The sequence below is a fragment of the Triticum aestivum genome, chromosome 2D, assembly GCF_018294505.1.
Source record: "Triticum aestivum cultivar Chinese Spring chromosome 2D, IWGSC CS RefSeq v2.1, whole genome shotgun sequence".
Classification (NCBI taxonomy): Eukaryota; Viridiplantae; Streptophyta; class Magnoliopsida; order Poales; family Poaceae; genus Triticum; species Triticum aestivum.
In genome coordinates, this window is record NC_057799.1 from 498,392,912 (window position 1) to 498,465,000 (window position 72,089).

Genomic DNA, 72,089 nt, shown 5'->3' on the forward strand with positions numbered 1-72,089 from the left:
ATGAAGAGGCAGTGGCAACGGCAGGACCGGCAGACAGCAAGTCAGAGACTCCCCGGCAAGGCCTGGTGCCGGCAAGGAAAGTCTCCCGGCAGAGTCTGACACCATCAGGACAGAGCCCGCGCAGTCAAGTGGAGTGGTGTAGAAGAAGATGATGATGCAGCACCCGGTTTACTTTGTCAGCTCCCTCCTGCAGGGGGCTAGGTTAAGATATTCCGGTGTGCAAAAATTGCTCTTCAGCCTTCTTATGGCCTCGAGGAAGCTGCGTCATTACTTCCAAGCCCACGAGATCACTGTCGTCACCCGCCTCCCGTTGCAGCGAATACTGCACAGCCCAGACGCAACCGGAAGGATTGTGGAGTGGGCCTTGGAGTTATCAAGCTTTGGGTTGAAGTTTGAAAGTACTTCAACAATCCAGAGTAGAGTCCTAGCGGAGTTCATTGCAGAATGGACCTCAACGCCTGATGAAGAGATCCAGGAGACCACTCTCCCCGGCAAGGAAACAGCTCGCGACTGGATTATGTACTTTGACGGAGCTTTCTCGCTGCAAGGCGCCGGTGCTGGTGTGCTGCTCGTCGCACCCACCGGAGAGCACATCAAGTATGTAATCCATATGCACTTCCCCAGGGAGATGTCCACCAACAACACTGTTGAGTACGAGGGGTTGCTTGCCGGTCTCAGGATCGCGGCAGACCTCGGAGTTAAAAAGCTCATCGTCAAGGGTGATTCGCAGCTTGTCGTCAGACAAGCCAACAAAGATTATCAGAGCCCGTTGATGGAGGCCTACATAGATGAGGTGAGGAAGCTGGAGGAGCACTTTGACGGTATACAAGCGGAGCACATTCCCTGAGCGGAGAACCACATCGCCGATTACCTGTCGAAGCGCGCTGCATTCAAGCTACCTATGGAACCAGGTACCTTTTTGCTTCGGTTAACTCAAGCATCCGTCAAACCATCAACGGAGCAGAACAAGCGGAGGAAATCAGGCCCCGGCAAATAATTTCCCGCTGAGCCCCCAGGGGCCGCCGGCAAGGGTGTTGCCGTGGACTCTGAGCCTGCTGAGGAGCGACCGACTCCGGCAGGCCGTCAAGCCCTGGCCATAGAGACATTCGCTCCCATGGCAGAAGAAATGCCTTTGGTCCTTGCCGTCGAGCCCCAAGCTCCGGCATGGGCACAGCATACCGTCCGATTCCTCCAAGCAGGGGAGCTTCCTGAGGAGGAGGAAGAAGCGGAGAAGGTAGCCCGTCTGTCTGCTATGTATCAGTTCATCGATGACGTCCTGTACAGGAGGAGATCGAACGGTGTGAAATTAAAGTGCATTCCCCGGGAGGAAGGACTGGAGCTGTTGGCGGAGATACACAGAGGCATATGTGCGCTCCCACATAGGGTCGAGGGCCCTTGCCTGCAAGGCGTTCCGGCAGGGTTTCTTCTGGCCCACTGCCCTCCAGGATGCAACGGCACTAGTAACCAAGTGTGAAGCATGTCAGTTCCATTCAAAGAAGCTTCATCAACCAGCTCAAGCCCTTCAAACAATCCCTCTCTCCTGGCCATTTTTGGACTGGGAGCTCGACATACTGGGCCCCTTCCCCCGTGTTGTCGGGGGCTTTGAGTACTTGTGCATTGCAATCGACAAGTTCACAAAGTGGCCGGAGGTGGAAGCTGTGAGAAAGGTGACAGCACAGTCGGCCGTCAAGTTCTTCAAGGGACTAGTCTGCCGTTTTGGTGTGCCAAACAGAGTCATCACCGATAACGGCACGCAGTTCACAAGCCACACCTTCATGCAATACACCCAAGACCTCGGCAGCAAGGTCTGTTTCGCCTCCGTGGCACACCCACGGAGCAACGGCCAGGCGGAGAGGGCAAATGCTAAAGTGTTGTGAGGCCTGAGGACAAAGACTTTTGACAGGCTGCACAAGAGCGGAAGGCGCTGGATTAATGAGTTGCCAGCGATTCTTTGGTCGATCAGGACGACGCCAAATCAAGCCACCGGCCAGACACCCTTTGCCCTGGTCTACGGGGCAGAAGCAGTTCTCCCCACGGAACTCATATACGGGTCACCTCGAGTGCTCGCTTACGACGAGCTTGAGCAAGAGCAATTGCGGCAAGATGACGCAACGCTCCTTGAGGAAGATCGTCTTCGGGCGGCTGTGAGAGCAGCACGCTACCAGCAAGCCCTGCGCCGCTACCATAGCCGCAAGGTTCATGCCCGAAGCTTTGAGGAAGGCGACCTTGTTCTTCGGCGCGTTCAGTCGGCCAAGAATTCAAACAAGTTGACGCCGAAGTGGGAAGGCCCTTATCGGGTAATACGAGTCACCAGGCCTGGTGCGGTCCACTTGGAGATCGAAGATGTTGTCCCAGTGAGAAACTCCTGGAACATCGAGCATCTTCGCAAATTTTACCCATAAGGTGCGGCTTGCCGGGCCTCCTGGCAAGCCACCTTTTGTACAAGCTTTGCCAACAAGGCATGTAACCCTCTATACAAAGCCAGGCGCAGACCCTTAGCATAAATAAATGAAGCGCTGGCGCCCTAAGTTATAGCATGCATGCTAGGTTGAGTCTCTCCCTCAGTTAGGGTTGATAGTGCTTAGCAGTGACTAACCCCTAGCCTAGAGGTCGAGTGTGTGTCTTTCTGTCCTCTTTGGTTCGCAGGGCCCGTAGACACTTCTGCTGAGCCGCTTGGGAGAAAGAGAACGGACCGGTGCTCCAGCCCCGGCAAGCCAAGATTGTCGGGGGCTGAAGACACGAGAATCCAACCACGACAAGCCAAGGTTTCCGGGGGCTGCGGATTCAGATAAGTCTTTCATCCCCTGTTATGCATTTCCGTATGGAACTGGGACAAATGAGACCTCGTTTCGCTATGAAACCACTGGGACAGAACCAGGTCGCAGTCGCGGTCGCCAGGAAATACACGAGGGGACTAACTCTACTTTGCCCCTGCCTCCGCCAAGAGCGCGAGAGTGGTCGACTGAAGTCGGGGGACGGCAAGGCCTGTTGCCGGGCGACAATGTTTATCTTAGAAATAACAAGGGCACGTTCCTTGGCATGGGCCTCGCTCACGCACAAAGCACCCGGCAAGCACCCTTTTTCATTAAAAACGTCCCATACAGGTACAGTTCGTACGGAATAAAAAACATGAGCAAGGGGATTACAAGTTTTAAATCTAACAAGTGCCTGCGGGCTTACGAACTAAAAGGAGATAAGGTGCCCGTAATCCCTTTCTTGTCCCTCTCCTCAGAAGGTGGAACAAGACAGCAGGAGGGCAAAAGGGGCGCCTAGGCGAGGTGTAAAGAGTAGAAGGCACCAAGAGAACATCTTGGTGCCGGGAAAGGAGCTGGAAGACGAGGCAGCGGGCCGGCAATACACGACAAAGGCGTCGGTGCCCGCGTACTCCGACTTGACGGCCGCCACCCGCCTTCTTCGCCTTCTCCAGCCCTCCTACGCCAGCCGCCAAAGGAGACGACGGGAAGCGCCCCGATGAAGAGCTTGGCGAGGAAGGCCCTCGGCAGGGTGCGAGGCCGAGGGAGGGGCGGCGCGGTCAGTCGAAGTCGGGGTCGGCATCCTGCCGCTCGACTCCCTCGTCGTCGTTGTCTCTGTCCTCCTCGTCACTCCTGCTCGGGGAGGAATCTTCATCATCAGAGGAGCTCTCCATGCAGCACTTTAGGCGAGTTCCAAGATCTCCGAAGACCTTGACGGAGAGCAGGCCGCCCTCCATTAACTTGAAGTAGAGGACGAGCCCCGCCGTCAGGCTATGGATGCGAGCGAATGTCTTCCACCCGCGATGGAGGTACATAACATGAGTAGCGGGGAAGTCGACAGACCTGCGTGTCGCCGTTCCCGCAGCCCCTCATGTGCAATGTGAGGGTCTGGGACGGGCGAGCTCCATTTCCTGAGGAAATGGGGTAGGGAGACGGAGACGACGACGCGGTGGCCGGCGCAGGCTGATGAAGAACTCCCGAGGCTGGTCCCCGACATGGCCCTCCATCACGGGCGGCATCACCGGCGGAGGCACGGGCATCGCGCCGCCTCATCCCCCTCTCCCCCGACCGCTACGGCGACCTCGACCTCGCCCCCTCCCCCTTCCTCTCGTGGTCGGCTCCGCCGCCGCGAGCTCATGGGAAGGAGGAACGCGCTGTCGAGCAGCGACCCTCACCCCCACCGTTGAAGGGCCTGCGCCCCCTCTCGCCATGATGGGTGGGAGGGAGGAGCGGAAGTGGAAGAAGATGGATGCTGGGAGAATGTGGGGGTGCCATCCCCCTCCCCCCTTCTAATAAAGGGGCGGGGTTGAGGCTCGGCCGCCCCGCTCAGCCAATCTGGTCATCGGGGGCGCAGGGAATTAGGACCGACCCGCTGCCCCAATCGGCGACGGCCCGGTTTCCCGCCTCCACTGCCTGCCACCTGCATGAAAGGCACGTGGCGAGCAAGCAGAGTCGAAGGGACGGGTGAGGTGACCGTTCCCCACCCCGTGATCGTGGGGCGTGAGCGCCTTGAAGACCGAGACCTGAGTCCACTCAGTAAATGAGCCGTGCCTCCACGCCTCCCTCTTTTTATGGGGAAGGCGCGAGCCGCCTCTTTACTGCGATGTGACGCATGTGTGCGGGAACTGCCCCACGCATGACCCCCACGTCGTGCGCGCCCCTCCACGTCGCGCGTTCAACGCGAGTCGTGGGGAAGCGCAGCGGACGAACAGTTACTGCGGTAAAAATCCGCCCACCTGCCCGCGTCCCGTTCTGGCCTGGCCCAACAACGCGTCGCGCTTATGTGTGGCCCAGGCCCGGGGGCTCCTATCGGTGTACAAAAGTAGGGGCTCTCCTTTTGACCCCTTTACTTGTGCATGGGCAGTCAGAGCCACGCGCCACGGCCACACCTAGCAGGGCAGAAGAGGGAAGCCGGAGAGAAGCCGAAGCCCAAGACAAACAAGACAACGCCAAGACTAAGAACCCAAAGAGCAAGAGGGCGAGGTGGACTCCCCCGGCAAGGCCCTTGCCGGGGCGGCCTCCACGGCCCCAGCAAGAGCCTTGCCGGGGCAACTTGCCCAGTCCCAGCAGAGCGAGCCACCCTCGAGCCCGAGAGTTCCAAACGCCGCCAATGACTACGTCGGAACCAAGGCTCGGGAGGCACCTCTGTGGTGGCATGCAGATCTTTCTCAAGATCATAAACATGTGAGTTCAGATAAGGACCAGAAGACGGCGACCCTTGGCGGGATCCCAGCTGAGGGAATCCACAAGACCCCTGGCAAGCGCCTTGCCGGGGATGACTGCAACGCCACGACAAGACCCTTGTCGGGCCCCCGGCAAGACCCTTGCCGAGGGCATCAGCGGGGCCACTGCCAAGCCCGCACCAGCCAAGACTTCATCGACCGTCCCCAAGCAGCTGCTAGCTCGACCAGCTGGGCAGGCACTTGCGTGGCGATGGGCGGCCTCTACGCCAACTCAACAAGCACCTGCGTGGTGGCATGCAGATCTTCGTGAAGGCCCTGCCATCGCGCCACCTTAGCTGCCTGCCTGCCTACATGGCACCGCACGCATCGCTGGCCTGGGCGCGTGTCGAAGCGAAGTAGGGCAGCGACGGATGGGACGGGCCTCATTCCCGTCCCCAATAAAGCTAAGGGGCACCTAAGTGATGCATTAAATGTGTCTTGTCCTGTAATACGGGCGATAAGCTCGCATCACTGTAGACCTTTCCACCTCTTGTGTGCCACTGTGGCAGCCCCTTTCGACTATAAAAGGAGGCCCATGGCATACTGGAGGGGGATTCGGCTCTTTTGGGCAAGTTACACCCCGTAGCTAGCTCAAGAACACAAGAACACTCAATACATCCACCAAAGCAAGACTAGGGTATTACGCATCCTCGCGGCCTGAACCTAGGTAAACGATCCGTGTGCTTCCTGTTAGACCTGTTCTTCTCACAACCTTGCGCCCGCCAACCATAGAAGGGATTCCAGTGATCCCATAGGCATCGTTTCCCCGACACGCGCTCCCAAGCCAAATGAGAAAAAACCTCAGCCACAGGATGGTGAGATCAATGTTTTTACTGATCATATGAACCGGGGCTTCTCACCACCTGGATCTAAATTTTTCCGAGATGTTCTACACTTCTTTCAACTGCATCCTCAAGACATCGGACCCAATTCCGTGTCAAAATCTGTAATTTTGAAGTCTTCTGTGAAGTATACCTTCAAGAGGAACCCAGTGTTGAACTCTTCAGGGAATATTTTTAGCTGAACCGGCAGAATGAATTTACCAATGGCCCCAGCTTAGAACTTGGTGGGGTCTCAATTCAACGGAGAAGGGATGCTATCTTCTCCTATGCTTGCCTGCCAAGTCACCCCAAAGATTGGAACTAGACATGGTTTTATTGTAAAGACACCTCTCCGGTGACGAGAATCCACTACCGGGTTATCGTGTTTAGCGGCTCGATCCAAAATGTCATCTTCCCGAACGGCTTACCACTGCTGAACATGCAAGCTTGCACCCACTATTGCAAAGGTCAAGGCCCTGCTGGGAAATGGGTTAACCGAAGTTGACTTGGTTCGGTGATGGGTTTCCTAGCGAATCATACCCTTGAGCCGCCGACCCGGCTTAATGTGCACTTATACGGGTGGTGCAAAAGATCCACTGCGCCACAGCTCTGTGTGTTTAACTGATAATGCAATCAATGAAATGACAAAGACCCTTCTGAACGAGAGCCTGGAAGACTGCAGCAAAGTGGGACTGAACCCTTTCTGCAAACTTAACCCGCCACCAGATGTGAGTCTCTAACTCACTTATTTTACCTTACCATTCAAATGTTCTATTAACTCAACTTTGATGACTTTCACACGCTGAATCCGATTTTTGGAATAAGGAATATGACCATTGAGCTGCCAAGAAAGCAAGAGCCAAAGCAAAAGCCGCCAAGAGAGCCGCCAAGAAAAACAAGAAGAAATTAACCGCTTCTGAGATGTTTGAACTGGATGATAGCTCTGAGTTGGAGGTAGCCCTTGATTCCCTTGGCTCCTTTTTCAACTACCTTATTGACACTGATTATCATCAGGATGACATGGGGGCCAGTCAGGCGGTCGAAGAAGAGGTAACTATTATTTCCTCTGACTCAACGCCTTTGCCAAGACAGAAAATTCGACGGGTAACCCGGAAAGTAAGCTTTTCACACCCCTTAGCTCATTTGGATCCTCACTTTCTTTCGAAGCAACAGCAGCACGAGAACTGGCGACAAACTCGGACCAGCGGAGGTGAAGAGTTATCCTTCGGTTTACCATATACTCCAGCTCCACGGAAATGTCGAAACGAGGTCCTTCCAAATTTAAACTCTTTCTATCCTCTGGCGGGTCTCATTCACCAGCCACTTAATTCTTCTGATTCAAACTATCAGGAGGCTTCTCGCTCCTCTTCTGGCGACTCATCACAGTCCCAGCTGCCCGCTTTCAAAACTGCCCCTGGGTAACAACAATTACTTATTATTTTCTACCTCCTTGGGCTCTTATATTTGTACTGACGTCTCATAACCCATGCAGTGGAAAGGCAAAACCTAGCAAGAAGGCAAAAGTGATCAAGCCAGCTGAAGACCCCAAAGTCCATGAACTAGAGCAGCAAATTCCAGCGTCTAACGCCTCCGTGCAACAACCAGAAGAGCCTGTTCATGATGTTCCACCAGAAATTCTTGACCTTTCCAGTGACCAGACAAACATCAATCCTTTGAACACTGAATCGTCAAGCCCAATTAAACCGTCAGGAACACATGCCGACGATGTTATGATCACTGGCAGCAGCTTCAAAGAGCCGGGAAAACCTACTGTCTTGGCCAAGCACTCCGCCAAAGAAGAAATTATTGAAAGGCGAAAAGTGAGATTTGACATCGCCAACTATTCTCAATTGAGCATTAGTGAAGTACTCTCTGGTTATCTCAACCAAGTGCATACCAGCCGCGACCTTGAAGTTGATATGGTGAAGCAGATGCATAAAAAATATGAGGTATGAATTCCTGCTTTAATAAATAATGCATATCCTGTCAGCCCCCAAGTCTACTGTGTATGATAGGATTGAATATGTTGTAGACTTAGAATAACCATGAGTATAAAAAGCATCTTTGGTAGAATCCTTCAAAGGCCGGCTTTCACCATCCGAGTTAAACCGGGTCTTTAACAATTAACTTTGTATCCATAGCCCCCAAGGGCCAGTTTAATCGGCATGAATGAACCGGTGCTGTTGACCATTGTTTATAAATGAAAGCTTACTTGTGTAGCCCCCATGAGCCGGCTGTGGTTGTTTACGGCACAATCGGGTCATCATAAAGTAGTAATGAAACGCGAGCAATATGGATTAGCCCCCAAGTACCAAGTACTCTTGCTTGCAAAGTGCTTGGGACTTTATTCATATGAGCCGCTATATGAAGAATTTTTTGGTACGCATTAGCCCCCAAGTGCCAAGTGTTGTTGCTTGCAAAAGGCTTGGGACTTATATTCTTGTAACTCGAATATGGTTGCAAATCTGTGCTTGTACAGGACGCTACTGCTCAACTTCAATCGCAATTGGATGACGCGAAAACCCGGCTGGAGCATCAAGAATCTGAGACCCGGAAAGCCGACTCAAAATTCAAATTTAGTCTGGATGAAACAGAAAAACTGAAGACCATTTTTGACGCTGAAAGAACCGCCTGGGCTGAAGAGAAAACTGCTCTGACGCAGCGGGCTGAAAAAGCGGAAGCTGCACTTCAAGAGGTGACCACTGAGCTTGCCGGTTTAAAACACCGTATATCCCAGATGGTTTCTGCTATCTTTGGTGAATAGCTTTGTCAACATCAAAATTGAATCTTATCTTTCATGCTACAAACCGTCTCTGATCAATCCATAATTATTACACAGGTCCCAGGAGCAGCAATCTTGGTCAAGAAATGCTTGAAAAGCTCAAGGCCGTATATACGCTTGTCGAACAGCTATATACCGGAACTCAGCGCACGTTGGCCATGATTTCTCCAACTAATCAAGCACCCACTCTTCTTGGTGATGTCTTGAAAAAACTCTCTGTTCTGCCAGCTAGAACTGAAGAAATCAAGCGGTCGTCTGCAAGAGCCGGTGCTGTGACGGCTTTGAGTTGGGCCAAAGCATGGCAAGCAGAGTTAGACCCGGCCGAGCTTGCTACGGGATATCCAAGTCTCAAAGAAGATGGCACTCCTTTTGATAAGAAAGACTTTGCTGCCTGTGTGAAGGAGATACGTCCACTGGCTAGCCTCATTGCCGATGAAACGGATCTTTCAAGATACCAGGTGGCTTATAATGTGGAGAATTAGAAGATGCCTACTCCGGCTTACAAAGTGATGGATCTGATCCCCCAATCCGTAAGTATACCTTCGCCCCTGAAGTCGATCTGTCCGAGCTTATAGATGATGAAGCTGAATTCCAAGCCTTGTCTGGCATTGACTAGTCATCACCAAATTTCCAGACGGCGGAGGATGACGAAGAACCGGAAAAAGATGATCCAGAAGCTTCAAGCTGTCAAGGCCAAGAAGAGTGATCCGCTGGGCGGTTCATATATTTGATCTTCTGAAAACACTTGATCACTTTGGCTCACTGAGTCATGTAATAGGCTAGTGAAACTTTGAGCTGTCGTGCCATCGTGCACGTTTTGTTTTGCATGATACGGTTGATCCGCCAAATTAATAGCTGCCACTTATGCTTATAATGCCATCAATTTGATTCTGTTCCTGCATACAAACAGATCACAAGTGTCTTGGCGGTTTACCGCAGAACGGGTCATAATACCCAATATTGAACCACTGGTGACTAAAATAGTTCATAACCAGGGCTGGTTGAATCATAACCATATATAATCATAACAAAAATATCATACCTGTGATATTTCACTACTGCAGGATGCTGCTAATGCGACACTATGATCAGAGACCCTTCGAGAAACTATGTGTGATGCAATAATCGGAAACGGTGTTGTATGAAAACCGTTAGAAATGTATAAAACGTTTGTGATGACGGATGCATCAAACACGGTTCAGGTTTTAGTTGCGTGTGCGATGAAGGGCATACGGTTCAGTTCAATTAACTATTTGCGATGAGGAGGAACAAAAGAAACAGGCAGCCAAATGAAGGCATGTGCGATACACAGCATACGATTTACTCAGATGAACTATTTGTGATTAGGCAACACAAAAGAAATGGTCAGCCAGATCAAGGTGTGTGCGATATACGGCATGCGGTTCACCCGGATGAACTATTTGCGTTGAGACATGAGAACATAAAGGGTTCAACTTAACAAGATGTGTGTGATATGCGACAAACAGGTCTGTTATCAGAAATGTGTGTGAAGACCGATAATAACACAGACGGTTGCTGTTAATAAGATGTGTGTGTTGTGCGATGGGATTGCATACAGAACAACAACATATATATATATATATATACACACTTATAAGGACATGCTTGCATTACCAAATTAAACATCCACTTACATAGGTGGCTACTACAACCATGGCATTTGCACACACCAAAGTAAACTATTACATGCATAAGTACATAGGTGGCTACTACACACATGACATTTCCACACACCAATAAAGTAAACTATATATTACATGCATGATTAGCTAGCATAAACGAACATCTGATCATCATCTACTTCTTCTGACGCTTGCTCTGCTTGTGGCTCGATCCGGGCTCGTCGATTTGGGAAACGAGGCACTTCCTCATGTCAACGATCCGCTTGTGCATCTCGTAGCATGTGTACACGCTCTTGGCCGCAAACCTGTGGTGAGGTTCATCCAGTTGCCGCATCTAGGCCCCGTGCCAGGATACGGGACTTGTTCTCTGGGCATCTTGCTTCATCTTTTCGTAGTAGGGGTCGATGATGGCTGAGGCGAGTTCGACCAGGGAGTCCTTCGTGCTGCCCCAGACCGTGTAGTGGTCACGGATTTCGACAAGGTTCTTGCAGGCCAAGCCCGTAACACTGAGCGCTTTTACATCGTTGGTGGTATCCACCGTGGCGAACTTGTAGTCAGTGTTGTTGACAAACCTATTGAAACGGTCGCAAGGCTCTATGGCCATGCAGTAGTGGTAGATGAGGACATGATGGTGCACGCACAACTGGGCGACGGCAACCTTCTGATCTATGCCGGGACGACCGGCGGTGTACTGGAGGTCGATGTCGACCACCTTGTACTTGTCTCCAGCAAGCAACTGCTCAACGCTGTTGATGTAGTCGTCCACCACGGCCGGGTCGATGGTGTACACCACCGAGAGATCCGTCTCCCTCGCGTGGGTCTCCACTCTATGCTCGCCGAACTCCATTGGAGCGCCGCCGGATATCCCCTCTCTATGTGTCGTCGTGGGTGTGCTTGTTGTGTTGTGGGGCGCGATCGAAAGGTTGAAGAGACTAAGGTTATAATGGCCGCGGGAATTAAAGGGGAAGCCGGACGGCCAGGAATATCGCAGGCCCTGATGGCAGTTCTAATTTGCAGCGCGTAACTCCATCGTGCCGCACGTAACTGCATCGCATGGCAACGCGCGCGGCGCAACCGCATGCATATGGGCCCCCGACGTGATCGTGCGCACGCCCAACCGCTGGCAAAGCGCGCGCAGAGGGAAGCGAGCAGAGCGCTCCACGGTCGCCTCAAGGAAAAGTTGTCCACAAGCCGAGCACGCCAACGGACGCGACAGAGCACGCCGCGGTGCCTAACGGCGAGCACAACGCGCTACGGCGCCTAACAGCGAGCAGAGCTTGCCGAGGGACGCGAGCAGAGGACGGCACAGTGATACGTGGCAAATAAGACGTACTGTGCGAGCGATGTCGGAGACATCAAGCACGAATCAGATTAGAGTTGCGTGTGCGGTACGTGGCAGACAGTTGATCCATCAGAGCTGTTTGTGATGGAATAAGCCGTGTGTGTTGCGGGCAAACGCTTGCTGGTGTATAACCTTAAATTTAACCAAAAAAGTGTTAATGCATGTTACAAAAATTGTATAGCTGGAAACTATGTTCAAATACGACTCCAACGATATAATCTATGGCGACATGCATTCGTATTTTATTAGTTAAATTCTACTTATAAACTAGGATGGGGGTATAGTAGGTAATTAAATCGCAAACGTTTTTTTATTAATTGTATGTGTACATGTCCTCTCGTCCGCCTCTCGCACGTCTTGTCACCCCGCTGTCGTAGACGGCTTATAGTCCAAGCTTGCACATCGCGCGGGGGCGTTCTTTTGGCCAAACGGTGGCGCCAATGAATCATCGGTGAGCCCGTTCCCACGCAACCTTGCAGGTTCCCACGCAAGCTTCCCGCCCGACTCAGTGAAAACCCCCAAAATCCCAATGCTTACCGGCCTGCTATAAAAACCCTCACGGCCGGCGAGTCCTGCATCCCATTTTCCCCTCCCTCCCTGTAGCTTATCTCGTCTGCTTCTCCCACAATCGCCAATGGCACCGGTCTATCATCGTCGCTCAGCCACTCCGCCGTCATCAGAGGATAGCTCCAGCTGGGAGGCTACACCGCGGCGGCGGCGCAGTCCCCGGCGTAGTGTAGTGCGCGTGGCGTCCCTGTTGGATGTGCGCGGAACACCCACCACACGCTCCGCCGCCGCTACCCATCGGCAGCTGTTGCCGGCCGTCGTTGCCGCCACACCACCATCGAAAGCCAGGGCCATCTCCCGCTCCGCCGCCGTGGCCCGAAGGCGGGAGGTGGCCGTCGTGGCCGCCACCCCACCGCCCCGCCATCGTGGCCATCACCCGCTCCGCCATCGCGGCCCAAAGGCGGGAGGTGGTGGTCGTGGCCGCCACCCCATCGTCAGCCGCCATGGCCGCCAACCCACCGTCGACCGCCTGGATCATCACCCGCTCCGCCACCGCTGCCCGACGAAGGGAGGCGGAAGTGGAGGCCCGCACGTGCGTCAGCGACCTTGCGCGCTACATCGAGTTCCTGCGGGAGGAGGAGGAGCGCCTCATCGAGCACGCAAAGAGCATTACTGCAGCCGTGGCCGCAGCACACGCCAACGCAGAGGCGAGGAATCAGGAGATCTATGAGCAGTCCGGCCGCTTCGAGAGGGATCGTCTGCAGCGGTAGTGGGCTTTCGAGCTGGCGAGCGTCGCTGAACGTGCAGCATTGGCAGGCACCGTATTGCATTTGTCCAGCTCGTCGATAGGCTCCTCCTCCCCTGCCTCTTACTGAGCGCGCTCGGCAGAGGAGAGGCTGCCGGAAGTAGCACAAAGCCCCTCCGTGGTAGTAGTAGTATTTAGGGGCTATTTTGTTTAGTTCATCTGACTATAGATGTGTGGTCGAACTGTACAACGTACTTAAAATTAGCTAGTATATATAGTTGGACTAGCTATTTCAGTACGTGGTAGGCAACAATTGGGGAGAAGTTTGGTCGGTTCAGCTATCGAGTTGAACTGTTTGTATAAATTAAGAACGACTGCTTAATCTATGAATGAAATCTATGCTTAATTACTGAATTTTAGTTGCAAAAATTACATAGTGCTAATGATTTCTAGCTGCATATTTTGACAAATCGCAGTGTTACAAGGATTAACAAATGGCAACGTAACTAGATCAACAAATGTAAATCTTTCCAGTTTGACAAATGGCAACATACCCAATATGACAGATGCAAATCTTACCAAATTGTTTGTACGTGGTTGCACACGGGTCATCCAGAACAACCGTTTGTGTTGAAGGGATGCACAAATCCTGCACTGCTCTCACTTTGCATACGGGTGTTCTATCTAAATCGTTTGTGATCAAGAGCTGCAGAAATTCTGCTCGGCACATTTTCTCTTGGCTTCCTGGGGAAGCTGTCGGTTTGCATACGGGTGTTCTAACTAAAACGTTTGCGATGAGTGTTTTATATTTAAAAAGCGAATTAAACTGCGGCTTGGGCGCCATTAATGGAGAGGATGCGAGCAAGGCGGGCGGCCATGGAAGTCAAAGGGATCGCTTCCCAGTGAGCCTGCACACTCGATGACAGCTTACACGCCTCTTGATCAGCCTGCGCACCGGACGGCGCTCGCACGCCTCCCATTCAGTCAAGGTCAAGCAGCTGCCCACACGGCACCTCCTACAGCCATGAAAACCAAGACACATGGTGTCACGTGAATGGTTAACAGAATTTTGGATTTACTAGAATTTAAAAACCAGGCATCTCAATATTTTGCCGGCAATCAACGGTGCCCTGGTGTTTGAAATTCATTCCCATTTCTTGCATGGGACCTAAGCATGCACCCAAGGACACAGATTTGATTTTTCGACCAATTTATATGCACTGGAGCATGTGCATGTAGTTCAAATTTGAATTATGCATATAAATGCATTGAAAACTCAATTAATGCATAAAAATGTCCAAATGAACCCCGAAAAATCACAAAAAGTCACACAACACTCCTGTTGTTCTATGTTGACATGAGAAAAAAATTGAAAGCAATCAGAGGCAATGGATATCGTTTTGTCCCCAAAGTTGGGACGTTCCCTACCAAAAACCACCATGCTTGTTGTGAGAAGCTCCGGTTTGTGAGAAGCATATACCAAACATGCCCCAAATGGGACAAAATTTGTACAACGGCATGTTGATGCCGCTCCATGATAGCATGCCAAGTTTCATGAATTTCAGACGAGTTTTGGATTTACTAGAATTAAAAAACCAGGCATCTCAATGCTTTGCCGGCAATCAACGGTGCCTTGGTGTTTGAAATTCATTCCCATTTCTTGCATGGGACCTAAGCATGCACCCAAGGACACAGATTTGATTTTTCAACCAATTTATATGCACTGGAGCATGTGCATGTAGTTCAAATTTGAATTATGCACATAAATGCATTGAAAACTCAGTTAATGCATAAAAATGTCCAAACGAACCCCGAAAAATCACAAAAATTCACACAACACTCCTGTTGTTCTATGTTGACACGAGAAAAAAATTTGAAAGCAATAAGAGGCAATGGATATCGTTTCGTCCCCAAAGGTGGGACGTTCCCTACCGAAAACCATCATGCTGAGAAGCTCCGGTTTGTGAGAAGCAAATACCCGAACCTGCCCCAAATGGGACAAAATTTGTACCACAACATGTTGATGCCGCTCCATGATAGCATGCCAAGTTTCATGAATTTCAGACGAGTTTTGGATTTAATAGAATTTAAAACAAAGTATCTCGATGTTTTGCCGGCAATCAACGGTGCCCTGTTGTTTGAAATTCATTCCCATTTCTTGCATGGGACCTAAGCATGCTCCCAAGGACAGGGATTTGATTTTTCAACCAATTTATATGCACTGGAGCATGTGCATGTAGTTCAAATTTGAATTATGCACATAAATGCATTGAAAACTCAGTTAATGCATAAAAATGTCCAAACGAACCCCGAAAAATCACAAAAATTCACACAACACTCCTGTTGTTCTCTATTGACATGAGAATTTTTTTTGAAAGCAATCAGAGGCAATGGATATCGTTTCATCCCCAAAGGTGGGACGTTCCCGACCAAAAACCATCATGCTTGTTGTGAGAACCTCCGGTTTGTGATAAGCATATAACCAAACCTGCCCCAAATGGGACAAAATTTGTACCATGGCATGTTGATGCCGCTCCATGATAGCATGCCAAGTTTCATGAATTTCAGACGAGTTTTGGATTTACTAGAATTTGAAAACCAGGCATCTCAATGTTTTGCCGAAAATCAACGGTGCCCTGGTGTTTGAAATTCATTCCCATTTCTTGCATGGGACCTAAGCATGCACCCAAGGACACAGATTTGATTTTTCAACCAATTTATATGCACTGGAGCATGTGCATGTAGTTCAAATTTGAATTATGCACATAAATGCATTGAAAACTCAGTTAATACATAAAAATGTCTGAACAAACCCCGAAAAATTCCAAAATTGAACACAACACTCTTGTGGTTCTATGTTCACACTCGAAAAAAAATTAAAGCAAGAAGAGGCAATGGATATCATTTCGTCCCCAAAGGTGGCACGTTCCCTACCGAAACCATCACGCTTGTTGTGAGAAGCTCTGTTTTGTGAGAAGCTTATACCCAAACCTGCCCCAAGTTGGACAAAAAAGTTACCACGGCATGTTGATGCCGCTAATGATAGCATGCCAAGTTTCATGAATTTCAGATGAGTTTTGGATTTACTAGAATTTAAAAACCAGGTATCTCGATGTTTGCGGCCAAGTGACGGTGGCGGGGGGTTTGAAATTCATTCCCATTTCTTGCATGGGACCTAAGCATGCAACCAAGGACACACATTTGATTTTTTTCAATAAGTTTATATGCACTGGAGCATGTGCATGTAGTTCAAATTTGAATTATGCGCATAAAATTCCTGGAAAACCCAGTTAATGTATAAAAATGTACAAACGAACCCTGAATAATTCCAATTTTTTTGACGACACACCTATAGTTGCATGTTCACTGCAGATAAAAGTTCTAACAATTCAAACACCATCCTTTGTAGCTATGACCCCATTACGTAATTCAAATGATCAAGACAATAAATCAAGTAGATCGCACACAGTTTATTATCACCAACCATGTGACATACAACACAATATATCTTGGAGCACCGTCGGTGTATAGTACGCCCATGGCTTACGAGAGAAGGTGCGTCGGCTACAGTCCACAGCCGGCGTGTCAAGCACACTAGCTCACTCCCCAAATATCATTTCACTGTTCATTCGCCGCCGGTGAAAGCGGCGTAGTACTTTTTATTTTGTTTAATTAAGAGCGCCGGTCTTTAATTTGTTAGAATAATGTTTAGGTCAGCTAGCTTTGTTTAATTGCTGAACTTACTCTATTAAGAAGTTAGTCTCCTTTGTGTACCCAAATTATGCAATGACGTGGATGACCACTGTAACCAGGGAAATTCGCACCAAAATTTTTGACGTTCAAACTCAACACACACGGGTTAAGCTATCTGAATCATTTGTGATGTTCACATTGTTGGGGAACGTAGTAATTTCAAAAAACTTCCTACGCACACGCAAGATCATGGTGATGCATAGAAACGAGAGGGGAGAGTGTTGTCCACGTACCCTCGTAGACAGAAAGCGGAAGCGTTAGCACAATGCGGTTGATGTAGTCGTACGTCTTCACGATCCGACTGATCAAGTACCGAACGGACGGCACCTCCGAGTTCAGCACACGTTCAGCCCGATGACGTCCCTCGAACTCCGATCCAGCCGAGTGTTGAGGGAGAGTTTCGTCAGCACGATGGCGTGGTGACGATGATGATGTTCTACCGACGCAGGGCTTCGCCTAAACACCGCTACAGTATTATCGAGGTGGACTATGGTGGAGGGGGGCACCGCACACGGCTAAAAGATCAACAGATCAATTGTTGTGTCTCTAGGGTGCCCCCCTGCCCCCGTGTATAAAGGAGCAAGGGGGAGTCCTACTCCCACTGGGAGTAGGACTCCCTCCCTTTTCCTTGTTGGATTAGGAGAGGAGAGGAAAGGAGAGAGAGGGGGAAGGAAAGGGGGGCGCCACCCCCCCCCCACCTCCTTGTCCAATTCGGACTTGGGGGAAGGGCGCGCGGCTGCCCCTTGGCTGCCTCTCTTCTTCCACCAATTGGGCCAATGAGGCCCGATAACCTCCGGGGGGTTCCGGTAACCCCCCCGGTACTCCGATATATATCCGATAACCCCCGGAACCATTCCGGTGTCCGAATATAGTCGTCCAATATATCAATCTTCATGTCTCGACCATTTTGAGACTCCTCGTTATGTCCGTGATCACATCCGGGACTCCGAACAATCTTCGGTACATCAAAACATATAAACTCATAATATAACTGTCATCGAAACTTTAAGTGTGCGGACCCTACGGGTTCGAGAACTGTGTAGACATGACCGAGACACGTCTCCGGTCAATAACCAATAGTGGAACCTGGATGCTCATATTGGCTCCCACATATTCTACGAAGATCTTTATCGGTCAGACCGCATAACAACATACGTTGTTCCCTTTGTCATCGGTATGTTACTTGCCCGAGATTCGATCGTCGGTATCTCAATACCTAGTTCAATCTCGTTACCGGCAAGTCTCTTTACTCGTTCTGTAATACATCATCCCGCAACTAACTCATTAGTTGCAATGCTTGCAAGGCTTAAGTGATGTGCATTACCGAGTGGGCCCAGAGATACCTCTCCGACAATCGGAGTGACAAATCCTAATCTCGAAATACGCCAACCCAACAAGTACCTTCGGAGACACCTGTAGAGCACCTTTATAATCACCCAGTTATATTGTGAGGTTTGGTATCACACAAAGTGTTCCTCCGGTAAACGGGAGTTGCATAATCTCATAGTCATAGGAACATGTATAAGTCATGAAGAAAGCAATAGCAGAATACTAAACGATCGAGTGCTAAGCTAACGGAATGGGTCAAGTGAATCACATCATTCTCCTAATGATGTGATCTCGTTAATCAAATGACAACTCATGTCTATGGCTAGGAAACTTAACCATCTTTGATTCAATGAGCTAGTCAAGTAGAGGCATACTAGTGACACTCTGTTTGTCTATGTATTCACACATGTATCAAGTTTCCGATTAATACAATTCTAGCATGAATAATAAACATTTATCATGATATAAGGAAATAAATAATAACTTTATTATTGCCTCTAGGGCATATTTCCTTCACACATATCGTACACAGTTCTGAATAAGGGACCGTGTCTGATGACACTTTGCGCGCCAGTTTTTTGGCTGAAGCGATTCCAAATTTTCGGCTTCCGTGCAAATATCTACCTCCCCGCCCCCTCCCGGCCTCCCCCTTACCAAAAGCCACATTTCCCCTCTTTCCGCCTTCCTTTCCAAGTTGAAACCTTCACTCCTTGCTTGCAGCGCCGCCGCCCTCCTTCACGCTCCTCGGCCTCGCCTATCTAGGCAGGTAATCCACACCCGACCCCCATCCTCCTCCTCCTTCCACATCCCACATGCCCCTACCGCCGGCGCGAGCGTGACACCTTCCACCCAAATCACCGACCCCTCCACCAAATAAGCGTCGGCCTAAGCCATGGTGCACGCAGTATAGCCAGGACCTCAAGGAGCATTTGGCAGCGGAGAAGCAAATCGCGGCCGCATGCGCGGATGAGGTCGCGATGGCTGCCATTCGTGCCGACCCCCAGATCTTGAAGGAGCACCTTGCCATTTGCTAGCTACACCGGTTATGCATGCTCGGTTTACCCGTTGCGTGTACTGCTCCCGCCGTTCCTTCACAAATTCTAGTGAATTGTGCTATCTAATTTTACCATGCAATCTGTTGCTCTAGTGTATATGTTTTATATGCCGCGCAGTGTGGTGCACACTTATTAACTGTTTTGTTAATTAGTTGTCGTCTTCAGTTAACTGTTTGGTTCAATTCTGCAAATGTGATGTTCAATTCTTCAGGCTGCAATTTTGTATTTGTCTTCCATGTGAGAAATAAATCAAATTTATCTTTACAAAATTGTGGGTGCATTCTGTTATTGTATACCATGTGAGGAATAAATTGAATTTGGTTGTAGTAAATACATGAGAAACAAATACAATTGCTACAATTGGCTGTAGTTAACTGTTTGACTAACTATCTGATCTTCTATTAGGAGTATGTTATATTGTGCAATGTGGTGCTCAGTTAATGTTTGGTTCATTTGTTGTGGTGTTTAGTTAACTGCTTGGTTCAATTCTGCAATGCGATGTCCAATTGCCGTGGGTAGAATTTTGTATTGTTGTGCATGTGAGGAATAAATCGAATTTGGCTACACTTAATACATGAGAAACATATACAAGTGCTATTTTTCCTAGTTCTTAATCATGCTTGGTTTGGATAAATGGATTTTCCCTGTGGCTTGAATTAATCTGATGAATCTGGAATGTGATTATTTTTCATCAACATATTTTACTGATAGCATGCGAACCCTTACTTAACCTGATGACTAACTACCTTATATGTGTTACAGGGAAACAATGGGAAGCACTGAGGTTTACAATCGAGGTTAGCAGGTGCATGGTCCGTTGTCTAATAGCACATTATTGTGCAATTGCAGGAACCATTCTAATATTTAGGTTTTTAAAAATTTGGTCTTGCACATGTAGGTCTTGCTGTTAGAGGTTTTGATCCACTGTTCGACCCTTTTTGCATATGGGGAAATGAGTTGTCCATGAATATCAGTCAAGTCAAGAAACTCATAAAGATTGTTAGGATAAAGAAATTAGCGACAAAAAACAACAAGATCTTTGTCTGCACAATGAAGAAGACATCAGTTCACTACAGGATGGTACTAACTATTGTACCTTGCCTTTTTTATTCCTTTGCCCCATTTCCAATATAGAGAAGATATTTATGCACATCTTGTTTTCAGGCCTTTCCAAAGCAGTTCACTGATGATTACCTCTCAAACCACCTGTATGGTTAGGAGGCGAGGAAGGTATTCATACAACACCCACGGTTCAATATTGAAGTCTTCCTGAAGAGGACGAAGGATAGACGGTCAATCATCCGCGGGCACTGGCCTAAAGTTACAAAGACCTTCAACATCAATGAAGGCTCAATATTCGCCTTCTGCTTCAGCAGTTTTCCAGATGAAATACATCTGTCTATGTACCATCTATGATGCTAATTTCGAAAGTCTATAGATGTTGCATGTGAAACTTGGTCCTGGTGTAGTTGTGTAATGGGGTAGCTGAGTGCTGAAGCTATATGATGTTGTACTCTGATGTATTTCAGTTATGAAAATGAAATGTATTGTGTGCTTAATATGAACTGTCAATTAGATTAATAAATGGATTATGAATAATCGGATAATTAGCCTGCTAGTGGCGAATTAGCCTGCTAATTGGGTTTTGCTATTGCAAACGGTTGTTGAAAAAATACCGTGGGCGATGACCTCAGGCAACTCACACCGTTTCTAGGAATAAACCGTGTTGGATTAATGAATAATCACACACGACTTTCTCTTTAAAATTGTTTGCGTTAGGCCACCTTGCGCAAACGTTTACCACATGAAAATTGTGTGTGATGGACAACCTTTGCCACACGGTTTCTTCCATGGACTGTGTGTGATATATTCAATAACGCAAGCGATTTAACGGGAAAATTGTGCATGATGTACCTGTGAACGGAAACGTTTTCCTTCGAGCGACTGTGTGGGATGTACATACGAACGGAAACGTTTAGCGGGGAGTGACTGTGTGGGATGTACTTGCGATCGGGGACAATTTCGCCATATAATTGTTTTTTCAGCTCTACTATACGTATTTCCGTATTTGAGCGCTCGCCGGTCGCACACGACCTCATTTTGCCGAACGTGTCTGCCAGGAGGGCATATCCCCGACGGTTTCTTGGTCGTGTGGGAAGGACCCCCCTATCGCCCACACTCACTTGGCGACGGTTCCAAATGTCGTCGCGGAAAGGGGTTAAAAACCGTTTGTTTTGGAGCTCGTTGTACTAGTGTTTAATCATACTGTCGGCTTATCATACCAGTGCAGTAAGGGTGATAACCCAAAGGTTTGAGCACATAATGCCCTGCTCAATTGTCATATATTGCCGGCTTACAATGCCATATGCAGGAAGGGGTAATATCCCAAGACTTAGAGCACAATGCTTCTAAGTATATAAAATCATCACACACTGGAGACTTATAGTCTAAAGCCAGGCCGGGTTAATAAACACCGGACAGTTTCATATATGAACCATGCATTAACATGTCAGAAAAGATGAACCTCAAAAATGTTCAAATAGAAATAATAAAGCGGAAAAATGAGGCTTTCATAGACCGCCAAGCCTAAATCTCAAGTGCTTTCATGGGCCGCACAGCCACTGAATTAACCTTTTAAACCTTATAAGCCGGGCCTCACATGACCAATCGTTGTTCTAACTTTGACAAGTTCAGGGTCTTGTATAAGATTGACTGTCAAAAGTACAGCGGGTCATTCCAGGATTACCTGGGCAGACTGGCAGACTTAAAAAGGCAGGATAGCCCGGGTTTTTAGGTGAATACACCTGGCTTCCAAGTCTGAAAAAAGGTTATGTCCTCTTTGGTGAATACACCTATGTTTGAACAAGATAACCTGGAAAGTTTTGGTGAATACACCTGGCATTCCATGCCAAAAAAGTTTATGTCCTCTTTGGTGAATACACCTATGTTTGAACATGATAACCTGGAAACTTTTGGTGAATACACCTGGCGTTCCAAACCAATCAAGAGGGTAGTGACGCTATGTTCTCTTTGGTGAATACACCTATGTTGGAACAGGAAGCCCCCAAGTGATGTTTACAGCCCAGCCTGTAAGCCGGATCAGAGGGTAGTATAGCTATGCCCGTTGAGCAGGAAGCCCCCAAGTGTGTCATATGAAGTGTGAGGTGGACCGCATCGACCGTCGAAGGGAAGTAGGCGTGCTGCATCCGAAGCACCGCCTCGCTCTCCGGCGCCTCCTTCTCCCCGGCATCCTTGGCCACTCCCTTGCCCTTGTTGGACTTGGGCGCCATGGCGGATGGAAGGAGATGATAGCACGGAGCAGTGGGGGCGCGGCGGCGGTGAGCGGAGGCGGGGGCTTTGATTTTCGCTTGAGGAAGAAGAGGGGAATGGCGGTTCCGAGATTGGAAAAGACGCGGAGGGTAAATGAGCAGCGCGTTTGTGATTTTCCCCTTTTATGGGGAAGGCGCAGGCTGCCTCTTTACCATTTACCATGATGTGACACATGAGGGCAGCAACCGCCCCACGCATGACCCCCACGTCACGCACGACCCCCATGTTGCGCATTCAACGCGGGTCGTGGGGAAGCGCAACCAGCGGAGAAGTTACCGCAGTAAAACTCTGCCTGCCACGCATATCATCCCCACCAACTTCGCCGAGGCCGCCCAGACCGGTACCCTTTCTTTGTCGACTATTTTTCTTGCGGGCTCTGCCCCCCTTTCTCCGACTTCTTCAACGATATTATGCACACCTACAGCTTCCACCTACTCGACTTCACACCGAACGTCGTGGCATGTATGGCTTTCTTTGCTCATCTTTGCGAGGGCTTCACCGGAGTGCTCCCCAGCACGGCGCTCTTCCGCCATTACTTTTACCCTCGCATTCAGCCATGGGACGCCATTTCCGGGTGCATCGCCTAGATTCTGAGGACTCGGGAGAAGGGCACATACCCGGAGGGCACCCAGAAGGAGAGTTGGGACGAGTGGCGGGGCCGGTGGCTCTGGATCAGGGAGAAGGATCCGCGGGAGTTCTGCCGAGTTCGTCAGAGTCCGCCGGTCCGCCACAAGGACTGGAGTGACCTCAACGCCAATGACAAGAAGCTCACGATCACCACTACCAGGATCCATTGCGCCACCATGTCCGGGCTCACCCTTGAGATGATTGGGGCCGATTTCATCTGCCGCCGAATGGCCCCACTGCATAACAAGGGGAGGCTGGCCTGGCTCTTCAGGAACGCGGCCGACATCATGAGGCTTCGCCCTGGCTTGAAGCACAACTTCACGGTAATGGGGCACGCCCATTTTTGTCAGAGGCTCTTTCATCTCAATGTGGGTGATGATGGCAGGGTTGAGAGGACCAGCAAGGCCGGCAAGGCCGTCAAGGGGCCTCTGTTCGGGTTGCCGGCGGGAGTGATCCCGCTGAGCAATAACTCTCGTCAGTCCGCCATCATTGCTATGATGCTGGACTTCAACGCGCACAGCCTTGACCCGGCCTGGGTCGAGCCACCAGCAGAGAAGGTGCAGGAGTTCTTCGACAACTTGTCGGAGAAGTATGTTTGCGACAAGCCGGTGCTCATCCGCGACACCACCAAGGAGGAGCTGGACTACATTGCCGCCAGGGCGGCAGAGGCGGCGCTTGCCCGGGAGGCCAGCAGCGCTGGCCATGTGGAGGACGAGGCTGATACGGTCATGGAGGAGAAGGAGCTCGCCGGATGGGCGGAGTTTGCTGGGGAGGCCAGCAGCGCCGGCACCGGGGCCCCTCTAATCGAAGATGTGCTCGAGGAGTCGATCGAGGAAGAGGCTGAGGCTGACGACCCTCCGGCCATGGGAAAAAGGCGTGTCCTGCGGCGGGCAAGCTCCGGCGAGCCGGTCCGGCATGGCAGGATCACGCAGCGGCGGCCGCCCCAGGAGCAGCTCGTGCGCGAGACGAGGGTGATGAAGGCCGCGGCAGCGAAGAAGGTGGCGAAGGCCGCGGTGGCGAAGAGGACGGTGACTGCTTCCTCCTTGTCCAAGCGGTACCGGACCCCATCCCCTTCCCCTTCCGACAGCACCTTGGAGGCCGAGGTTGACCTCGGATCTTTTAGTCCGGCGAGGAAGAGGAAGCTAGTGGAGGAGGAGGTGGAGGAAGAGTAAGTATTTTGCCCCACACATCATCTCCTGACTTCACTCCTGTGCTATCCTTCTTTGATTTGATGTTTATCTTCACAGGGATGTGGAGACGCTGGCCCAAAGGGTGGCCAAGAGGGCCAAGGCCTCGACGGGCGACAAGCCCCCGGCGGGTACTTCGCGTATGCCGTTGCTGGTGGAGAGCAGCCCGGACAGCAGCCCCCGGTGTAGCCCCCGCTTCAGCCCCCAGCGTAAGCTCATCACTCACTCCTCCACTGATGAACATTGGGGTGTGAACCCTTGATGCTGACCTTGCCGGGTTTGCAAGAGAAGAACGGCAGCAGGAGGGGCCGCCGAGGGCCACCCCCAACATGCCGCCCCTCTCGACTACGCCGCCCCGAGGGGCGTCCCCGGCAAGGGCATCCACCACCGAGCCCACTCATATGGAGGAGGAGGAGGCGAACTTGGGTGCCGGGGGTTCTGCCCCGGCAACGAATGATGGCGGGGAGGGCGCCACTTCTTCCCAGCCCGGTGTGGGTAAGTTGTTTGTTTCCCGTCCCTGTTCTTTCTTCTTTTTTTTGAACTTCAACCTTGGCTCCACCTCATTCGCCTTCTTGGTATCCAGACCCTTCCTCGGCGGACCGGGAGGACATTGACACCGCCATCGAGGAGGTCGCCAGGGACGCCGAGGCCGAGGCCGACAAGATCGCCGCCGAGGAGGCCGCCAAGACCGTCGCCGAGGATGCCGCCAAGGGGCCTACCGGGGAGGCCGGCAAGGCCACCGCCGAGTAGGCCGGCAAGGGTCCTGCCGGAGAGGCCGGCAAGGCCGCTGCCGAGGAGGGGGTGGTTGAAGACCAACCTTCCTCCTCTGCTGCCTCTGGCTCGGGCAAGTACTTGAAGGTGGGCGACGACCTGTTCATCCACCTCCCAGGGACGGCAAGCACCAGGGCGCCAACCGAGGGGGAGGTGTTCGACGACGAGGCGCTCGCCTCCGCCGGGCTTTAGGTTGTTGACGAACTGAGCGCCGGCGGTGGTGGTTCCCAAGAGGAGCAGCTGCTTCGGGCCATGAGCACTAACTTCCAGGATCTCCAGGTGCTTCACCGTGCCCGCTGGACAAGGCAAAATCCTGGATGGCAGCGGTGGACAAGGCGGAGGCGGATCTCGAGGAGCGCGTCGCCGAGACGCAGGCCTGGTTCCGCCAGGCCCATGATGAACTGAAGGTTGCCCAGGATTAGTTGGCTGAGCGCAAACAGGAGCTCATCCTGAAGCAGGCTGATGTCGAGAAAGCCCAGGAGGCGGCGAAGGAACAGGCCGCCAAAGACGAGGCCGCTCGGCCAGCACCAGGCCAAGCTGAACTCCCAGGAGGAGGACCTTGCCGCTCGTGAGGAGGCGCTCGCCGCCACACTCCGTGGCAAGGATGAGGAGGTCGAGAAGCTCGTCGCGCAGCGGACCCAGGAGCTAGAGCAGAGGCACAAGGAGGCGCTCAATGCTCAAGCCCTGGTCCATGCCGGCAAGGTGAAGGAGCTAGAGGTGGAGCGGGATGGGCTGAAGAAACAGGTCCTGGAGCTGGCGAAGGAGAAGGACACGCTCAACGGCGCTTTGGTGGAGGCGCAGGCTGCAATCCTCAGTAAGGCCGAGCTACTCTCCAAGGCCAATGATTCCATCAATGATCTGAAGCTGAAACTAGATGGCTTGGAGGGGAAGCTCTCGGAGGCCAGGGCCCGTGAGGAGATCCTGAGCAAGGACCTGGAGGACGAGAAGCAGCTGCAGAGCAACGACACCGCCAACCATGAGGATTACATGAAGGGAGAAAACCTCTGGATCGGCCGCCTTGTTGGCGTTGCGGAGAGGCTCACCATGCAGCTGGCCGCCATGGGCATGCCGAAATTCAGGTATTCCCCTGAGGCGGGTGCGAGCCCCAATTCCAAGCTGACCGTGTTCTTCGAGGGTGTTCTTGAGGCCCTGGAGCAGCTCCGTTCCAACAGAGCGACCTCTCTGGCCAATGAGGCCCGGAAGCTTTGTCGGGGTGCCCTGACCAAGGTCCTGACCAAGGTGGCGTACTGGAACCCCAACACTGACTTCGACACCGCGCTGGAGAGCTTGCCGGAGGGTGTGGACCTCGCGGCGCTCGAGGAGCGTATCAAGCCCATCATCAGCCGCGTCGACGGAGTTCGGAGGATAGAGGGCCAGCGCCAGGACTAGGCATCCCGTTTCTCATCGCCACTGCAGGTTCATGACCAAGACAATTTTTATCTTTAGTTAGAACCGCAGCAACCATTGGTGTAATATAAATCTGCAGTACTTTGATGTGATACATGTTATTTTCCCGTTTGATCTCTCTTTGTATGTCCACCCTACATTTAATTGGATAGGCTTGCCGGCGCGTAAACCCAGGCCATGGCGCCTTGAGGACGGATCCTCAATAGCCTGCCGGGTGTGCTTGCTGCCAGGCAAACCACCTTACCACCCTCAGCACGGCCGCTTGAACTATTGAGCGGACTCGAAACAGAACAAGAGCGTTGCCAATAGCGGAAAGGCAACCCTGCCGTTCTCGACGCGGCCGCTCAAACTGTTGAGCAGACTCGAAACAAAACAAGGGTGTTGCCAATAGCGGAAGGGCCCCATCGCGTGCAGGTTTCCCATACAAAGAGCAAGATCTCCGAGGAAAATAACCTTATACAAAAAGGAATTACTCAAAGTTTTTACGTGACTTAGCTTTTCTGTCGTCGCGTGGGCAGTGACTGCGTCTGCAGACGATGCCGCTCATTCGGTCGCCTTCTTCCTTGGAGCGAGGACCGCGACGAAGCTATTGCGCCAACTAGACCAGATTTTCACAACTGCGCCCCCTATCTGGCGCGCCAAAGATGTCGGTGGAAACGACACCTACGGGATCACGGGGATCCCTTCTACGATTGGCGGGCGCGTGGTTGTGCAAAGAGCGGGTCTAGTAGCTAGCACAGCGAGATTTACCCAGGTTCGGGCCGCGAGGATAGGTAATACCATAGTCCTGCTTTGCTGTATATTTGAGTGTTCTTGAGCTCTTGAACTAGCTATGGTGCGTGTCTAGTCCAAAAGATCCAAATCCTCCCTCAGTACACCTCGGGCCTCCTTTTATAGTCAAAGGGGTCACCACAGTGGCACACAGGAGGTGGAAAGGTATGTACAGAGTACAAGCTTATCGCCTGTCATTACAGTACAAAACGCATTGAATGTACTACTTAGGTGTCCACTTGCTTTATCGGGGACGGTAACGAGGCCCGTCCCGTCTGTTGTCGCTCCGCCTTGCTCCGACACGCGTCCAGGCCAACAAGGCATGCAGCGCCACGTAGGCTGGCAGGCTGCTGAGCTGGCGTGGTGGTAGGGTCTTCACGAAGATCTGCATGCCACCACGCAGGTGCTTGACTAGTTGGATTAGGAGCCACGTACTGCCACGTGGGTACTTGCTTTAGTTGCTGGGTCGGCCGCTGAGCTGGGGCGGCAAGGCCTTGTTGCGGTCTTGTGGATATTCCCGACAAGAGTCTTGCCGGGGCCTTGTGAGCGCCCTCGGCAAGAGCCTTGCCGGGGCCTTGCGGGTGTCTTCGGCAAGGAGCCTTGCCGGGGCCTCATGGGCATCCTCGACAAGGAGCCTCGCAGTTGTCTTGCCTTCTGGTTCTCATCTGGGCTTCGTAGGCTCTTTGTCTTCACAAATTTCTGCATGCCACCATGCAGGCGCTTCCCGAGCCTTGGTTCCAATGTCGAAGGTGTTGGAACTCTCAGGCTTCAAGCGTGGCTGTGATGTTGGCGTTGGGTGAGCTACCCCGGCAAGACTCTTGTTGGGGGTGCGCAGGCCGCCCCGACAAGGGTCTTGCCGGGGGAAAGCCCATCTTGTTGCTTGACCTTCTTGTGCCTCTGTCTTGGCGCTGCTCTGGTAGTCTTGTATTTCTGCTTCCTCCTCTGCCCTGCTAAGTGTGGCCGCAGGTGCGGCTCTAACTGCCCGTGCACAAGTAAAGGGGTATAAAAGGGAGCCCCTACTTTTGTACACCGACAAAGTGTCAATAAAGACTCATTATTATCAAAAATGAAATGACAAAAGCCCTGCTTTATCAGGGATGCTGGCTTTATTATATTCATCATAATATATACATTGTCAAAAATATGTACATCATAAGAGTCGGTGGCTCAGGTGTAATAAGGCCGAAGATGAGCAATATTCCATGGCCGGCGGGTCTCCTCCTCCGACGTGCGTGAGTCCTTGTGGTCTCGAACATCGACAAGGTAGTATGATCCATTGTTCAAATTCTTGCTGACCACAAAGGGTCCTTCCCAAGGTGGGGATAGCTTGTGCATATCAGTTTGATCCTGGATAAGCCGGAGCACCAAGTCACCTTCTTGAAAGGTTCTGGTCTTAACCCGGCGGCTGTGATAACCGCGCAGATCTTGTTGGTAAATCACCGAACAAGCCGCCGCAAGGTCACGCTCCTCGTCTAACAGGTCAAGTGCATCCTGACGTGCTTTTTCATTGTCAGCTTCAAGATAAGCCGCCACGCGGGGCGAGTCGTGACGGATGTCACTAGGGAGAACCGCCTCTGCTCCGTAAACCATAAAGAAAGGTGTGTAACCCGTAGATCTGTTGGGGGTAGTATTGATACTCCATAACACTGAAGGTAACTCCTCCACCCAACGACCCGGCGTCCTCTGCAAAGGAACCATAAGCCAGGGCTTGATGCCTCTCAAAATTTCTGGATTAGCTCTCTCAGCTTGACCATTGGATTGGGGGTGAGCCACTGATGATACATCAAGTTGAATATGCTCACGTTGACAAAACTCTTTCATAGCACCCTTGGACAGATTAGTGCCATTATCAGTTATAATGCTGTAGGGAAAACCAAAGCGGAAAATTACCTTTTTGATGAACTGAACTGTTGTTGCCGCATCACACTTACTGACCGGTTCTGCTTCGACCCACTTTGTGAATTTGTCAGCTGCCACCAAAAGGTGGGTCTTTTTATCCTTGGACCTTTTGAAAGGCCCAACCATATCAAGCCCCCAGACTGCAAACGGCCAAGTAATTGGAATCATCCTCAATTCTTGAGCTGGCACGTGAGCTCGTCGTGAAAATTTCTGACAACCATCACATTTACTGGCCAAATCCTCTGCATCAGCGTGAGCCGTCAGCCAATAAAATCCATGACGAAAAGCTTTAGCCACGAGAGATTTAGAGCCGGCATGATGACCACAATCTCCTTCATGAATCTCGCGAAGAATTTCATGGCCCTCTTCAGGAGAAACACAACATTGAAACGCCCCAGTAACACTGCAATGGTGTAACTCTCCATTGACAATTGTCATCGACTTAGACCGTCGGGTTATCTGTCTGGCTAAAGTTTCATCTTTAGGTAACTCGCCCCGGGTCATATAAGCCAAATATGGAACTGTCCAATCAGGAATAGCATGAAGAGCCGCCACCAATTATGCCTCCGGGTCAGGAATAGCAAGATCTTCCTCTGTAGGCAACTTAACTGAAGGGTTATGCAGAATATCCAAGAAAGTGTTAGGTGGCACCGGCTTACGCTGGGACCCTAACTGGCTTAAGGCATCAGTCGCCTCATTTTTCTTGCGATCAACATGTTCCACTTGATAACCCTTAAAGTGTCCGGCAATAGCATCAACCTCTCGGCGATAAGCTGCCATGAGTGGGTCCTTAGAATCCCAAGTGCTAGAAACTTGCTGAGCTACCAAATCTGAGTCGCCGAAACACCTCACCCGGATTAAGTTCATCTCCTTAGTCATCCGAAGTGTTGGGGAATGTAGTAATTTCAAAAAAATTCCTATGCACACGCAAGATCATGGTGATGCATAGCAACGAGAGGGGAGAGTGTTGTACACGTACCCTCATAGACCGAAAGCGGAAGCGTAAACACAACGCAGTTCATGTAGTCGTACGTCTTCATGATCCGACCGATCAAGTACCGAACGTACGGCACCTCCGAGTTCAGCACACGTTCAGCTTGATGACGTCCCTCGAACTCTGATCCAGCCGAGTGTTGAGGGAGAGTTTCTTCAGCACGACGGCGTGGTGACAATGTTGATGTTCTACCGACGCAGGGCTTCGCCTAAGCACCGCTACGATATTATCGAGGTGTAATATGGTGGAGGGGGGCACCGCACACGGCTAAGAGATCAATGATCAATTGTGTGTCTAGAGGTGCCCCCCTGCCCCCGTATATAAAGGAGCAAGGGGGGGTTCGGCCGGCCTAGAGGAGAGGCGCGCCAGGAGGAGTCCTACTCCTACCGGGAGTAGGACTCTCCCCTTTTTCCATGTTGGACTAGGACAGAAAGGGGGAAGAGGTGGAGGGGAGGAAGGAAGGGGGGGCGCCGCCCCCTCTCCTTGTCCTATTCGGACTGGGGGGAGGGGCGCGCGGCCCTGCCCTGGCCTCCTCTCCTCTCTTCCACCTAGGCCCACTAAGGCCCATTAAGTTACCGAGGGGTTCCGGTAACCTCCCGGTACTCCGGAAAAATCCCGATTTCACCCGGAACACTTCCGATGTCCAAACATAGGCTTCCAATATATCAATCTTTATGTCTCGACCATTTTGAGACGCCTCGTCATGTCTGTGATCACATCCGGGACTCCGAACAACCTTCGGTACATCAAAACATATAAACTCATAATATAACTGTCATCGTAATGTTAAGCGTGCGGACCCTACGGGTTCGAGAACTATGTCGACATGACAGAGACACCTCTCCGGTCAATAACCAATAGCGGAACCTGGATGCTCATATTGGTTCCCACATATTCTACGAAGATCTTTATCGGTCAGACCGCATAACAACATACGTTGTTCCCTTTGTCATCGGTATGTTACTTGCCCGAGATTCGATCGTCGGTATCTCGATACCTAGTTCAATCTCGTTACCGGCAAGTCTCTTTACTCGTTCCGTAATACATCATCCCGCAACTAACTCATTAGTCACAATGCTTGCAAGGCTTATAGTGATGTGTATTACTGAGTGGGCCCAGAGATACCTCTCCGACAATCAGAGTGACAAATCCTAATCTCGAAATACGCCAACCCAACAAGTACCTTCGGAGACACCTGTAGATCACCTTTATAATCACCCAGTTACGTTGTGACGTTTGGTAGCACACAAAGTGTTCCTCCGGTAAACGGGAGTTGCATAATCTCATAGTCATAGGAACATGTATAAGTCATGAAGAAAGCAATAGCAACATACTAAACGATCAAGTGCTAAGCTAACGGAATGGGTCAAGTCAATCACATCATTCTCCTAATAATGTGATCCCGTTAATCAAATGACAACTCATATCTATGGCTAGGAAACATAACCATCTTTGATCAATGAGCTAGTCAAGTAGAGGCATACTAGTGACACTCTGTTTGTCTATGTATTCACACAAGTATTATGTTTCCGGTTAATACAATTCTAGCATGAATAATAAACATTTATCATGATATAAGGAAATAAATAATAACTTTATTATTGCCTCTAGGGCATATTTCCTTCAGTCTCCCACTTGCACTAGAGTCAATAATCTAGTTCACATCGCCATGTGATTTAACATCAATAGTTCACATCACCATGTGATTAACACCCATAGTTCACATCGTCATGTGACCAACACCCAAAGGGTTTACTAGAGTCAATAATCTAGTTCACATCGCTATGTGATTAACACCCAAAGAGTACTAAGGTGTGATTATGTTTTGCTTGTGAGATAATTTTAGTCAACGGCTCTGTCACATTCAGATCCGTAAGTATTTTGCAAATTTCTATGTCTACAATGCTCTGCACGGAGCTACTCTAGCTAATTGCTCCCACTTTCAATATGTATCTAGACCGAGACTTAGAGTCATCTAGATTAGTGTCAAAACTTGCATCGACGTAACCCTTTACGACGAACCTTTTGTCACTTCCATAATCGAGAAACATATCCTTACTCCAGTAAGGATAATTTTGACCGGTGTCCAGTGATCTACTCCTAGATCACTATTGTACTCCCTTGCCAAAATCAGTGTAGGGTATACAATAGATCTGGTACACAGCATGGCATACTTTATAGAACCTATGGCCGAGGCATAGGGAATGACTTTCATTCTTTTTCTATCTTCTGCCGTGGTCGGGCTTTGAGTCTTACTCAATTTCACACCTTGTAACACAGGCAAGAAACTCTTTCTTTGACTGTTCCATTTTGAACCACTTCAAAATCTTGTTAAGGTATGTACTCATTGAAAAAACTTATCAAGCGTCTTGATCTATCTCTATATATCTTGATGCTCAATATGTAAGCAGCTTCACCGAGGTCTTTCTTTGAAAAACTCCTTTCAAACACTCCTTTATGCTTTGTAGAATAATTCTACATTATTTCCGATCAACAATATGTCATTCACATATACTTATCAGAAATGTTGTAGTGCTCCCACTCACTTTCTTGTAAATACAGGCTTCACCGCAAGTCTGTATAAAACTATATCCTTCGATCCACTTATCAAAGCGTATATTCCAACTCCGAGATACTTGCACCAGTGTCACGACCGGTTTTTCAATAAAATATTTATTGAGAGACCAATCCCTTTTACGGACCAGTAAAGAAGAATTCCTTCTCACTGGTAGACAATATCTTGGTCACAGAAGAAAAATACCAGGAGTACTGAATATAATACAAGGTTGAGCGGAGACTGCTCAACAATTTATTACATGTACGCCGATAAAACATAACGGCGGATATGGTGGCATAACTACTAACTTATGATAACAACGGTGGTGGAAATATCACAGTGGAGCGGGTGATATGATTCCAAAAAAAAGTATAGCTCTTTGAGCGTCGGGGTGAAGCTCGAGGAGATTTATTGCGGGTGGCGGAAGCGTATATAATACAAGTGACCAATATCCAAGATCGCACGGGACTGACTGGGATTCCTCTAGGCATCGGACTCACTATCAAACTCTTCATCCAAGAGGTCGCCTTCGTCAACATCTAGCTAAATCAACAAGCCAGGTGAGCACTATGAAAGTACTCGCAAGACAGTTCGGACATAAGATATAACAAATGTAAACATGATGCATCTGAACAGGTTAACAAGTGCACTCAGACATAGAGATAATACTGCATGGGAAATAAAAGAGAAGTCGGGCGGTAGTCCTCCCGAAATCCCAAAATAAATACTGGGTGCCAAACGAGGGTCTGAATGACTCCTCGAGAGGAAAATGCAAGAATAACAATGCCGCAGTCGGGCGTCAGGGCGACACCACAAAAAGGGCTTATAATAGAAAATAAAAGACAGTGCATGCCACAGTCGGACGTCTGAGCGACATCGCATAAAGGGCTTATATCAAAAGTAAATAACCAAAATGCCACAGTCGGACGTCTGAGCGACATCACATAAAGGGCTTATATCAAGAGTAAATAACAAGAGTGCCACAGTCGGACGTCTGAGCGACATCACATAAAGGGCTTCATAACTTAATACCTTAGTAGCTCAAGAATTTAAATCATAACAATGGAATAATCAAGTATGAGGTAAATAACAGGGGTTAGTCCATCCTTAGGAAAAATGTTTAACCAAGTTTAGCACTCAAGTTTGGTTACCGGGGATAATACCACGAGGACTTGACATAGATATGGATACACTGATCACGATACTTGACCTTGGATACGATGACTCGGAAGGATTTGACTCTGCAGAGTTTGTACTTTAACCACAGCCAACGGATTTCAGTAGTCACGGGGACTAGTTCCGTTTACGGTGTTTTGGAAGAAACACATCTAACCAGTACACACCCATTCAACATTCCGAAGCCAGGAATCACCCTCGGCAACGTTCAAGAAAAACCTTGAGACGGGGAGGCTACAACCTCGCGTAGCATGGGATCAAATTTCTATACGCGCGCTCTAAGGGGTGCCCCCCTCTCGGTCCCAACCGGAAACACCCATGCCCCCTGACCGGATGACTGGCTTTAATCCAGGGCCATGGAACCCTCATCCCGGCCCCTCTGTTTGGTGTGTACACGGAAAGAGGTTACCAACTTACTAAACCGCATTCTGGCAGAAAACATGTGGTAGCACGGAAGGGGGAAGAACGATAACGTGACTCCGACCACGTTAACGTCGGAAATGAATCGGATGACGTAAGGCTGGCATGCTACAACAGTACCACCTTACCGCCCTTCATGTCACCACATGACTAGGCCATCTCTCATCAGAGATCACAGTAACTCTGGAACACACGGGTAGCTGCTTCGCATGCAACGAGATACTCACTGATACTCATATGCCATGCACAACCTTTCACGCAAACATGCAAAACACCTATGATATCAAAGGTTCAAACATGCTTGCCTGGTTCAGAGAAGTCGGAGTCTAGCTCGGCGAAGTTCGTGGCTCCGTCACCTCTCCCGGAACCTACGGTATAGCGAAAATGCATACTAACGTGAAAACCAACGCGTGCATAAAAGTTGTTCCAACATTTTTTCAAATAAATCCCATAAAAAACTAGACAAAATTATAAGACTGTTAAAAAAGAATCGCTCAAAAATCACTTTTTGTTAAAAAGTTATAAGGGTTTCCGTCCAGGGACTCATCTGCAATGAAACAGAAAAGTTCTAGGGGCTAAACTGAGAAAACAGAAAATGGTTTGAATAGAAACGCACCAGCCCACAGAGAAAACATACTCTGCCCGAAGGCGCCAACAGAAAACGCTTCGGGGGTGAAAGAAGAGAGGCTGACGTGGGGGGTCCACATGTTAGGTTTGAAAAAAAACCTCGCCGGCGCCCAAAGGCTGCGGTGGTCGCCGGCGTCGAACCACGGCGAGTCAGGGAGATCGGAGTGTACCAAGAGTATCAGCGTGTCCTTCTGCGTCGGTGGGTGGTGGACTTGGGCGTCGGGGAGCACCACGTCGACGGCGACACTTACTCCGGCGGACGGCGGCTCGGGCGATGGTGGGGAACTCCGGTGGTGTGCTGCAAACTTTGAATTGAAGCGCGGGTCAGAAGGAGGGATGCACTAGAGAGTTACTGGCAAGAGATGGGAGGCAGAGGTGCACGCACGGGAGCGAATCGAGCTGGATCCCGTGGCGGGTCGCGGCGGCCGGAGTTGAGGAAGGAGACTCCCTCGGGGCTCTTCCAGTGGCTAGGCGGGGTCTTGGTGGAGTGCAGAGGTGGTGTGGGTACTAGCTGGAGCTCGGGGCCTCTATTTATAGGCGGCTCGAGGGGGTGGCCATGCACGGAGAATCTCCGGCGAGCGATTACGGCGAGGCAGTGGCTTGGCAGAGGGTTTAGGTGGCCAGGCAGCACCAGTGAGAGTTACTGGTCCCGTTCCACTGCTAAACTCGGTCGGGCATGGCGTAATGGTGTCGGTCTTCGTCGGGGTCGCCGTACTGGCACGGCGGCGGCAGAGAGCGCGTTCCGCGCCCAGCGGTTCACGACGAGGGTGGCAGCGTGCACTGGGGAGTGGAAGACCATGCGGCGACCTCCGATGGCTTGGGCGGCGCCGGACGGCGCCGTCTGCGCTGCGCCTCTCTTCTGACGGCCGCAAAGCCGCCGCTGGCGTCGGTCACGGGGCGGCGCACCTCCTGCTGCTCGTCGCCGACGTCCGCAAGCTTCCAGGCGCTCGTGCGGTGCAGAGGACAAGGGGGAGGGGACAGGGAACACGGTGACGCCGGAGCACTGGTGAGATTGGCAACGGACACTGAAGAAACGACAGTGGTTCAGACACTGTTAACTGAATTTGACTGAACATGACATTAACAGTGCTCTGAAGGTGTTCGATGAAATGATATGGTATGAAGAAAAAATTTCCTGGAGCTGGGACTTGGTGAGGTGACCTGTCAATGCACCCAGAGGCTGCCTGATTTTTCTCAGAATTTTTGGAGAAGGATTTGAATGAATTTCATCAAATTTGGCAAATCTGGTGCAAACTTGCAGCAAGTATAGTTTGAAAAATTTGAACTGGAGACCAGTGGATCTTCATGGATCTTGGTAGAGGGTTCAAAGGACTAGGAAGGGAAAATGGTTTGGGGGCAAAAATCAAAGCAGAAGGAGTAGTTCCTTTGTAAACCTCCAAGGATCAAGATATAAGGCAGAAATTGTTTTTGATAAGAAATAAATGGGAAAATTTATATGGAGAGGTTCAACTTGCTGGATTTGAAGTAAATCATGATTCAAAGATGAGGAAAGGTTTATGAGAGTGGATTTGCACTAAGGTCATGGCAAGAGAGATTTGTTGAAAGTGGCAAAGGATCATTCCAAAAGCCATAGGGCATTTTCAAAGAAATTTTCAAAGGATATTTTTCCCAAGTGAAAAGTATTTTGGTTTGAGTCCAATTAAAAAGAAAGAACCTCCAAGACCAAAATCAAGTCTTGGGGGAATCCAAATAAAACTCTTGCCATAAAGAAAAAAAATATTTTGAAAAGGGAGGGTTCTTTTGAAGAAAAATTTTAAAACACCTCCCTCAAGTCAAATAAAAATTTTGAAAAGGCCAAATAAAATTTTGGGTGTCACAACCAGTCCATAGATGGATCGCTGGAGCTTGCATATTTTGTTAGCACCTTTAGGATTGACAAAACCTTCTGGTTGCATCATATACAACTCTTCTTTAATAAATCCATTAAGGAATGCAGTTTTGTTTATCCATTTGCCAGATTTCATAAAATGCAGCAATTGCTAACATGATTCGGACAGACTTAAGCATAGATATGAGTGAGAAACTCTCATCGTAGTCAACACCTTAAACTTGTCAAAAACCTTTTGCGACAATTCTAGCTTTGTAGATAGTAACACTACTATCAGCGTCCGTATTCCTCTTGAAGATCCATTTAATCTCAATGGCTCGCCGATCATTGGGCAAGTCAATCAAAGTCCATACTTTGTTCTCATAGATGGATCTCATCTCAGATTTCATGGCCTCAAGCCATTTTGTGGAATCTGGGCTCACCATCGCTTCTTCATAGTTCGTAGGTTCGTCATGGTCTAGTAACATAACCTCCAGAACAGGATTAGCATACCACTCTGGTGCGGATCTTACTCTGGTTGACCTATGAGGTTCAGTAATAACTTGATCTGAAGTTCCATGATCATCATCATTAACTTCCTCACTAATTGGTATAGGCGTCATAGAAACTGGTTTCTGCGATGAACTACTTTCCAATAAGGGAGCAGGTACAGTTACCTCATCAAGTTCTACTTTCCTCCCACTCACTTCTTTCGAGAGAAACTCCTTCTCTAGAAAGGATCCATACTTAGCAACGAATGTCTTGCCTTCGGATCTGTGATAGAAGGTGTACCCAACTGTCTCCTTTGGGTATCCTATGAAGACACATTTCTCCGATTCGGGTTTGAGCTTATTAGGATGAAACTTTTCCACATAAGCATCGCAACCCCAAACTTTAAGAAATGACAACTTTGGTTTCTTGCCAAACCACAGTTCATAAGATGTCATCTCAACGGATTAGATGGTACCCTATTTAACGTGAATGTAGCTGTCTCTAATGCATAACCCCAAAACGATAGTGGTAGATCGGTAAGAGACATCATATATTGCACCATATCTAATAAAGTACGGTTACGATGTTCGGACACACCATTACACTGTGGTGTTCCAGGTGGCGTGAGTAGTGAAACTATTTCACATTGTTTTTACTGAAGGCCAAACTCGTAACTCAAATACTCTTCTCCACGATCAGATCGTAGAAACTTTATTTTCTTGTTACGATGATTTTCCACTTCACTCTGAAATTATATGAACTTTTCAAATGTTTCAGACTTCTGTTTCATTAAGTAGATATACCCATATCTGCTCAAATCATCTGTGAAGGTCAGAAATTAATGATACCTGCTACGAGCCTCAATATTCATCGGACCACATACATCTGTATGTATGATTTCCAACAAATCTGTTGCTCTCTTCATAGTTCTGGAGAACGGCGTATTAGTCATCTTGCCCATGAGGCACGGTTCGCAAGCATCAAGTGATTCATAATCAAGTGATTCCAAAATCCCATCAGTATGGAGTTTCTTCATGCGCTTTAGACCAATATGACCTAAACGGCAGTGCCACAAATAAGTTGCACTATCATTATTAACTTTTGCATCTTTTGGCTTCATTATTATGAATATGTGTATCACTACGATCAAGATCCAACAAACCATTTTATTGGGTGTATGACCATAGAAGGTTTTATTCATGTAAACATAACAACAATTATTCTCTAATTTAAATGGATAACCGTATTGCAACAAACATGATCAAATCATATTCATGCTCAACGCAAACACCAAATAACACTTATTTAGGTTCAACACTAATCCCGAAAGTATAGGGAGTGTGCGATGATGAACATATCAATCTTGGAACCACTTCCAATACACATCGTCACTTCATCCTTAACTAGTTTATGTTCATGCAACTCCCGTTTCGAGTTACTACTCTTTAGCAACTGAACCAGTATCAAATATTGAGGAGTTGCTATAAACACTAGTAAGTACACATTAATAACATGTATATCCAATATACCTTTGTTCACTTTGCCATCCTTCTTATCCACCAAATACTTGGGGCAGTTCCGCTTCCAGTGACCAGTCCCTTTGCAGTAGAAGCACTTAGTCTCAGGCTTAGGTACAGACTTGGGCTTCTTCACTTGAGTAGCAACTTGCTTGCCGTTCTTTTTGAAGTTCCCCTTCTATCCCTTTGCCCTTTTCTTGAAACTAGTGGTCTTGTTAACCATCAACACTTGATGCTCTTTCTTGATTTCTACCTTCGTCGATTTCAGCATCGCGAAGAGCTCGGGAATTACTTTCGTCATCCCTTACATACTATAGTTCATCACAAAGTTCTACTAACTTGGTGATGGTGACTAGAGAATTCTATCAATCACTATTTTATTTGGAAGATTAACTCCCACTTGATTCAAGCGATTGTAGTACCCAGACAATCTGAGCACATGCTCACTGCTTGAGCTATTCTCCTCCATCTTTTAGCTATAGAACTTGTTGGAGACTTCATATCTCTCAACTCGGGTATTTGCTTGAAATATTAACTTCAACTCCTCGAACATCTCATATGGTCCATGACGTTCAAAACGTCTTTGAAGTCCCGATTCTAAGCCGTTAAGCATGGTGCACTAAACTATCAAGTAGTCATCATATTGAGCTAGCCAAACGTTCATAACGTCTGCATCTGCTCCTGCAATAGGTCTGCCACTTAGCGGTGCATCAAGGACATAATTCTTCTGTGCAGCAATGAGGATAATCCTCAGATCACGGATCCAATCCGCATCTTTGCTACTAACATCTTTCAACATAATTTTCTCTAGGAACATATCAAAAAATAAACACAGGGAAGCAACAACGCGAGCTATTGATCTAGAACATAATTTTCAAAAATACTATCAGGACTAAGTTCATGATAAATTTCAGTTCAATTAATCATATTACTTAAGAACTCCCACTTAGATAGACATCCCTCTAATCCTCTAAGTGATCACGTCATCCATATCAACTAAACCATGTCCGATCATCACGTGAGATGGAGTAGTTTCAACGGTGAACATCACTATGTTGATCATATCTACTATATGATTCACGCTCGACCTTTCGGTCTCCGTGTTCCGAGGCCATATCTGTTATATGCTAGGCTCGTCAAGCTTAACCTGAGTATTCCGCGTGTGCAACTGTTTTGCACCCGTTGTATTTGAACGTAGAGCCTATCACACCCGATCATCACGTGGTGTCTCAGCACGAAGAACTTTCACAACGGTGCATACTCAGGGAGAACACTTATACTTTGATAATTTAGTGAGGGATCATCTTATAATGCTACCGTCAATCAAAGCAAGATAAGATGCATAAATAATAAACATCACATGCAATCAATATAAGTGATATGATATGGCCATCATCATCTTGTGCCTGTGATCTCCATCTCCGAAGCACCATCATGATCACCATCGTCATCGGCGTGACACCTTGATCTCCATCGAAGCATCGTTGTCGTCTCGCCAACTATTGCTTCTACGACTATCGCTACCGCTTAGTGATAAAGTAAAACAATTACATGGCGATTGCATTGCATACAATAAAGCGACAACCATATGGCTCCTGCCAGTTGCCGATAACTCGGTTACAAAACAAACAATAAAATTCAGCATCATGTCTTGACCATATCACATCACAACATGCCCTGCAAAAACAAGTTAGACGTCCTCTACTTTGTTGTTGCAAGTTTTACGTGGCTGCTACGGGCTTAGCAAGAACCGTTCTTACCTACGCATCAAAAACCACAACGATAGTTTGTCAAGTCGGTGTTGTTTTAACCTTCGCAAGGACCGGGCGTAGCCACACTCGGTTCAACTAAAGTGAGAGAGACAGACACCCGCCGGTCACCTTTAAGCAACGAGTGCTCGCAACGGTGAAACCAGTCTCGCGTAAGCGTACGCGTAATGTCAGTCCGGGCCGCTTCATCTCACAATACCGCCGAACCAAAGTATGACATGCTGGTCAGCAGTATGACTTATATCGCCCACAACTCACTTGTGTTCTACTCGTGCATAACATCAACGCATAAAACCAGGCTCGGATGCCACTGTTGGGGAACGTAGTAATTTCAAAAAAATTCCTACGCACACGCAAGATCATGGTGATGCATAGCAACGAGAGGGGAGAGTGTTGTCCACGTACCCTCGTAGACCGAAAGCGGAAGCGTTAACACAACGCAGTTGATGTAGTCATACGTCTTCACGATCCGACTGATCAAGTATCGAACGTACGGCACCTCCGAGTTCAGCACACGTTCAGCTCGATGACGTCCCTCGAACTCTGATCCAGCCGAGTGTTGAGGGAGAGTTTCGTCAGCATGACGGCGTGGTGACAATGTTGATGTTCTACCAACGCAGGGCTTCGCCTAAGCACCGCTATGATATTATTGAGGTGTAATATGGTGGAGGGGGGCACCGCACACGGCTAAGAGATCAATGACCAATTGTGTGTCTAGAGGTGCCCCCCTGCCCCCGTATATAAAGGAGCAAGGGGGGTTCGGCCGGCCTAGAGGAGAGGCGCGCCAGGAGGAGTCCTACTCCTACCGGGAGTAGGACTCTCCCCTTTTTCCATGTTGGACTAGGAGAGAAAGGGGGAAGAGGTGGAGGGGAGGAAGGAAGGGGGGGCGCCGCCCCCCTCTCCTTGTCCTATTCGGACTGGGGGAGGGGCGCGCGGCCCTGCCCTGGCCTCCTCTCCTCTCTTCCACCTAGGCCCACTAAGGCCCATTAAGTTACCGGGGGTTCCGGTAACCTCCCGGTACTCCGGAAAAATCCCGATTTCACCCGGAACACTTCCGATGTCGAAACATAGGCTTCCAATATATCAATCTTTATGTCTCGACCATTTCGAGACTCCTCGTCATGTCTGTGATCACATCTGGGACTCCGAACAACCTTCGGTACATCAAAACATATAAACTCATAATATAACTGTCATCGTAACGTTAAGCGTGCGGACCCTACAGGTTTGAGAACTATGTAGACATGACCGAGACACCTCTCCGGTCAATAACCAATGGCGGAACCTGGATGCTCATATTGGTTCCCACATATTCTACGAAGATCTTTATCGGTCAGACCGCATAACAACATACGTTGTTCCCTTTGTCATCGGTATGTTACTCGCCCGAGATTCGATCGTCGGTATCTTGATACCTAGTTCAATCTCGTTACCGGCAAGTCTCTTTACTCGTTCCGTAATACATCATCCCGCAACTAAATCATTAGTCACAATGCTTGCAAGGCTTATAGTGATGTGTATTACTGAGTGGGCCCAGAGATACCTCTCCGACAATCGGAGTGACAGATCCTAATTTCGAAATACGCCAACCCAACAAGTACCTTCGGAGACACCTGTAGAGCACCTTTATAATCACCCAGTTACGTTGTGACGTTTGGTAGCACACAAAGTGTTCCTCCGGTAAACGGGAGTTGCATAATCTCATAGTCATAGGAACATGTATAAGTCATGAAGAAAGCAATAGCAACATACTAAACGATCAATTGCTAAGCTAACGGAATGGGTCAAGTCAATCACATCATTCTCCTAATAATGTGATCCCGTTAATCAAATGACAACTCATGTCTATGGCTAGGAAACATAACCATCTTTGATCAACGAGCTAGTCAAGTAGAGGCATACTAGTGACACTCTGTTTGTCTATGTATTCACACAAGTATTATGTTTCCGGTTAATACAATTCTAGCATGAATAATAAACATTTATCATGATATAAGGAAATAAATAATAACTTTATTATTGCCTCTAGGGCATATTTCCTTCACGAAGACCATGGAGCAAGGCTTCATACTCAGCTACATTATTAGTACAAGGGAACATCAACCTTAGAAAATAACGAAATTTATCACCTCGTGGGGAAGTCAAGGCTACTCCAGCCCCCGAGCCCTCCAATTGCCTGGACCCATCAAAGTGAATAGTCCAATATGTGTTATCCGACTTGTCCTCAGGCATCTACAACTCTGTCCAGTCATTGATGAAATCCACAAGTGCTTGGGACTTGATGGTCGTGCGAGGCATATACTTCAAACCATGAGGTCCAAGCTCAATGGCCCACTTGGCTACCTGACCTGTGGCTTCTCTGTTTTGAATAATATCCCCTAAAGGAGCAGAACTAACCACAGTGATGGGATGACCCAAAAAATATTGCTTGAGCTTTCGACTGGCCATGAACACCCCATATACGAGCTTGCCAATGCAGATACCTCTGCTTGGACTCAATAAGCACTTCACTGATGTACTAAACCGGCTGCTGAACCGGATATTCCTTGCCTGCTTCCTTCCGTTCCACCACAATAGCTACACTGACAGTCCGGGCATTAGCAGGCACATATAACAACAATGGCTCCTTATCAATAGGAGTAGCAAGGACTGGCGGCTCAGCTAGCTGTTTCTTCAAGGCTTCAAACGCTTCATTAGCAGCATCACTCCAGACGAAATCATCTGTCTTTTTCATCATCTGATACAGAGGGATAGCCTTCTCTCCCAGGCGGCTTATAAACCGGCTCAAAGCCGCGATCCGGGCTGCCAAACGCTGGACGTTGTTAACACACGCCGGCTTAGCCAGAGAAATAATAGCCTTAATTTTTTTCCGGGTTAGCCTCAATACCCCATTGAGAAACCAGAAAACCCAAGAGCTTGCCTGCTGGTACACCAAAAACACACTTGGCCAGGTTGAGCATCATCTTATAGACCCGGAGATTGTCAAAGGTCTCCTTCAAATCATCTATCAGGGTTTCCTTCTTTCTGGATTTCACCACAATATCATCCACATAAGCATGAGCATTGCTCCCAATCTGATCATGAAGGCAATTCTGTACACATCGCTGGTAAGTCGCCTGGGCACTCTTGAGCCCAAAAGGCATCGACACCTAACAAAAGGCTCCAAAGGGAGTAATGAAAGCCGTCTTCTCCTGGTCCTTAACCGCCATCTTGATCTGATGATAACCAGAATAAGCATCTAAAAAGCTCAAACGCTCACAACCCGACGTAGCATCAATAATTTGATCAATACGGGGGAGAGCAAAAGGATCAGCCGGACAAGCCTTGTTTAAATCTATGTAATCCACACACATACGCCAAGTGCCATTCTTCTTAAGTACAAGCACCGGGTTCGCCAACCACTCAGGATGAAAGACTTCAACAATGAACCCAGCTGCCAAGAGCCGGGCCACTTCTTCACCAATGGCCTTACGCCTCTCTTCATTAAAGCGACGAAGGAATTTGCTTGACCAGCTTAAACTTTGGATCAATATTAAGAGTGTGCTCAGTGAGTTCCCTCGGTACACCTGGCATATCAGAAGGTTTCCATGCAAAGATGTCCCGGTTCTCACGGATGAACTCGATGAGCGCGCTTTCCTATTTTGGATCCAGATTAGCACTTATGCTGAACTGCTTAGATGAGTCGTCAGGAACAAAGTCAACTAGCTTAGTGTCATCTGCCGACTTAAACTTCAACAAGGGGTCATGCTCTGTGGTTGGCTTCTTCAGAGATGTCATATCTGCCGGGTCAACATTATCCTTGTAAAATTTCAATTCCTCTGTTGCACAAACAGACTCAGCATAAGCAGCGTCGCCTTCTTCACACTCCAGGGCTATCTTGCGACTTTCATGCACCGTGATAGTGCCCTTGTGACCCGGCATCTTAAGCTGCAAATAAACATAACACGGCCTCGCCATGAATTTAGCATAAGCCAGCCGTCCAAACAGAGCATGATACGGGCTCTGGATCTTAACAACTTCAAACGTCAAAGTCTCCGCTCTAGAATCGTAATCATCTCCAAAGGCTACCTCCAAAGCAATCTTGCCCACCGGGTATGCCGACTTACCACGCACCACTCCATGGAAAACAGTATTGGATGGCTTAAGATTTTTGTCAGCTAATCCCATGCGGCGGAAAGTATCATAGTAAAGGATATTGATGTTGCTGCCTCCGTCCATGAGTACCTTGGTGAATTTATATCCTCCAACCTGAGGCGCCACCACCAAAGCCAAGTGACCCGGATTATCAACCCGGGGCGAGTGATCCTCACGACTCCACACAATGGGCTGCTCAGATCATCACAAGTAACGGGGAACCGCTGGCTCAACGGCGTTCACATCCCTTTATGGAGCTTCTGATCCCGCTTGCATAAACTTGTGGTGAAGACGTGGTACTGCCCACTATTCAGCTGCTTTGGATTACTTTGATAACCAGATTGCTGCTGCTGATTCCCCTGACCAGATTGTTGATGAAAACCACCTTCATTGCCTTGGCCCTGGAAACTGGAATTAGAACCGCCACCACCGTAACCCGGACCATGAGAACCGGAACCTGATCCGCCGCCCGGCCCATGATTGTTCTGGAAAAGATCGGAATTTTTGTACTCTTTCATAATGAAACAATCGTTCCATAGGTGAGTCGACGGCCTTTCCCGTGTACCATGCTTCGGGCAGGGCTGATTCAGCATCTGCTCAAGGTTGAAACTTGACCCTCCATTCCGAGGAGGTGGCCTTCCCTTACGACGCTGACCATTATTATGCGTGTTGGTATTAGCCACAAAATCCAAGTTATTATCAGCCTTGTGCTTACCATTGCCCCCCTGACTTGCCGGGTTATGATGTTGCCCCTTGGTGTTGCTACTCTTCTTTCCCTTTCCCGGCTTTTCATCATCAGACTCAGGGTCCTTGGTACTGTCAGAGTCGGCATACTTAACGAGAGTCGCCATGAGCTCCCCCATGTCGCTGCAGTGGCGTTTGAGCCTCCCTAACTTCTGTTTGAGGGGCATAAAACGACAATTCTTCTCCAACATTAAGACTGCTGAGCCGGCATTGATGCGATCCACCGAGTGCAGGATAGCTGAGACCCGGCGCACCCAATGGGTTGTTGACTTGCCCTCTTCTTTGACACAGGCGTCCAAATCCACAATTGACGTAGGCTGCTTGCACGTATCTTTAAAATTCTAGATAAACCGGGCTTTTAACTCGGCCCATGATCTAATGGAGTTGGCAGGCAGCCCCTTCAACCAAGTACGGGCCGTCCCCTCCAACATCATGGTGAAATATTTAGCACATGCAGCATCGCTAACATCCAGCAATTCCATGGCCATCTCGTAACTCTCAACCCATGCCTCAGGGGGTAAGTCAGTTGTATAATTAGGCACCTTACGAGGACCTTTGAAATCCTTGGGCAGATGCTCATTACGCAGAGCCGGCACTAAACATGGCACACCCAAGGTTCTAGAGATCACACCTGTCTCCACCGAAGTGGTCGGGTAAACCGGAGAATGCTGCTTGATGACCCATGAGTATAGGGGATCTATCGTAGTCCTTTCGATAAGTAAGAGTGTCCAACCCAACGACGAGCAGAAGGAAATGACAAGCAGTTTTCAGTAAGGTATTCTCTGCAAGCACTAATATTATCGGTAACAGATAGTTTTGTGATAAGGTAATTCGTAACGGGTAACAAGTAACTAAAGTAAACAAGATGAGCAAGGTGGCCCAATCCTTTTTGTAGCAAAGGACAAGCCTGAACAAACTCTTATATAAAGGAAAGCGCTCCCGAGGACACATGGGAATTATCGTCAAGCTAGTTTTCATCATGCTCATATGATTCACGTTCGTTACTTTGATAATTTTATATGTGGGTGGACCGGTGCTTGGGTACTGCCCTTCCTTGGACAAGCATCCCACTTATGATTAACCCCTCTTGCAAGCAGCCGCAACTACGAAAGAAGAATTAAGGTAAACCTAACCATAACATGAAACATATGGATCCAAATCAGCCCCTTACGAAGCAACGCATAAACTAGGGTTGAAGCTTCTGTCACTCTAGCAACCCATCATCTACTTATTACTTCCCAATGCCTTCCCCTAGGCCCAAACAATGGTGAAGTGTCATGTAGTCGACGTTCACATAACACCACTAGAGGAAAGACAACATACATCTCATCAAAATATCGAACGAATACCAAATTCACATGACTACTTATAACAAGACTTCTCCCATGTCCTCAGGAACAAACGTAACTACTCACAAATAATACTCATGTTCATAATCAGAGGGGTATTAATGTGCATAAAGGATCTGAACATATAATCTTCTACCAAATAAACCAACTAGCATCAACTACAAGGAGTAATCAACACTACTAGCAAACCACATGTACCAATATGAGGTTTTTGAAGGAAATATGCCCTAGAGGCAATAATAAAGTATTATATATTTCCTTATATCATGATAAATGTTTATTATTCATGCTAGAATTGTATTAACCGGAAACATAATACATGTGTGAATACATAGACAAACAGAGTGTCACTAGTATGCCTCTACTTGACTAGCTCGTTAATCAAAGATGGTTATGTTTCCTAGCCATAGACATGAGTTGTCATTTGATTAACGGGATCACCTCATTAGGAGAATGACGTGATTGACATGACCCATTACGTTAGCTTAGCACCCGATCGTTTAGTATGTTGCTATTGCTTTCTTCATGACTTATACATGTTCCTATGACTATGAGATTATGCAACTCCCGTTTACCGGAGGAACACTTTGTGTGCTACCAAACGTCACAACGTAACTGGGTGATTATAAAGGTGCTCTACAGGTGTCTCCAAAGGTACTTGTTGGGTTGGCGTATTTCGAGATTAGGATTTGTCACTCCGATTGTCGGAGAGGTATCTCTGGGCCCACTCGGTAATGCACATCACTATAAGCCTTGCAAGCATTGTGAATAATGAGTTAGTTGCAGGATGATGTATTACGGAACGAGTAAAGAGACTTGCCGGTAACGAGATTGAACTAGGTATCGAGATACCGACGATCGAATCTCGGGCAAGTAACATACCGATGACAAAGGGAACAACGTATGTTGTTATGCGGTCTGACCGATAAAGATCTTCGTAGAATATGTGGGAGCCAATATGGGCATCCAGGTCCCGCTATTGGTTATTGACCGGAGAGGTGTCTCGGTCATGTCTACATAGTTCTCGAACCCGAAGGGTCCGCACGCTTAACGTTACGATGACAGTTTTATTGAGTTTTGATGTACCAAAGGAGTTCGGAGTCCCGGATGAGATCGGGGACATGACGAGGAGTCTCGAAATGGCCGAGACGTAAAGATCGATATATTGGACGACTATATTCGGACTTCGGAAAGGTTCCGAGTGATTCGGGTATTTTTCGGAGTACCGGAGAGTTACGGGAATTCGTATTGCGCCTTAATGGGCCATACGGGAAAGGAGAGAAAGATCCCAAAGGGTGGCCGCACCCCTCCCCATGGGCTAGTCCGAATTGGACTAGGGAGGGGGGCGCCCCCTTCCTTCTTTCTCCTTCCACCTTCCCTTCTCCTACTCCCACAAGGAAAGGAGGAGTCCTACTCCCGGTGGGAGTAGGACTCCCCCCTTTGGCGCGCCTCTTCCCTTGGCCGGCTGCCTCCTCCTTGCTCCTTTATATACGGGGGCAGGGGGCACCCCATAGACACAACAATAGATCCTTGAGATCTCTTAGCCGTGTGCGGTGCCCCCCTCCACCAAATTACACCTTGATAATACCGTTGCGGAGCTTAGGCGAAGCCCTGCGTCGGTGGAACATCATCATCGTCACCACGCCGTCGTGCTGACAAAACTCTCCCTCAACACTCGGCTGGATCGGAGTTCGAGGGACATCATCGAGCTGAACGTGTGTAGAACTCGGAGGTGCCGTACGTTCGGTACTTGATCGGTCGGATCGTGAAGACGTACGACTACATCAACCGCGTTGTGATAACGCTTCCGCTATCGGTCTACAAGGGTACGTGGACAACACTCTCCCCTCTCGTTGCTATGCATCACCATGATCTTGCGTTGCGTAGGAATTTTTTTTGAAATTACTACGTTTCCCTAAAGTGGTATCAGAGCCTGGTTTTATGCGTTGATGCTATGCACGAGTAGAACACAAGTGAGTTGTGGGCGATATAAGTCATACTGCTTACCAGCATGTCATACTTTGGTTCAGCGGTATTGTGAGATGAAGCGGCCCGGACCGACATTACGCGTACGCTTACGCGAGACTGGTTTCACCGTTCGGAGCACTCATTGCTTAAACGTGACTGGCGGGTGTCTGTCTCTCTCACTTTAGTTGAACCGAGTGTGGCTACGCCCGGTCCTTGCGAAGGTTAAAACAGCACCAACTTGACAAACTATCGTTGTGGTTTTGATGCGTAGGTAAGAACGGTTCTTGCTAAGCCCGTAGCAGCCACGTAAAACTTGCAACAACAAAGTAGAGGACGTCTAACTTGTTTTTGCAGGGCATGTTGTGATGTGATATGGTCAAGACATGATGTGATATAATGTGTTGTATGAGATGATCATGTTTTGTAACCGAGTTATCGGCAACTGGCAGGAGCCATATGGTTGTCGCTTTATTGTATGAGATGCAATCGCCATGTAATAGTTTTACTTTATCACTAAGCGGTAGCGATAGTTGTAAAAGTAATAAGTTGGCGAGACGACAACGATACTACGATGGAGATCAAGGTGTCGAGCCGGTGACGATGGTGATCATGATGGTGTTTCGGAGATGGAGATCACAAGCACAAGATGATGATGGCCATATCATATCACTTATATTGATTGCATGTGATGTTAATCCTTTATGCATCTTATCTTGCTTTGATTGACGGTAGCATTATAAGATGATCTCTCACTAAAATTTCAAGATAAAAGTGTTCTCCCTGAGTATGCACCGTTGCAAAAGTTCTTCGTGCTGAGACACCACGTGTTAATCGGGTGTGATAGGCTCTACGTTCAAATACAACGGGTGCAAAACAGTTGCACACGCGGAATACTCAGGTTAAACTTGACGAGCCTAGCATATACAGATATGGCCTCGGAACACAGAGACCGAAAGGTCGAGCGTGAATCATATAGTAGATATGATCAACATAGTGATGTTCACCATTGAAACTACTCCATCTCACGTGTTAATCGGACATGGTTTAGTTGCTTTGGATCACGTAATCACTTAGATGATTAGAGGGATGTCTATCTAAGTGGGAGTTCTTAAGTAATATGATTAATTGAACTTAAATTTATCATGAACTTAGTCCTGATAGTATTTTGCAAATTATGTTGTAGATCAATAGCTCGCATTGTTGCTTCCCTGTGTTTATTTTTGATATGTTCCTAGAGAAAAATTATGTTGAAAGATGTTAGTAGCAAAGATGCGGATTGGATCCGTGATCTGAGGATTATCCTCATTGCTGCACAGAAGAATTATGTCCTTGATGCACCGCTAGGTGACAGACCTATTGCAGGAGCAGATGCAGACGTTATGAACGTTTGGCTAGCTCAATATGATGACTACTTGATAGTTTAGTGCACCATGCTTAACGGCTTAGAATCGGGACTTCAAAGACGTTTTGAACGTCATGGACCATATAAGATGTTCCAGGAGTTGAAGTTAATATTTCAAGCAAATACCCGAGTTGAGAGATATGAAGTCTCCAACAAGTTCTATAGCTAAAAGATGGAGGAGAATCGCTCAAGCTAGTGAGCATGTGCTCAGATTGTCTGGGTACTACAATCGCTTGAATCAAGTGGGAGTTAATCTTCCAGATAAAATAGTGATTGACAGAATTCTCTAGTCACCATCACCAAGTTAGTAGAACTTCGTGATGAACTATAGTATGCAAGGGATGACGAAAGTAATTCCCGAGCTCTTCGTGATGCTGAAATCGACGAAGGTAGAAATCAAGAAAAACATCAAGTGTTGATGGTTGACGAGACCACTAGTTTCAAGAAAAGGGCAAAGGGAAGAAGGGGAACTTCAAGAAGAACGGCAAGCAAGTTGCTGCTCAAGTGAAGAAGCCTAAGTCTGGTCCTAAGCCTGAGACTAAGTGCTTCTACTGCAAAGGGACTGGTCACTGGAAGCGGAACTACCCCAACTATTTGGTGGGTAAGAAGGATGGCAAAGTGAACAAAGGTATATTGGATATACATGTTACTGATGTGTACTTTACTAGTGTTTATAGCAACCCCTCGGTATTTGATACTGGTTCAGTTGCTAAGAGTAGTAACTCGAAACGGGAGTTGCAGAATAAATAGAGACTAGTAAAAGGCGAGGTGACGATGTGTGTTGGAAGTAGTTCCAAGTTTGATATGATCATCATCGCACACTCCCTGTACTTTCGGGATTAGTGTTGAAACTAAATAAGTGTTATTTGGTGTTTGCATTGAGCATGAATATGATTTGATCATGTTTATTGCAATACGGTTATTCATTTAAATTAAAGAACAATTGTTGTTCTGTTTACATGAATAAAACCTTCTATGGTCATACACACCAACGAAAATGGTTTGTTGGATCTCGATCGTAGTGATACACATATTCATAATATTGAAGCCAAAAGATGCAAAGTTAATAATGATAGTGCAACTTATTTGTGGCACTGCCGTTTAGGTCATATTGGTGTAAAGCGCATGAAGAAACTCCATACTGATGGGATTTTGGAATCACTTGATTATGAATCACTTGATGCTTGCGAACCGTGCCTCATGGGCAAGATGACTAAAACGCCGTTCTCCGGAACTATGGAGAGAGCAACAGATTTGTTGGAAATCATACATACAGATGTATGTGGTCCGATGAATATTGAGGCTCGTAGCAGGTATCATTATTTTCTGACCTTCACAGATGATTTGAGCAGATATGGGTATATCTACTTAATGAAACAAGAGTCTGAAACATTTGAAAAGTTCATATAATTTCAGAGTGAAGCAGAAAATCATCGTAACAAGAAAATAAAGTTTCTACGATCTGATCGTGGAGAAGAGTATTTAAGTTACGAGTTTGGCCTTTAGTTAAAACAATGTGAAATAGTTTCACTACTCACGCCACCTGGAACACCACAGTGTAATGGTGTGTCCGAACGTCATAACCGTACTTTATTGGATATAGTGCAATCTATGATGTCTCTTACCAATTTACCACTATCGTTTTGGGGTTATGCATTAGAGACAGCTACATTCACGTTAAATAGGGCACCATCAAAATCCGTTGAGACGACGCCTTATGAACTGTGGTTTGGCAAGAAACCAAAGTTGTCATTTCTTAAAGTTTGGGGTTGCGATGCTTATGTGAAAAAGTTTCATCCTGGTAAGTTCAAACCCAAATCGGAGAAATGTGTCTTCATAGGATACCCAAAGGAGACAGTTGGGTACACCTTCTATCACAGATCCGAAGGCAAGACATTCGTTGCTTAGTATGGATCCTTTCTAGAGAAGGAGTTTCTCTCGAAAGAAGTGAGTGGGAGGAAAGTAGAACTTGATGAGGTAACTGTACCTGCTCCCTTATTGGAAAGTAGTTCATCACAGAAATCTGTTCCTGTGACTCCTACACCAATTAGTGAGGAAGTTAATGATGATGATCATGTAACTTCAGATCAAGTTACTACCAAACCTCGTAGGTAAACCAGAGTAAGATCCGCACCAGAGTGGTACGGTAATCCTGTTCTGGAGGTTATGTTACTAGACCATGACAAACCTACGAACTATGAAGAAGCGATGGTGAGCCCAGATTCCGCAAAATGGCTTGAGGCCATGAAATCTGAGATGAGATCCATGTATGAGAACAAAGTGTGGACTTTGGTTGACTTGCCCGATGATCGGCAAGCAATTGAGAATAAATGGATCGTCAAGAGGAAGACGGACGCTGATAGTAGTGTCACTATCTACAAAGCTAGAATTGTCGCAAAAAGGTTTTCGACAAGTTCAAGGTGGTTGACTACGATGAGAGTTTCTCACTCGTATCTATGCTTAAGTCTGTCTGAATCATGTTAGCAATTGCCACATTTTATGAAATCTGGCAAATGGATAAACAAAACTACATTCCTTAATGGATTTATTAAAGAAGAGTTGTATATGATGCAACCAGAAGGTTTTGTCAATCCTAAAGGTGCTAACAAAATATGCAAGCTCCAGCGATCCATCTATGGACTGGTGCAAGCATCTCGGAGTTGGAATATACACTTTGATAAGTTGATCAAAGGATATAGTTTTATACAGACTTGCGGTGAAGCCTGTATTTACAAGAAAGTGAGTGGGAGCACTACAACATTTCTGATAAGTATATGTGAATGACATATTGTTGATCAGAAATAATGTAGAATTATTCTGCAAAGCATAAAGGAGTGTTTGAAAGGAGTTTTTCAAAGAAAGACCTCGGTGAAGCTGCTTACATATTGAGCATCAAGATCTATAGAGATAGATGAAGACGCTTGATAAGTTTTTCAATGAGTACATACCTTAACAAGATTTTGAAGTAGTTCAAAATAGAACAATCAAAGAAAGAGTTCTTGCCTGTGTTACAAGGTGTGAAATTGAGTAAAGACTCAAAGCCCGACCACGGCAGAAGATAGAAAGAGAATGAAAGTCATTCCCTATGCTTGGCCATAGGTTCTATAAAGTATGCCATGCTGTGTACCAGATCTATTGTATACCCTACACTGATTTTGGCAAGGGAGTACAATAGTGATCTAGGAGTAGATCGCTGGACAGCGGTCAAAATTATCCTTAGTGGAATAAGGATATGTTTCTCGATTATGGAAGTGACAAAAGGTTCGTCGTAAAGGGTTACGTCGATACAAGTTTTGACACTAAATCTAGATGACTCTAAGTCTCGGTCTAGATACATATTGAAAGTGGAAGCAATTAGCTAGATTAGCGCCGTGCAGAGCATTGTAGACATAGAAATTTGCAAAATACTTACGGATCTGAATGTGACAGACCCGTTGACTAAAATTATCTCACGATCAAAACATGATCACACCTTAGTACTCTTTGGGTGTTAATCACATAGCGATGTGAACTAGATTATTGACTCTAGTAAACCCTTTGAGTGTTGGTCACATAGAGATGTGAACTATGGGTGTTAATCACATGGTGATGTGAATTATTGATGTTAAATCACATGGCGATGTGAACTAGATTATTGACTCTAGTGCAAGTGGGAGACTGAAGGAAATATGCCCTAGAGGCAATAATAAAGTATTATATATTTCCTTATATCATGATAAATGTTTATTATTCATGCTAGAATTGTATTAACCGGAAACATAATACATGTGTGAATACATAGACAAACAGAGTGTCACTAGTATGCCTCTACTTGACTAGCTCGTTAATCAAAGATGGTTATGTTTCCTAGCCATAGACATGAGTTGTCATTTGATTAACGGGATCACCTCATTAGGAGAATGACGTGATTGACATGACCCATTACGTTAGCTTAGCACCCGATCGTTTAGTATGTTGCTATTGCTTTCTTCATGACTTATACATGTTCCTATGACTATGAGATTATGCAACTCCCGTTTACCGGAGGAACACTTTGTGTGCTACCAAACGTCACAACGTAACTGGGTGATTATAAAGGTGCTCTACAGGTGTCTCCAAAGGTACTTGTTGGGTTGGCGTATTTCGAGATTAGGATTTGTCACTCCGATTGTCGGAGAGGTATCTCTGGGCCCACTCGGTAATGCACATCACTATAAGCCTTGCAAGCATTGTGACTAATGAGTTAGTTATGGGATGATGTATTACGGAACGAGTAAAGAGACTTGCCGGTAACGAGATTGAACAAGGTATCGAGATACCGACGATCGAATCTCGGGCAAGTAACATACCGATGACAAAGGGAACAACGTATGTTGTTATGCGGTCTGACCGATAAAGATCTTCGTAGAATATGTGGGAGCCAATATGGGCATCCAGGTCCCGCTATTGGTTATTGACCGGAGAGGTATCTCGGTCATGTCTACATAGTTCTCGAACCCGAAGGGTCCGCACGCTTAACGTTACGATGACAGTTTTATTGAGTTTTGATGTACCGAAGGAGTTCGGAGTCCCGGATGAGATCGGGGACATGACGAGGAGTCTCGAAATGGCCGAGACGTAAAGATCGATATATTGGATGACTATATTCGGACTTCGGAAAGGTTCCGAGTGATTCGGGTATTTTTCGGAGTACCGGAGAGTTACGGGAATTCGTATTGGGCCTTAATGGGCCATACGGGAAAGGAGAGAAAGATCCCAAAGGGTGGCCGCACCCCTCCCCATGGGCTAGTCCGAATTGGACTAGGGAGGGGGGGCGCCCCCTTCCTTCTTTCTCCTTCCACCTTCCCTTCTCCTACTCCCACAAGGAAAGGAGGAGTCCTACTCCCGGTGGGAGTAGGACTCCCCCCTTTGGCGCGCCTCTTCCCTTGGCCGGCTGCCTCCTCCTTGCTCCTTTATATACGGGGGCAGGGGGGCACCCCATAGACACAACAATTGATCCTTGAGATCTCTTAGCCGTGTGCGGTGCCCCCCTCCACCAAATTACACCTTGATAATACCGTTGCGGAGCTTAGGCGAAGCCCTGCGTCGGTGGAACATCATCATCATCACCACGCCGTCGTGCTGACGAAACTCTCCCTCAACACTCGGCTGGATCGGAGTTCGAGGGATGTCATCGAGCTGAACGTGTGTAGAACTCGGAGGTGCCGTACGTTCGGTACTTGATCGGTCGGATCGTGAAGACGTACGACTACATCAACCGCGTTGTTATAACGCTTCCGCTATCGGTCTACGAGGGTACGTGGACAACACTCTCCCCTCTCGTTGCTATGCATCACCATGATCTTGCGTGTGCGTAGGAATTTTTTTTTGAAATTACTACGTTTCCCTACAGTTTTGAGACAAAGATCGGATACAAGAGATGAACTAGGGTTTGAGAGGAGATGGTGTTGGTGAAGATGTTCATGGAGATTGACCCCCTCCCGATGAGAGGATCGATGGTGATGACGATGGTGACGATTTCCCCCTCCCGAAGGGATGTTTCCCCCGCAGAACAGCTCTGCCAGAGCCCTAGATTGGTTCCGCCAAGGTTCCGCCTTGAGACGGCGGAGCTTCGTCCTGAAAGCTTCCATCTGATTTTTTTAGGGCAAAAGACACCTTATACCAGAAGATTGGCATCGGGGGGCTTCCAGGTGGCCCACGAGGCAGGGGGCGTGCCTAGGGGGGTAGGGCGCGCCCTCCACCCTCGTGGACAATGGGTGGCCCCCCTCTGGTGCTTTCTTTGCCCAATATTTTTAATATATTCCAAAACTAACTTTCGTGGAGTTTCAGGACTATTGGAGTTGTGCAGAATAGGTCTCTAATATTTGCTCCTTTTCTAGCCCAGAATTCCAGCTGCCGGCATTCTCCCTCTTCATGTTAACCTTGTAAAATAAGAGAGAAAAGGCATAAGTATTGTGACATAATGTGTAGTAACAGCCCATAATGCAATAAATATTGGTATAAAAGCATGATGCAAAATGGACGAATCAACTCCCCCAAGCTTAGACCTCGCTTGTCCTCAAGCGGAAGGCGATATCGAAAAATATGTCCACATGTTTAGAGATAGAGGTGTCGATAAAATAAAATACGGACATGAGGGCATCATGATCATTCTTAGAATAGCAACATATATATATTGTCATATGATTTCTTATGCTGAAGTAACAATCTATTCACAATGTAAAGTATGAATCAGAAACTTCATTGAAAAACTAGCAAACTATAATCTCAGTCACTGAAGCAATTGAAATTTATCATAACATCGGAAAGAGTCAATATAAGAGCTTTTCAGCAAGTCCACATACTCAACTATCATTTAGTCTTTCACAATTGCTAACACTCACGCAATACTTATGGGTATGAAGTTTTAATCGGACGCAGAGAAAGATAGGGGCTTATAGTTTTGCCTCCCAACCTTTTACCTCAAGGGTAACGTCAACAATAATGCTTTATGAAAACCCACATCCAATTGGATATATATATCAGGATCTTTCCAACACATAGTGCTTGCCAAAGGATAAAGTGTAAAAAGGAAAGGTGAAGATCACCATGACTCCTGTATAAGGTATAAGACAAAAATAAAAGATAGGCCCTTTGCAGAGGGAAGCAAAGGTTGTCATGTGCTTTTATGGTTGGATACACAAAATCTTAATGCAAAAGAACGTCACTTTATATTTCCACTTGTGATAGGGACCTTTATTATGCAGTCTGTCGCTTTTATTTCTTCCATATCACAAGCTCGTATAAAGCTTATTTTCTCCACACTAATAGATCATACATATTTAGAGAGCAATTTTTATTGCTTGCAACAATGACAACTTACTTGAAGGATCTTACTCAATCCATAGGTAGATATGGTAGACTCTCATGGCAAAACTAGGTTTAAGGATATTTGGAAGCACAAGTAGTATCTCTACTTGGTGCAAAGAATTTGGCTAGCATGAGGGGGAAAGGCAAGCTCAACATGTTGGATGATCCATGACAATATAATTTATTTTAGATATAAGAAAACATAACCCATTACGTTGTCTTCCTTGTCCAACATCAACTTTTTAGCATGTCATATTTTAATGAGTGCTCACAATCATAAAAGATGTCCAAGATAGTATATTTATATGTGAAAACCTCTCTTTCTTTATTACTTCCTATTAATTGCAACGATGACCAAAACTATGTTTGTCAACTCTCAGCAACTTTTATTCATCATACTCTTTATATGTGAAGTCATTACTCTCCATAAGATCAATATGAACTCTTTATTTATTTTTATTCTTTATTTTTTTCTTTTATTCCCTCAAGATCATGGCAAGATAACCAAGCCCTCGACTCAAGACTAATCTTTATTATATATAGCTCACGAACTCGATTACATAGATAAGGATCAACACAAAAACTCAAAGCTAGATCATACTAAACTTTATTCTACTAGATCAAGATATAACCAAAAGGATCGAACTAAGAAAAACGGTAAATATAGAAGTGTGATGGTGATACGATACCTGGGCACCTCCCCCAAGCTTGGCAGTTGCCAAGGGGAGTGCCCATACCCATGTATTTATGTCTCTTTCTTCGGAGGTAGTGATGTGATATTTTTGGCGATGATGCCCCTTAGGATACGGTTATCTTCCTCGAGCTTATTGACTTGTTGCTTAAGATCCATTGTTTCCTTCCGGAGTTTACCCGCGACGACTAAATCTCCTTTCACCCATGGATGTTGCACAGCTGCGAGAGAACAAGTAACACCCTTTTTCATATTTTCATAAGAAAGAAATCTAGCATTGGGAGGGATGACCGAGTTTGGAATTGCTGAGCTCTGGAGTTCCTCCATCATGTATCTGGCTTGGAGACGAGAGGTAACTTCTTGATCTTCCTCCATGGCATCTATCCTTTTCAAGTCGGCCTCCATCTCTTCCTCAATGGATGGCCCAAAGTGATCGGCAATGCTGTTTGCTTTTGGCCACGGTGTCGGGTGAGATACCCGGCTCTCCCTAACTGGCTCTTGAGAAGACATCTTGATCTAATCCGTGACAAAAACAACTCAAAACAAAAATAGAGGATTTTGCCGTGGTATGGTGGTCAAAACCTTGGGGACATTATATAATGAATTTTTGCCGACCAAAAGAAGTATCATGGAAGAAAACGGAGTCCGGAGGGCACACGAGGTGTCCACGAGGCAGGGGGCGTGCCCAGGGGGTAGGGCACACCCTCCACCCTCGTGGATGCCTCGTGTCCTTTCCGGACTACTTCTTATTTTCCTATTTTCTTAAGTATTCCAAAACGGAGGAAAATTGTTGTTAGAACTGTTTTGGAGTCGGTTTACTTACCGTACCACATACCTATTCCTTTTCGGAGTCTGAAACATTATGGAAAGTGTCCCTTATGTACTCCTCCGGGGTTACGGTGTCAATAACATTGGTTTCAACATTTGTGGGTTACCTGAGATATAATGTTTGATTCTTTGACCGTTCACCACCTTCGGGTTTGTGCCTTCGAAGTTGTTGATTTTTATGGCACCGGATCGATAGACCTCCTCGATAACGTAAGGACCTTCCCATTTAGAGAGGAGTTTTCCTGCAAAAAATCTTAAACGATAGTTGTATAACAAAACATAATCACCTACATTAAACTCACGGTTTTGTATCCTTTTGTCATGCCATCTTTTAACTTTTTCTTTAAATAGTTTGGCATTCTCATAGGCTTGGGTTCTCCACTCATCAAGTGAGCTAATGTCAAATAATCTCTTCTCACCGGCAAGTTTGAAATCATAATTGAGCTCTTTAATGGCCCAATATGCCTTATGTTCTAGTTCGAGAGGTAAGTGACATGCTTTTCCATAAACCATTTTATACGGAGACAAACCCATAGGATTTTTATATGCAGTTCTATAGGCCCATAATGCATCATCAAGTTTCTTGGACCAATTCTTTCTAGATCTATTAACGGTCTTTTGAAAAATTAATTTAATCTCTCTATTACTCAATTCTACTTGACCACTAGACTTTGGGTGGTATGGAGATGCAATTCTATGATTAACATCATACTTAGCAAGCATTTTATGGAAAGCACCATGAATAAAATGTGAACCACTATCAGTCATTAAGTATCTAGGGACTCCAAACCTCGGAAAAATAACTTCTTTAAGCATCTTAATAGAGGTGTTATGATCAGCACTACTAGTTGGAATAGTTTCTACCCACTTAGTAACGTAATCAACAGCAACTAAAATATGTGTATACCCATTAGAGGAAGGAAATGGTTGTCGGTGTCAAAACCGGTGGATCTCGGGTAGGGGGTCCCGAACTATGCGTCTAGGATCGATGGTAACAGGAGACGGGGGACATGATGTTTACCCAGGTTCAGGCCCTCTCTATGGAGGTAATACCCTACTTCCTGCTTGATTGATCTTGATGAATATGAGTGTTACAAGAGTTGATCTACCACGAGATCGTAATGGCTAAACCCTAGGAGCCTAGCCTATATGAATATGGTAATGAATGTCCCCTATCCGGACTATGCTCTCCGGTTTATATAGACACCGGAGAGATCTAGGGTTACATGGAGTCGGTTACATAAGAAGGAATCTTCACAACTGGTCGCCTAGCTTGCCTTCCACGCCAAGGAAAGTCCAATCTGAACACGGGTATAGTCTTCGGCCTTCGTATCTTCACAGCCCATCAGTCCGGCCCAATGAATAACAGGCCGGACTCCCGAGGACCCCTTAGTCCAGGACTCCCTCAGTAGCCCCTGAACCTGGCTTCAATGACGAGGAGTCCGGCGCGCAGATTGTCTTCGGCATTGCAAGGCGGGTTCCCTCCTTCCGAACTTTGGAATAGTCTTCGGATGTAGTAGATATATTCGGACCTGTGTATATAATTGCAGAAAATACAATATCCCACGAGTCTAATTTGTTGATAACTATTTATGACGTTGCATCACGCCTGCCCGGTTACTATTTCCAACCGTTGGCTGGCACGTCGCCCCACGTCTCAAGACGCGGTTTTACTGGCACGTCTTGCCAAGGCAGAGATCGTGTTCCCTTATTCACGGGATTCTCATTAATGCAAGCGTGGGTAACCCAACCGTCCCCTGGGTACAACTCTCTGGAGATAGGTAAGTTTCGAGACCCAGGGGATACGCTTAGTATTTGGGGTCTTTATATAGGGTCCCAGACTCGTCTTCTTCCTTTGCGCTTGCTTCTTCCTCAACCCTAGCCACCCCAAGTTTCAACCCTCGGGTTCCCATCGCCACCAGCCCTAATCATGTCCGGATCCAGCCGTCAAGGCCGGTGGGTGGCTTCTTCTATCACATAGGAGGATATTGCCAAGCTCCGCACAGCGAGGTATCTGACCCCGGAAATCCTTCATCGGCTTCCTGCCGAGGGGCAGGTTATTCCCACCCCCAAATCTGGCGAGAGGGCAGTATTTGTGTCCCACTTCCTCCATGGGTTAGGGTTCACGCTTAACACCTTCGTCCGGGGGCTCATGTTCTACTATGGGCTAGATTTTCACGATCTGGCCCCGGACTCTGTTCTTCTCATCTCGACATTCATCGTCACGTGAGAGGCCTTCCTCCGGACTCCTCCGCACTTTGGTTTGTGGCTCAAGACTTTTGACGTGAGGCCGCGGGTGGCAGAGGAGGAGCAGGCAGAGTGCGGCAGCATCGTAATAGGCAAGCTTGTCGACGCGGCTTGGTTTGAAGGGTCCTTCGCCGAGTCTTTCGACATGTGGCAGCAAGGGTGGTTTTATATCAATGAGCCGCGGGGCTCCAAGTGGGCGGCTATGCCTGCGTTCCGACCCGGCCCTCCGATTCAGCTTGCTTCATGGATCAATAAGGGATTGGATTGGGGATCCGTCAAGGAAGTGCTGACTCTGCAAAGTCGCATCTGGAGCCTTTCCGAAAAGGGCATCGATCTTGTGAACGTCGTTTAAGTAATGCTAGTCCGCCGGACCCTGCCATCTCAGCGGCGGCCTCTCCGTATGTGGGAGTTTAATCTAGAAGGGCGGCGGACTCTTCAGCACTTCTTTGGCGCTACGCATGAAGGAATGTGGTAATTATATTTCAGGGAGCGAGAGCAATGGCCGGACACCACCGAAGACGTTGGCCTTGACTGCAAGCATCCAGACACTTCGGTAAGTATTCAATCTCCGAACACCTTCCATTCAAGCATCTCTTGACAAGATACTGAACAATCCGTCCCTATACAGGACTGGATAAAGAAAGCGGTGTTAATCTGGTGTCCGGCGCCCCTTCCCGAAGACTCTACGACCGCCCTGCTGACGAGGATGCTGACTCCAACATCGTACCAGGTGTCTGCAGAGGGGGGCGAGAGCGGGGAGCCCGGAGGTGATGCCCGCCCTGAGGACAAATTAGACGCTGTGTTCGGGGAAACCGAAACCCTTTTGCCCAGGGGCAAAGGTGCAGAGGGGGCCCCCGATGGCAAGAAGAGGGTCGCTTCCGGAGGTCAGGAGGGGAAAACTTCCAAGAAAGGGAAAACACCATCGTCGGGTGGCTTGAGCCGGGCAAGTGATGTCGATGTAGAGCTTTATGATGAGGACAAACCTCTGGCCAAACCGTAAGTGCAGCGGGGTATTTTGATCATACCTCATTCCTTTCTTATTACTGAAGTAATCCTCCGACATATGTACGTCCTCGCAGGTTAACGCATGCTGTTTCTCAAACGTCTTCCTCCTCGGGAGACCTTCTTCCAGAGATGATGGAGAGTGACACGCCTTCTCCAGCCTCCTCGCCCAACAGGGCGGATGATTTTGAGGCATCGTCCCGGGGGGCTCCTCCCGATCGACAAGTAGTGCAGGAAATAAAGAAGGCGTTACCCGAAGGTGGTGCCTCTGTCCCTCAGGGTTCGGGAATCAAGTACGACGGCCCCGAACTATCCGATTTACAGCCTGAGACGATTCTGGAGGCGAGTGGGCGGATCCCTTCAAAGGAATGTCGTACTCCGGCGGCGGCTTCCGGAGACCCAGGAGCGCCGGAAACGCTGACGGACATGCTGCGACGAGCGCCCGTTTCGGAGGAGCATCGTGCCTTGATGGCTATGGTGGTCGAAAAGGTTTTATCCGCGAAGAGCGGGTTGAACGAGGCCTTTACAAGCCTTCTGAGGGGTTTTGAGGTTTGTGATGTAGTTTTGCCAATGGAATTTTATTGACGGAACGCACCTGTTGTATATGCAGTAGCCCCTGAGACTCGGATTGCCTTCCAAAGGAAGCGATTGGAGGATCAAAAAGATATGCTTAGGTACTAACCTTGATTTAACAATGAATACAGGCTGCCTCCCCTCCTGCAGCTACCCGAAATACGGAAGTGGCCGAACTGCAGTGGAAGCTGGATATTGCGGAGGATGACATTGCATTGATCAACAGGCGTCTTGACGACTCGCAAGGTATATATTTCGAGCGTCCTTACACCAATGTGCTTGTATTTTAAGCCTCACTTTAAAAAGAGTTTTATATGACATGTGCATGAATGCAGATGGTGCTGCCGCCGTGGAGGCCCTCCGGGCGGAGCTAGCCCGGGCCAAGAAGCAGGCCCGGTTTAGTAATGCGGCTGCCGAAAAGGCATCGGCTGAGTTGAAAGCCGAACAAGCTGCACGGCGCCAAGATCAGGAGAAGATGTCCACCATGGCGCGCGAATTAGAGAATGCGGCTAGCCGCTGTAAATTTCTTGAGAAAGAAAATGAAGCCAAAACGGCTGAACTAGACAAGGCCTTACGAGAGGCGAGAGAAGCATGGTCTGAATCCAGATCGGCCCGTGAGGAGATCCGGCAAGCTGTGGATATTGCTGCTGGCAAGCCCTTTTTGCTGCAGACTAAGTTCGGCGATCCGAACTATGTTCAGCTTAACCACGTATGGAGTTCTCCAAACAAATTTTTAGACTTGTCGAAGAGTTCTTCCAATGAGGCGCGGTTTTACCACGCACAAAAGGGTGTGCAACGGAGAAGCTTTTCTGGTCACAATTTGGCACGTCAAAGCGCCCTCTGCTGCTGAATGAACTGATGTCCTAGTGGGCCGAGCTGCATAGGATATCCGGCGCTGCCATGAAGAATGTCATAGTCTGGTTGTGGCCGACTGAGCCTGTTCCGAGTAGTTATTTCGGCCTGGTGCAATGGCTGGTTGACGCGGTGCCACATATCGATGCTGTGAAGCGGTCGGCGTGCATTGAGGGTGCACGGATGTCCTTTGCCCGAGTCAAAATGTTCTGGGGAAAGATGAAGGCCATCGATGTTGCAGCGAGGAGTCCACCCGAGGGCAAGGACCGTTATGAGCCGGAGCATTATTTTGAAGACGTCCTAGAGGCCGCCTGCTTGATAGAGGGTCAGTGCTCGAAAGACATAATGTTTGAGTGATGTGTATAAGGGTTGTAACAGACAACTTTATAGTTAGTCTATTTATATTTTGCTCAAAAGCTTGAATTCCTCCTGTGCGGCCGTTTTAGTATAATCTGAAAGTTTTCCAGTCATCGGCTTCAGCCCCCTCGTAGGAAGTACGGAGGTGTTTGGAAAAGCATTTAATCACTCTTTATCCAACGTCTTGGTCCATAAAGGAGGTGATAATGCGGCGAACCAGGCAATCGGACTATAGGGCGTTAACACTTTCATTTAGCCATAGGAGTTTTATCGTGGGGCTACGACATAGCCCCTAGTATGTATACAGCGTATTGTAATATCGTGCCTTACATATTTTGATCTAGAGAAGATCCTTCGTGTGACACGGAGAATCGCTAAAGATTCGAGTAAGTCATCAAGTGGTTGACCAGCTCTCGCCGCATCATGACAGTCAGTTTTCGGCTTTCTCTACTGAGGTGCACATCCGGTCTAGGCCAGGGCACAATCGCAGTAGTTCTCCTTTTACTACCCTAGCCGATAGAGCGGAACGTACGGTAGCAAGCACAGGAGCTGGGCAACCCAACTATTGACCAAAGACAATGATTCAAAGCTGATGCATATAAGGCCAAACTTGTGACGCCGAAGTATGCTATAGAGCTGTTCGGACTTTTACTGGCGACTCATTTGTTCCCATACCGGGCCCCTGGCGAGTTATGTCGAGGTGCGTCTTGTAAGGCAGCCGTTACGGCCGGGCTCATTGTAGAAAGAGCATGGAAGATTAGTTCGGATGAAGTTTGCTGGGAACGGAGCAATATGCCAATGGTAAATGTATATAAAAAGTAAAAAGCCACAACCCGGCTATTTGACGTGCTCGGGGTTGGGAACGGAGGAAAAAAGGCATAGTACACGCTCAAAATAATGAGTGCGGTCTACAAAAGCTTATGTTGGACCTCCTGTCGCACGTCTACGCCGCACGTCCTCGGGGAGGGGGGAATCCTTAACGGAAGTGGCCCCTTAGGTGAGTGTACGGATCCGAACTCCGATAGAGTCCGATGTAGATGTTGTGACACCCAAAAAATTTATTTTGGTTTTATCAAAATCTTTTATTTGATTTGAGGAGGGTATTTAAATTTTCTTCTAAAGAACTCTCACTCTCAAAATTTTCTTTTATGACAAATGTTTTGTTTGGATTCACCCAAGACTTGATTTTTGGTCTTGGAGGTTTTCCCTTCTTATTTGGACTCAAAACCAAATGCTTTTCATTTGGGAAATTTTCTTTTGAAAAATCTTTTAAATAGCCCTATGGCATTTGGACTGATCTCTTCCCATTTCAAAAATCCCCTCTTGCCATGACATGAGTGGAAATCCCCTCCCAAAAGCCATCTCCCATCTTTGTGTCAAGATATACTTCAAATCCAGCAAGTTGAACCTCCCCATAAATTTTCTTCCATTTAATTCTTATCAAAAATATTTGCTGCCCTCTACTCTAGCTCTTGGAGATTTACAAAGGAGCTACCATTTCTACTTTGAGTTTGGCCTCCAAACCAATTTCCCTAGCTAGTCCTTAGAGCCCTCAACCAACATCCATGAAGATCCAGTGATCTCCAGTTCAAATATTTCAAATTGTACTTGCTGCAAGTTTGGACCTTATTTGCCAAATTTGATGTAATTCAATTGTTTTCTCCTCCTAAAAATCTGAGAAAATTCAGGCAGCCTCTGGATGCATTGAGAGGTCACCTCACCAAGTCCCAGCTCCAGAAAAAAAATTCTTCATGCCAAATCATTTCGTCGAACACCTGATGGACACTGTTGCTGTCAATGTTCAGAGTTCAGTTAAACAGTTTCAGTAAACTGCTGTCGTTTTCTTCAGAGCCCGATGTCGATCTCGCCAGTACCGCGGTGGCGCCTTGCTCCCTGTCCCCTCCTTCTTATCCCTGCGCCGCACGATCGCCTGGAGGTTTGCGGGCGTCGGCGACGAGCAGGAGGAGGTGCGCCACCCCGTGAGCGACGGCAGCAGCGGCTTTGCGGCTGCCAGAGAGAGGCGCAGCGTGGACGGCACCCCCCAGCGCCGCCCAAGCCACCGGAGGCCGCCGCGTGGCCACCCACTCACCCGTGCACGCTGCCATCCTTCGTCGTGAACTGCTAGGCGCGGAGCGCGCTCTCTGCCGCCGCCGTGCCCGTACGGCCGCCCCGTTGAGGACCAGCGCATTACGCCAAGCCTGACCACAGTTTAGCGGGGGAACGGCACCAGTGAACCTCCCTGATGGTGCCTGGCCACTTAGACTCCCTGCCCAACCCCTGTCTCGCCGTAATCGCTCGCCGGAGCTATCCCGTTCACGGCCACCCCCTCGGATCGCCTATAAAAGGAGGCCCCGAGCTCGATCTCGAACCCACACCACCTCTGCACTCCACCAATACCACGCCAAGCCACTGGAAGAGCCCCGAGGGAGCCTTCTTCCCCAACTCCGGCCGCCTCGACCCGCCGCGGGGTCCAGCTCGATTCACCCCCGTGCATGCACCACTACCCCTCAACTCTTGCCAGTAGCTTCCTAATGCATCCACTCTTCTGACCCGCGCTTCAATTTGGAGTTTGCAGCGCCCACCGGAGTACTCCACCATCGCCCGAACCACCGTCCGCTGGAGAAAGTGTCGCCGTCGACGTGGTGCTCTCCGACGACCAAGTCCACCACCCACCGACGCGGAAGAACACCCTGAACCTCTTGGTACCCTCCGATCTCTCTGACTCGCCGTGGTTCGACGCCGGCGACCACCGCAGCCTTCGGGCGCCGGCGAGCTCCTTTGGAGCTTTTAAACCTGACGGGTGGGACCCCCCCGTCAGCCTCTCTTCTCCCCCCCCCTCGAACCATTTTCTGATGGCGCCTTCGGGAAAATGCGCTTTCCCTTTGGGCTGGCGCGTTTCTTTCCGAACCGTTTTCTGGTTTTTCAAACAAGTCCCTGTTTCTTTTCTGTTTCATCACAGATCAGTCCCTGGACTAAAACCCTTATAACTTTTTAATAAAAGATGCTTTTTGATTGATTCTTTTTCTGTCAGTCTTATAATTTTATCTAGTTTTTTATAGTATTTATTTGGAACAATTTTTATGCACGTGATGATTTTTACGTTAGTATCCGGTTCCGTTATACCGTAGGTTCCGGAGGAGGTGACGGAGCCGCGAACTTCGCCGAGCTAGACTCCGACTTCTCCGAACCAGGCAAGCATGTTTGAACCTTTGATATGATAGGTGTTTGCATGTTTGCTTGAATGGTTTGTGCATGGCATATGAGCATCAGTGAGTGTTACGTTGCATGCAAGGCAACTGACCGTATGTTTCGAAGTTACTGTGATCTTCGATGAGAGATGACCTGATCATGTGGTGACATGAAAGGTGGTAAGATGGTACTGTTGTAGCATGCCAGTCTTACGTCATCCGATAAACTCCGACGTTAACGTGGTCTGAGCCACGTTACCATTCTTTCCCTTTCGTGCTACCACATGTTTTCTGCAAAGAATACTGTTTAGTAAGTTGATAACCTCTTTCCGTGTACACACCAAATGGAGGGGCCGGGATGAGGGTTCCATGGCCCTGGATTAAAGCCAGTCATCCGGTCAGGGGGCATGGGTGTTTCCGGTTGGGACCGAGAGGGGGGCACCCCTTAGAGCGCGCGTATATAAATTTGATCCCATGCTACGCGAGGTTGTAGCCTCCCCATCTCAAAGTTTTTCTTGAACGTTGCCGAGGGTGATTCCTGGCATCGGAATGTTGAATGGGTGTGTACTGGTTAGATGTGTTTCTTCCAAAACACCGCAAACGGAACTAGTCCCTGTGACTACTGAAATCCGTTGGCTGTGGTTAAAGTACAAACTCTGCAGAGTCAAATCCTTCCGAGTCATCGCGTCCATGGTCAAGGACCATGGCCAGTATATCCATATCTATGTCAGTCCCCGTGGTAAAATCCCCCGATGAACAAGCTTGAGTGGTATACCCGTTTGAATCGTTTTTCCTGTGGATGGACTAACCTTTTACTTATCACGTATCTGAATATTCCCTTGCAATGATTTTTAAATTCATGAGCTACTGAAATATTAAGTTATGGGATATAAGCCCCTTATGTGATGTCGCTCAGACGTCCGACTGTGGTACTCTTGACATTTACTTTCAATATAAGCCCTTTATGTGATGTCGCTCAGACGTCCGACTGTGGCACTCTTGTCATTTACTTTCAATATAAGCCCTTTATGTGATGTCGCTTAGACGTCCGACTGTGGCACTCTTGTCATTTATTTTCAATATAAGCCCTTTATGTGATGTCGCTTAGACGTCCGACTGTGGCACTCTTGTCATTTACTTTCAATATAAGCCCTTTATGTGATGTCACTCAGACGTCCGACTGTGCACGCCCGTTATTTACTTTTGATATAAGCCCTTTATGTGGTGTCGCCTTGACGCCCGACTGCGGCATTGTTATTTCATTTGTATCCTTTCGAGGAGTCATTCAGACACTTGATTGGCCTTCAGTATTATTTTGGGATTTCGGGAGGACTACCGCCCGACTTCCCTTTTATTTCCCATGCATTACCATCTCGTTGTTTGAGTGCGCTCTATCAATCTGTTCTTATGCATCATGTTTACATTTGTTATATCTTATGTCCAAACTGTCTTGCGAGTACTTTCATAGTACTCACATGGGTTGTTGATTTGGCCAGATGTTGACGAAGGCGATCTCATGGATGAAGAGTTTGATAGTGAGTCCAACGCCTAGAGGAGTCCCAGTCAGTCCCGTGCGATCCTGGATATTGGTCACTTGTATTATATATGCTTCCGCCACCCACAATAAGTATCCTCGAGCCTCACTCCGACGCTCGAAGAGCTGTTAGATTCAGGAGTCATGTCACCCACTTCGCTGTGATATATCCACCACCGCGTTTATTGTGAGTCAGTAGTTATGCCACCCTATCCGCCTTTATGTGTAATATCGGCGTGTTTGTAATAAATTGTTGAGCAGTCTCCGCTCAACCTTGTATTATATTTAGTACTCCTGGTTTCTCTTCTGTGATCAAGGTTTTGTCTACCAGTGAGAAGGATTCTTCTCTATTGGTCCGTAAAAGGGATCGGTTTCTCAATAAATATTCTTATTGGAAAACCAGTCGTGACAGATGTTGTCCTGATGGTCACCTGTTTTTAAGAGATAATAAAGAAAAGTAATGAAAACCGATAAAAAACATTACGGGAATGCTTGCAGGGTTGTCCGTATTGTGCTTTCATCGATGCCCATGGTATCTTGAGCGCGTAGTGATGTACGCATGGTGTAAATCTTGCCAGCATAGTGGGTGGGTGGCGGAAGCCGAACTGCTATTTCCGTTCCGGGAGTGGTCGGACTTCGGAGGGAAACTGTTTCTGGCCTCTGGTGTTCGGCTGGCGAGCCACTCCGTCGTCTTTATCGCTTGGTGGCCTCCTCCCCTTGTGCTCGGCGTTAAGCTTGCCTGCCTGCTTAAAGACCCAACAGTTTCTGTTGGTGTGATTAGCTGGCTTATCAGGATAACCGTGAATCTGACAAGGTCGGTCAATATCCTGTCGAGGGTGGATGGTCCATCCTGGTTTGCCTTAAATGGCTTCTTCCGTTGACCGGGTTTCGGATTGTGAAATCCGGCGTTGACCGTTGTGTCGCATAATCTTTCATTATTGTTGCGACTGTTTTGTTCGGTCCGTCGTGGCTTGCCGTTGCGGTCTCGGATTTCGAAAGTGCCCGGGTCACTAGCGTTGTTGCTTTTATGGGCGAGCTAGTTGTCTTCTCCCGCGCAAAAGTGGGTCATTAGAGCAGTAAGGGCTGTCATGGATTTGGGTCCTTCCTGGCCGAGGTGACGCGCTAGCCATTCATCCCGGACGCTATGTTTGAAGGCCGCAAGGGCTTCCGCGTCCGGACAGTCGACAAGTTGGTTCCTTTTGACTAAGAACCTAGTCCATAGTTGCCTGGATGACTCGCCGGGCTTCTGGACAATGTGACTCAAGTCATCGGCATCTGGTGGCCGGACATATGTTCCTTGGAAGTTGTCCCGAAAGGCGTCTTCCAAATCTTCCCAGTTGCCAATAGGATTTTCTGGCAAACTGTTTAGCCAGTACCGAGCCGGCCCTTTGAGCTTGAGAGGTAGGTATTTAATGGCATGAAGGTCGTCTCCGCGAGCCATGTGAATATGGAGGAGGTAATCCTCAATCCATACCGCGGGATCTGTTGTTCCATCGTATGATTCGATGTTGATGGGTTTAAACCCGTCTGGGAATTCATGCTCCATTACCTCGTCAGTGAAGCAGAGAGGGTGTGTGGCTCCTCTATGTTGGGCCACGCTATTAAGCACTTCCGGCGGACTCCGCTTACGGTTTTCGGACCGAGCGTGGTCGGGTCTGTTGTGTCCGAATAGGTAATCGTCGTTATTGGTCGGGGCATGTCCCTGCGATCTGGGTGCCGGTTTTGTGTGTCCTGTTCTACCCTCCAGGTCTTGTTGGATGTTGCGAGTGTTCCCCTGAGCTGTGTTGTTCTTGTTTTGATGGTCGGATGGGTTGGTATGATGCTTTGCTTGGGCTGCTGCTTTGTCCGGACCGAACTGTGGTCGGCCTACAGCCTTATTCGATGGTGGTGTGGGCTCCAACGCCCTGCCATCATATTGAGGGGGCCACCTGCTGTTGGGGTGGCTCTTGTCTGGGCCTATAAGGCCGTATTCTTCGGCGGCCAAGACCTCGGTCCATCTATCATTGAGCAAATATTGGCTCGCTTGAAGCTGCAGCTGCTTCTTTCTTAGGCTCCTTGTAGTGGCTATGAGCTGGCGTTTAAAGCGCTCCTGCTCGAGAGGTTCCTTAGGCATGATAAAATCCTCATTGTCGAGGATCTCCTCTTCCTCGGAGAGTGGGAGATAATTGCTATCCTCTGAGTCTCCATATGTTGCCTGTTCATCAGGGTTGTCTTGCCAGCCTTCCTGTTCCTCCTGTTCAGATCCTACCTCAACAGGGTCTTCATCGTCCGGAGTGTTGTCTTCTCTGATGCTAGTGTTATTTTCTCTTGAGCGTCGTGACTTGGAGCGGCGCAAGGCGCACCCGTGTTCGGACTATGCACCAGGAGGTTTATCCTCAACTGGGTCCTCCTTGTCATTGTCGAAAGCGTCGTTGGGTGTGTCTATCATACACACATGAAGTGGTCATCCCGCGTCTAGCGGGTAGTGAGTTCCGGCCTTGCCCCTCATCATCGTCTGTACCGTCAATGTCTTCGGGGCCAAGGTCAAGCATGTTGGTTGGGTCTTCGATAGTGGCTATGAATTGGGTGGCGGGTGGGAAGCAAAATTCTCCAACATCAGCCGTAAGTTCGAGCCGAACATAGTTCGGTGGCGAGTCGCCTGTCAGAGATAGGTTTTTTAGTGAGTTTAGTACATCGCCCATGGGCGAGTGTTGGAAGACGTCTGCGGCGCTGAACTCGAAGATCGATAACCGATCGAGTTCGTCATCTACGGACTCGCAGGGTTCGAAACCTGTCGCTGGGGACGAGTCCGGGGTTCCGCTGATGCGGATATCATACGCAGTAGAATCTATGTGCGGCTCCAACGCCGCGGAATCGGTAGCCCCCGTGATGGGGTTGAGCTTCCCATCCTGGGACGACTTGATCTGCTCCGGATCTAAGGCCAGAGTTGCTACAGGAGCTATCTCCTGGATGCGGCCCAATGACAGGTTTAAGCCATGTCCATCGAGGCGGCGGGCAGCGATTGCCGCGGTCTCGAATCCGTCGAAGATCAAGTCTCCACGGACGTCCGCAACGTAGTTCAAGCTTCCGAATCCGACCTGATGACCAGGGGCGTAGCTGTCGATCTGCTCCAGATGGCCAAGCGAGTTGGCCCGCAGTACGATGCCGCCGAACACGAAGATCCGTCCGGGGAGAAAGGTTTCTCCCTGGACAATGTCATCATCGACCATTGAAGGGGCCATCGAACCTTTTGTCGACGGCACAGTGGAACTCTCAATGAAAGCACCAATGTCGGTGTCAAAACCGGCGGATCTCGGGTAGGGGGTCCCGAACTGTGCATCTAGGATCGATGGTAACAGGAGACGGGGGACACGATGTTTACCCAGGTTCGGGCCCTCTCTATGGAGGTAATACCCTACTTCCTGCTTGATTGATCTTGATGAATATGAGTGTTACAAGAGTTGATCTACCACGAGATCGTAATGGCTAAACCCTAGGAGCCTAGCCTATATGAATATGGTAATGAATGTCCCCTATCCGGACTATGCTCTCCGGTTTATATAGACACCGGAGAGATCTAGGGTTACATGGAGTCGGTTACATAAGAAGGAATCTTCACAGCTGGTCGCCTAGCTTTCCTTCCACGCCAAGGAAAGTCCAATCTAGACACGGGTATAGCCTTCGGCCTTCGTATCTTCACAGCCCATCAGTCCGGCCAATGAATAACAGGCCGGACGCCCGAGGACCCCTTAGTCCAAGACTCCCTCAATGGTCCCATATAATCAAAGCCCCAAACATCAAATGGTTCAATAACAAGTGAACAGTTCATAGGCATTTCATGACATCTACTAATATTACCAATTCTTTGAC